The sequence below is a fragment of the Cupressus sempervirens genome, chromosome 2, assembly GCF_028749045.1.
Source record: "Cupressus sempervirens isolate cs-2001-9-10 chromosome 2, ASM2874904v1, whole genome shotgun sequence".
Lineage (NCBI taxonomy): Eukaryota > Viridiplantae > Streptophyta > Pinopsida > Cupressales > Cupressaceae > Cupressus > Cupressus sempervirens.
In genome coordinates, this window is record NC_143119.1 from 781061926 (window position 1) to 781134014 (window position 72089).

At 34.5% G+C, this 72089-nt stretch overlaps 1 protein-coding gene across 5 annotated transcripts; it reads left to right on the forward strand.

The window, feature by feature from the left end:
• The first annotated feature begins 9359 nt into the window (after window positions 1-9359).
• Window positions 9360-43103, forward strand: LOC149575800 (protein SAWADEE HOMEODOMAIN HOMOLOG 2-like). Of its 5 annotated transcripts, none has more exons than XM_089815599.1 (10): window positions 9360-9529; window positions 9676-9787; window positions 14831-14916; window positions 15069-15114; window positions 15306-15447; window positions 28566-28629; window positions 40680-40731; window positions 40960-41103; window positions 41198-41317; window positions 42428-43103. In XM_089815599.1, the coding sequence occupies exons 2-10, from the start codon at window positions 9734-9736 to the stop codon at window positions 42839-42841; spliced, it is 1122 nt and encodes a 373-aa protein (XP_089671725.1). In that variant the 5' UTR covers window positions 9360-9529; window positions 9676-9733; the 3' UTR covers window positions 42842-43103. The 5 variants fall into 5 exon arrangements, with proteins under 5 accessions (XP_089671725.1, XP_089671720.1, XP_089671724.1 ...); XM_089815594.1 differs by having other exon boundaries at window positions 9360-9502; window positions 42422-43103; XM_089815598.1 differs by having other exon boundaries at window positions 9360-9502.
• The last annotated feature ends 28986 nt before the right edge of the window (window positions 43104-72089 follow it).

Genomic DNA, 72089 nt, shown 5'->3' on the forward strand with positions numbered 1-72089 from the left:
TATGAGATGGATGTGTGGTGAATATTTTGTGGACAAAGTTTTGAAGTGTTGATTCACCACACCCCCCGACGCCCCCCCGCCCCCCTCTTAGAGTTTACTTTCCCATTGTTATTTTCAACATATAATAGATACCCCATTACATCTTGTTTTGTTGTGTTCAAATTTTAACTTCTTCAAAATGACTTCAAAGTGTGTTATTGGTTGATATTTTTGGATCAATTGACATTGGTATTATGTGCAAATATTTTGATGAAACCGACACATTGGACCAAACTATGATCATTTGACCCTATACCAAACAAGAATGTACATAATCTAGATATTTATTATGATGTGAAATCTTGATTCTTACAAGTTCTCCAAGCCTAAATATTCCTAAGAGTGGCCATTGTAAAAATAATTTATTATCAAATATGATTGGATGTTTCAAGATTTTGAATGATTTTAAGATGTGACCATAAGATCAATTAATGCTCAAATGAATATATTTAAACATCAAGATGCAATGATTCATCACACAAATGTGGAAGAAGTTGATTCTTAACAATTGGTGGAGAAGAATAATACTTAGTTATAGCATTTAAGAGGAATGAATTTCATATTAGACCATAGATTGTGTGAGATGACCTTGTATAGTAAACATTACCATAAAATTAGATAATAAAATATACTAATTTCCCTCATACAATTCTAGTTAAGCCTATTCCACATATTTAAACATTAATACAATTCAATTAAAACCTATTTAACATAAATTTCCCAATGCAAGGCATTGTTTTAGATGTTTAACTATTTCCCAAAAAACTCTTGCAAACCCTTGAATTATTTTACATCACAATCTCATTTTGTACTTTGGATTTTGAAGGATTATCATAGTGCAACTACATGTGTTGAAATGTGAGGTGATTTGCTAACTCTTTTTAGTTAAATTGATTTTTGTATTGGCCTCCCTCTCATTTTTGAATATGTAATTTATGTTGGGATTAGTTTAAGTTGTGACATTAATTTATCGATGTGTTGTAGTCTTATGGGTATTGTTATCTAAGAGGTAAGATATAAAGGGATCAATTATAGGTTATATTAGAAGATGGGACAACAACATCTTGGAGGAGCTACTTTTTTCCTTTTCTCTCCTAAAGAGGTCAATTCTTTATCTTTAATTCATGTTATATTAGGAGATAAATCATCGATAAAATGCATAAAATTATGTTGATTTAGAATATTCTAATGGAAAACATAAGATCTAAGGGAATAGAGAGGACCTAGAGTGATTGAAGCTTTCATGTTAACATGTTTAGCTTGTCCCTTTTGCACCAATGTATCTTTGTGAGGAGATAATCTATAACTACTCTTAAATGTTGCATCTTTATCGGGGATATCATTAATTGAAGTATTGGCTCTAGCCCTATTAACAAAATACAACCTAGGAGGTGTTTAATTCTTGTTCATTTTAATATTATGATAATAATCATTTCTATGATTATCATTATCTACATTTGAATCTCTTATGAGATCTACACATTTTATCTACCCCCTTATGAATTTATCATAAAATAACATTTCACATAGATAAAACCTTTAATAAATGATTTGCAACTAGGAAATATGTTTGAAATTCTAATGATGTCATATGTAAGGGTGTCTTGAATAATGTAAGCAACTTGAAGTGGAAAACATCTTTATCTAAACATGATTTTCATAAATGCAACTAAGAAGCAATGTAATCATATGCAAAGTAGCAAACCAATCAGATTTAGTGTGCTCCATCATGAAAATAAAGTGCCCCTAAATTAGATTTAAAAATGAGTTAGAAGATGAAAGTGTAAGACATATTGGTTCCACCAAAATTTAATGTGGGGAAATAGGGTTTGTTGGCTTGTATGGGAAAACAATGTAATGCATGCTTATTTCTACTTTAATTATCTTTCAAGAGGAATGATAAAATTGGCCCAAAATACTGAGCACAAAATAGACTCAACAATCCCTAATATTAAGTTAAAAATGCTTAAATGTAACTATGAAAGATGAATATAAGACCTAGGGCAACTATGGCAAAATGACAACTTTCAACATATACTAAGAGCAAAAAATGGCTATTCAGATTCCAACAAGAGATACAGAAAGTACTAATAGAGAGAAAACCATGGTTGAAATATAGAGAAGAATTAGAGGGATTCAATCAAGGAGGGAGATTGAGTCTTGGGACACATTACTTGTAGATTGACTCAATTTTTCTCTTTTTGGATATGTGAAATTGCATTATGTAGCATTTTTGACACTCAATCTACTTTTAAATCTATACATTCACCACCTATCCATTGCACACAGAAAAGAGAGAAAATATTAAGTTGAAATGATTTTCCTAAGTTAAACCTTAGTTTAGGAATCAATCTTGAACTTGAAATGGATTGAAATAGAGATTGAAGTGTGTCAATATGGAGGATGGGCTAGATCTGAGAATTGATATTTCTTATACCACATTAATGCAATGCTCTTTAAATGTGATTAGAAGTGTTGATGCAATAACATGACTCCACAAGACCTAGAACATCAATCATAAACACATGCTTGCATGAAGTTTGTTAAAGCTTGCCATAATGCTAGATGAAGAATGTTTTGAATGCTTATGCTTGATATGATACATGGGCGTTGTTTGATTAATTGATCAAAGGAGGGGGAGGGGGGATGTAACTTGCTTTTATACCTCTCCCCAACATTTCAGAGTTAAAATTTCATATTTGGCCAACATAGGATAAACAAATCCTACTCCCATGGTTTTTTTTGCTCTGCTAGGGTTTTCTTGCTTCATGCGAACTTTCAATTTTTTTTGCGTACGGCCTTTCGCTTGCACTCCCCCTCCGTCGGCACTTGTCATACCGCATTTACTGCGGGAGATTTAGGTTAGGTTATAATGGCTCTGGTTAGTGGTGAACCAATTATTTCTGGTGTTCATGCTGCTGCTTCAAACTACCATGGCACCGCCACCGAACAAACGCCTGCGCAAGTTTGTCTCGAAGGTTTTCCATGAGGTAATCCTGATATTGTCCTTTGCAAGAATTTGATGTTGCATGTGACTGGTTAGAACAACATACCTTGATAGGGTATTTTGTTGGTAGGACTCCCCCTGAAGCTATGCTCAGAGAATGGGTCAACAAAAGCTGGACTCCTCATGGAGTCCGCCTTGACGCTGTGCAAAACCTTACCAAATATTTTTTTAATTTTGCTTTGCTAACCTGTCGCAAGCAGACGTGGTTTTTACCAATGACCCTTGGTCTGTGTGTTCCTCTCTGCTTGTTTTTCAGAAATGGTCTCGAGACTTCTCTGTCTCGGACGATAAAAAGCTTAGGGTTATTGTTTGGGTCGAATTCCCAGGTCTACCCTTGCTCTACTGGCCTTTTATTGAGTCTATTGCCCAAGCCCTTGGCAAAGTTGTTACCAAGGAGCTCGAGAAATTTTTTAGCGCTCGCCCTCAGCGGCATGTTTGCATTGAAGTTGATCTTTCTAAAGATCTCAAGGATTCTATGGAAATCTAGATTGGCACTCAAACCTTCGCATAGAAGGTGCTTTACTTGAACCTACCTAACACCTATTATAGGTGCCAGTCTACGGAACACAAGATCAAGGATTGCCCTTTGGCCACGCCTAGGGTCAAACCCCAGCCTAAAGCGACGCCTGTCAAGCAGGTCGAAGGAAAAAAAGAAGAATGGGTTACTGTTGGGCGCAAAGGCAACCCTACCTTGAATCCTTTGGCCCCCAAGCCATCCTATGCGGTAGTTACCGCGATTCCTCTTGCTTCCACCGAAGTGTCAGCGCCTGCTAGCGTGGAGACGCCATCGGCTTTTGTTGCACTTGTTCCAGTTTTGTAGGTTTCAAACCCTGCTAGTTCGTAGGGGATTAAGGCAGCCGCCAGGACCTCGTCCTTGGTTGGGGCTCGTTCTCCTCTTGTAGTCTCTTCCATAGTACCACCAGCAACATGACGTTCTCGCAGTCCTCCTGGACGTGTGGAGATATCAGGGGTCAAACGGTAGGCTGTAAGTCCAGAGGATTTCCCGTCTAACTTTCACCCGATTTCTACCTTTTTGCAGAATAGTTACTCCTCTCTTGAGGACGAGGATGATATGGAAGAGTTTTCATGAACTTCCTCTCTTGTAATGTTCGAGGTCTTATAGACCTTCCCAGAAAATTCTATGTCCGGGATACCCATCATAGACTTGGGAATTTAGATTTTCTTTGCCTGCAAGAAGTTAAGATTTCTGGTTTCATGCTTTCTGCTGCATGCCACGTCATTTGGCAGGATAACGTCATGTTTTCTTCTCAGCATGAAGCTGGTCGAGGTGGTGTAGTTACTCTCCTGTCACCTCGCCTTCATTATGCTATTATTTCGCACGGTTCTGACCCCACACATCGTATTATTTGGCTTTTGCTTTCCATTAACAATCATTCTTTTGGAGTCATTAATGTTTATGCCTCCAATGATGCTATGGAAAGGGCACAAATGTGGGTTTGGCTTGCTGACAACCTGCCGCCAGCTACTTGGGTCATGTGTGGGGACTTCAATATGGTTGAAGTGGCCTCTGACAAAGATGGCATTTTGCCTTTCCGTTGGACAGCTGGGGAAAGAGAAGCTTGGTTTTACATGCGCCATAAATTGGGCCTCTTTGATCCCAATACTAGCCGCCGTCATGATAATGGGGCTTGGCACACTTGGTCCAATTTTCGATTCAGTCCTGACCGCATATTGAAACGTCTTGATCGTGCTATGATCTCGGTGCAATCTTTTTTTTTCTTTTTTTCTGAAGATCACGATCTACCTATCATTCCCCTGACAGATGTGACATTGTCAGACCACTATCCCATTTATTTTGGCATTTCTTGGCAAATAGCTGTCTCCAAAGTGGTTAAGTCTCAATTCTTCCTCAACACGTCTGTGCTATTGCATGCCTCCACCATCTCCCACATACAACGTGTCTAGAATTTGGAACCATGTCCACATTCCCATCAAGGTTGGATTCAATGGTGGAATGATGCCATTACCAGAACGACTCATTTTTTGAGCATCTACAGGCGTCAGCTGGCAATTTTCAGAAAACGATCTTATGAAGCCAACACCCTTGCCCTCAAAAAAGCCTCTGAAGCGCTCACCTTCAACCCCTTTGATGTGGATCTTCAACTTCAGCTTGCCAAGCTTCGCCATGAAAAGCAAATTGCTGATAACTATGCTGCCCGAGGAGCTCAAATCAAAGCCCGTCTCCACTGGTTGGAGATTGGTGACAAAGCCTCGAAGGAGTTCTTCCAGGCTCTCCGAGCTCGTCATACCAATATTGCAATTAAAAAGATAAAATAGGGAACTGATGTTCTTTCCAGTCTGCCAGACATCCGGCAAGCTTTTGTTCTTCACTATGAGAATGTTTTTGCTTTGGAGGGCCATTCGGTTGCTCAGGAGGAGGCTCTCAGAAAGTGTATTACTATTACTCCAAACCGCCTCGCGGTTGAGCAATGCGCTTTCTGTGAGCAACTTCTTTCCCTCTGAGACCTTAAAGAGGCAGTTTACTCCATGACGGATGACAAATCCCCTGGGTGTGATGGATTTCCCTATGAATTTTACAAACATCTTTGGGAGCAAATTGGTCCTGATCTGCACAAAGTCTATCTTGAAGCATACCATTCTAAAAGCTTAGGAGCGATCATAAATAAAGGCAATATTAAATTCATACCTAAAGCTAGTGATCCTGAGGACATCTGCAACTGGAGGCCCATCAGTTCATCTAGTTATCTCTCTTTTCAAATCCTTTTCATCAATCATCTAATATGGCACTCAAAACTATTAGCAAATGTCTTACCAATAAGGTTTGACATCAATGACAACATAAAAATTGTTCCAATTATAGTTTCCAACATATGGAGCATATATGCACTTATGAGTGAGAAAGATCACACGAATCCCTCCTGAATGTGTCTTATAAGATCATTGCTAAGGCGCTCTCTCTCAAAATCCGCCATATGCTTCCTCTAAATGTGCGGCCTGAACAAACTGGCTTCATCAAATCCAGGTATATTCTTGACAACATCATTGCTGTCTGGGAAGGTATGGAATGGGCCTGTAAGTCCAAGCAACAGGCTATCTTTTTAAAGATAGATTTTGCTAAAGCCTATGATCGCATTGAATGGCCTTTCATTTTGGCTATGCTTCAGGCTCTGGGTTTTGGTCCCAATTTCCTTCAGTCCGTAGAGATGCTCTTTGGTGATGCTAATGCTTGCATCACCATCAATAATTCGCAATCTGAAGCTTTTGGACTTTTTCGTTCCATCAGACAAGGTTGTCCGTTAGCTCTAGCGCTTTATGTCCTTGTTGCTGAAGGTTTTGGTTATTTACTTGCTCACTCTGTGTCTTCAGGGCTGGTCCGTGGCATTTCCTTGCCTGATTCTTCCTCCCAGTTAGTCAATGGTCATTTTGCTGATGATTCTTTTCTTACTATTCTTGAAGATGAAGAAAACATAAAAAATGCTTTAAATTGTCTTGACACTTTTTGTCAAGCCTCTGGCTCTGCCATTCAATGGCATAAAATGCTCTGTTACCGACAGTCTTTTTTGCCAGCTCCACCTTGGCTCAGCCAATTCCAATGGAAATGGGTTACTCATGGAGAAATTTTCCGCTTTCTTGGCATTCCCTTTGCTTTCTAGGCTTCCCCTGTGGAACTTTGGAATGCTGTGCTTACAAAGATTACCAAAAAGCTTGATTATTGGATCACTAAGCCACTTTCTCTTGCTGGTAAATTCCAGATTTGTTCTAAGATTTTGGCTGCCACCCATGTGTTTTATTCTTCTTGTTGGGCTCCCTCCAAAGCTTCCTATCTCAAATTAGAACGTTTGCTCAGAGATTTTCTTTGGGCCTCTGGTTCTGACCATCATGGTTTTCATAGAGTTGCTTGGGATTTCTGTTGTCTCCCAAGGGAATCTGGGGGTGGAAAGCAGGGCCTTTCCCTCTGTGCTAAATGGATTATCAGATCTATTTCTGGAGATGAAGCCTGGAAAATTCTTGTCAGGCATTGCATCTCTTCAAGCTTCCCTGCTAACAGATCGGCGTGGAAGGGGATTGGTTTTCAGACCCTTCTCATTATGCATGAACCAGTGGTCATACAGGGCTCTTTTGTTATAAAGAGCATCTGGAAAGCCTGGGAAACTATTAAACCTTGGCTTCGTTGGGCTGGTGATGAGTTTCGCAATGGGTTGTCCTTAAATCAGTAGAACATTTGGTGGTCTCCCCTGTTTGACTTCCAAGGTATTCCTCTTGCCAAGACTCAAGGTGCCAGTGCTCTGCGTTTCTTTAAACGTGGCATTCGCACTACCAAGGACATTTTTTCAAGAGTCACCATGAATTTCAGGTCTTGGGAGGATATGCAAGTTCAATACCGCCTTGTACGTGCCGATCGCCAGACTTATGACCTTCTGTTGTCTTCCATCCCTGTGCACTTACTTCATAAAGTGGGGATTCAGTCTGTTCGACGTTGGTGGTATGATTGGAAGTGGTTTCTTACCACTCCATTTACCAATTATAAGCCCAATATGGGATACAGATGGCTTTCGCCCCACCTTCCGATGGTGTACACGATTAATCAACGGTGCCATTTGCATTCTTCGCTTTCTCAATGGAGAAAACGGTTCGACACCATTTGGAGTGCCATTACAAAACCTAAGATTGCTCACTTTGCTTGGTGCCTTGCTTTCCAAGGTCTTCCCCTGGGGCCTCGGCTCAAGCACATTGGGGTTCCTGATCCCAGATGCCCCTTCTGTGGCCAACCTGAGTCCTTTTGCATATTTTTTGGTTTTGCAAGCGTGCTCAGAATTATTGGCACTGGATCCATGATTTTTTCAAGCCTTTCAGGCCCAAACCTTTTTCATGGCACATGATCCTATTGGGTGATTCCCCCATATTTCCTTGAAAGTTTTCCCAGATTTGGCATACTTTCAGGATGAAAATTTTGTTTTCTCTATGGAAAGATAGGAATGCAGTTTTATTCACTCATAGTTTTTTGGATGTTAACATTGCAATGTACACTAAGGCATGCATTTGTAACAATGTCATTATGCAGATACAGGTGCAAGCTAATAAAGTTGCCCTGGAGGTTGCCCACTTACAGGAATTGTTAAACCATTGGGGCAATGCTCCTTGTATCATTGCCAGAGTGCCTCCGGATGCCTCGACTAATGCCTCCTCGTCTCGCTGTCGCCATTCCAAACGCCAGTCCTCTGGCTGCCATTCACACACGCCGCACTCCCAGGGTCCCCGCTACTGCTCTCCCAGCGGTGGTCATGGCGTTTGGAGGCGCCATTCCGCTTCCCCACCACGTGGTGGTTCTGGCTGGTCCTCGGCTTCCCCCCCTGGGCGGGCTTCTGGCCAGTCTCCGGCTCCTCCCCCTGGACAAACGCACTCTGGCAAGTTTCCCCGGCTGGCCTTGGCAATTTCTCCTCCACGGCCAGACAAGAGGGATGCAGAGACTGCAACTACCCCAGATCCTGCAAATGCTGCTAACAGCGGGACTGTTCCTAGTTCGCCTCACAATCCCACTGATATAAAGATGATCCTCCTCCCTCTGTTGGTACTGCCTTGGCAGCATGAGGTTGTTTTAAATGTTTTTTTTTTTTTTATGAATAGTTTATAGTTGCTGGCTGCGGCCATGTTGTTTACTCCGGCTTCGACCGATTGAACTCATTCGCGGGGTGGTCTTGTATCCCCCGACCCTTTTTTGTGAATTGTAATCTTAGTAAATTTTATTAATTGAAAAGGACTATTCATCAAAAAAATCCTACTCCCATAAGCTAACTGTTACACAATTGACATTTAAGCGTCAATTAGTAAGATTGGGTCACCCAAGGTGACTTAGTCCACGACATACTTGCCTAATACTATCTAATTCTAGACCAGTCACCCACGACAAGCTAATCCTCAAATCCTAGTTACATAAAGTAACCTAGTCCCCCTAATGCATGCCAAAATTAAAACTAGGAGTGCCATGTATTGTGATGATGCCATATTTTTAGTTGATGCAAGCTAGAATAATTGAGTCCAATACTAGAATACATGCTAAAATAAGATCTTGATAAATAAAAATTCCATTCGAATGCAATTTACAATACTACATAAATATGACAAATGTAAATATATATAAAAAAATCACCATAACATACAATTATACTAAATAGTTCTATAAAATTATATTAAAATACTAATGTCACTTATACAATCCAAGTTAAGCTTATTCGAGGAAAATTATAATACAAAATATAATTATAATAAGCCCACTCCACATAAAGTACACTAATATAATTATATATAAACCCCTATTTGTCTTAAATCGATTAATTTGAGTCGGTGTTATATATGTCCAACCATTGCCAAGATCTCTTCCAAACCCTTGTATTCTTTTCCATCAGAATCTCCCACTGTACTTTAGATTTCGAAAGGATGATTATTCAAGTGTAGCTTCATGTGTTGATATAAGAGGTGATTTGCTCGCTCTTTTTAATCAAAGTAATTTTTTTGGGGTTTTCCTCTCGATTTTTTCGCATATTTCTATTTTCTCATGAAATTATGCAAGTCATGGCACCAATTTATTATTTTCCATCGAAATTATTTAAGTCATGGCCCCAATTTATCAATGTGCTGCGCTGCTTCAGGCATTGATATTTAAGAGATAAGCGGGCGCAGGCGATCAGCTGCAGGTCGCATTACAAAATGGGGCGACCACCTCTCGGGGGAGCTCCCGTTTTCCGTTTTTCTCCTAAAGAGGTCAGCTTTTTCTCTTGAAAACTCACTTCATTTATTGCTCAGTAAATTGAGATATTCTAAGCGAACAGTGACAATGATTGTTTACTAAATTTAGGAAAAATAAGTGAACAATGTCAATGACGGCTCATTAAAGGTCGAAAATTTCAGGGAACCATGGCAGTCCAGGACAGTTTATTTTAAACATTTGGATTGGTCTTATCAAGTATTATGTTCAGATAGAGAAAGTGGTCGTGTGTTGGAGGAAAGGGAGTCACTTACATTTCTCGTATTTTCAATGCGTTTTCCCCCCAACTATCGATTTGTATTCCATCTCTTCGCAAATGGTCAAACCGTAAAAATATATATTTATATTGCGAGAATAAGATTTTGTGGTTTGAAATATGTAAAATACTTGATTCTGGATATATAGTCGTCTGGAAGTATTATATCACTGGCTTGTCAAAGTTGTTGCGTGCAAAAAAATCTCACAAGAGATCAAGTCATACGGCGTTGAATTATATATGGTGCGATCTCAATTGTAAGAGTTTGTACATGCTATTCATTGATAGCTGCATCCCCACCTCTCCCCACCTCAGGAGCGACACTCTAATGGGGTTTCGAAATTCAGACTCAGGTGGCCAACATTACCATCAAACCCAATCAAATCCAATAATCATTTTATTTGTGGGATGAGATAAGGGTGTTTAGTTTGCTACCATTGTGGATTGTGTTGTATTAAGTATTGATTTTTTGTAACACATGATGATGTAACTCAAATTATGGGATGAACTTTACATTTCAAACATTTCAAACGTTTTTCTGCCATTGCATGTCCTACCTATGTTTACTGGACCCTGACTTAAATGGGGCTTCAGTCATTATTTTAGGAGAGACCATGGATAACTCCCAATTACAAAGCCAGTAAAATAGAAGTGCCATTTACTAAATTGTAATGTCACTTCTCTCTTGAAACTGTTCATGGAAGCTACAGAAACACTTAAGAGAGAATCATCGTTACATAAAAACTTTCTATATGCACTGACTTAAGTCAGCCACAAGCGATTCATATAGGTTATATTTACAGTATACTTCACATTGCATGCCTCTGATAACTCTTAACTGAATCTGGACACTTTTAGATACCTTAATCTTGTATCAGATTTCACGTGATCCACCTCAGATGATATTTGACACTCAATGAACATAAACAACTCTAGCAATAACGTTATTGACAACCTCACGTGTTTGCATGCAATCATCAATGATAAGGCTTGACAACATAACATTTACTATTCTAATATATCTCTTTTATTTTTGAAAACTTCTGATAATGCAGTTCAATTCCAATGTCTACAAATTATATCCATAATCTCAATTGCTGAGTGGAAAGTTAAGATAGATCTTGCTTTTATTAATTTTCTGTTGGATACTCACGTAGAGAAGTGTGGATTAGTGACTGAATGATACAGACTTTAGGAGTCTTGTTTTCCACTGGCCCCCTAAAAGTGGCTCTTTTGATTGTTCGTTTTCAAATGGCATCTTCATCTAATATAATTCTTTTTATTATGTAGCTTTGCACATTCTGACTTGTCCAGGGTGTACTTGTTGATTGTTTGGTGCATACCTGTTAGGGTTTATCTTCCCTTTGGTATGGTTTTATTCTATGTTACCCCAAGTTTCCGGGCCTTGGGGATGGGGAAACGGGTTTCCGCGACCATATGTAATCGGCAAATCTGAAATTTCAAATATATTCATGAATTATATAAATTGTAACACTCATCATAGCAACATAATAACATATATAAATCTAAAATCAATGATCATTCATCAAATCATCATAGAACATAGCATCAAATGAATCCAATGAAGCTTGGATTCAATTTCATACATTCCTAGATATAATTCATTGAAACAATGAAAAGTACTATATCATATATCAAAATGCACAAAGGCTGCAAATTACAACAAAAAGAAAAGTTAAAGACTTAAAAGTATCATATCAATTTTCAAGTTTCAGTTATTGTTGCATCAATGTATCATATAATGTCAGAAGACTCAAAACCTGAAACTTCAAAGTCAAAATGAAAATGAAGATAGTATGTTGCTGTAATTTGGTTCAAAAAACTAAATATTGCTTAGATTTACACTCTCAATCTGTAGAATTTCACCAAAGACTTTTAGAATCCACAGATACTCTGTTCACACTGTAACAGCAGCAATAACAAATGATTATTCACTCAGTAGTTTACTTGGGCCAAACTATATGCAACTTGCAAGGAATACGCAATTTGATATTTTAGATCATATGCTTAAGATTCAATAATAGTAATGACATAGAGTCATTTTTTATTTTTTAATATTGAGGGCTGTCTTGAGGTGTGGGGTCCATGCAAGATTAAAAAGATATGCAAATATTTTATAAAATTATCTTATTTTTTGCCTCTTTCTGCCGGAAGCAACTGTCCATCCCTGGGATGGTCAAGGGTTCCAAAACCGCTTTTAACTGTAGCTAAGTTTCTGAAAATTTTGCTTCACTAGGGGCGGCCTGGAAATGTTTCTGGCCGGGAATTGTTTTTCGTTTCTGAATCAGGTGCATTTTAGGTGGAAACATGTGTCCGGGTAACACAGTTTTATTGCTTCCTAGTTTTAGTTTTAGGTACTTTGTCACTGGTAGTTGGATTTCCTTTTGCACCTTTTTTTATGTATTGTAATTTTTTTACTTTTGAGTCTCATAGACCTACTTTGATCATTTGTGGAAATTTATTCATATATTTATTTTTCTTTTGTGTTTGTGAAATGATTTGGTTGTTAGATGAACTGTCTTCCAGAGAGTAGTTAGAGCGGGACATGGTGAGGTTTTCGAAGATATATTTAATTTGACACGCAATGAGGATTGCAGGGGAGCCCAATTACTTGCTTTTATTCCTTTATGTATGATTGTCTGTTTGAATGTTAGAATATTTCAATTCTTCTTAATCTAGAACTGGTGAAGCTACATTATGCAATAACCATCTTACTTTACAGATCATAAAATTTCATAATTCTTTGATGCACCTCTTAAAAAACTTGGCTTGATAGGAAATAATTATAGAGACATTGCTTCACCCAGTGAGCCTCTCTATAAAGGAACCATTTTCCTTCTTAGAGTTCTTTATCCTGCACTGTGGTCTGCTACATTTGAAATACTCTTTTAGCTATTATCTCCTTCAGTATGCCTAGCTGCTTTCTGTTAACAATGTGACAGGCACCATATCTGAAAATGTATTCAAACTAGAAAGTGGGCTCAAAGCCACCCTGGCTAGAGTAGGCTGCTTTACAATTGAGGTATTATCCCTCTTGGGCTTGCTACCTGGGTGTGAATTGTTATTTGTAGCATTTGTTCTGATACAAAATTCCATTTTGATTTTCTAAAATTGTAAAAGATGTTGGGAAATAGAGTTCATTTCCACTATTTACTCTAAGAGAAGAGTGCCGTGGCATTTAGATCTAACAAAAGTTCAGCATATGGCAGCTGGCAAAATCCACATCTAGAGAAAAAAAGAAAGAGAGAAGGGAATAGATGAAAAGGAGAGACATCTTACACAATGGAGAAGAGACACGAGATGTATGAGAGGAAATTCATCTTGGATAATAACCTGCACCCTCTAAGCCCTATGAAAGCTTTGTGTTATTCAACAAATAAATATTTACAGTACAAGCACTAATTTCAATGTGGAGTCAACATCCATCTCTAACACCTGCTTTTCAGACCCAACATGCAATATCTTCCTTCTTGGAAACCTGCCATATGTCACATATGCAACCCCACATTCATTGCCATATTATATATTACCATGAGAACATAAAAAACAATAAGATTATACTATCTCTCCTCCATGGTGGAAGTCTGGAAATATTCGAACAGAGTAGCCTTACTCAGCCTGCTGTCACATAACTTCTATGCCAATCCTCCAGTCGATAGGCTGAAGGAGATTTAAAATATCACCAGAAGACAATACCATGGGTTCCAAAATGGTCTCAAAATAGCATGGTAAAACTTTTCATGACCTATTGAGTGGTCTATAAAATAGAAAGTAGCTCCTCACAAGCATCTTTGACTATCATTGCAAGTTAACATATGTAACCCCCAAGTGCTCCTAGGGAGCACTAATTACACCAACTTGCAAATCTAGTTAGTGAAGATGCTTCATAACTACCAATTTAATCCTTGAAAGGTAACTCCTTGCAGCAATATTTTCAAGTAACCAGAGAATAAATAATAGTTAAATATGGCTACATTTTCACATGGGCATCCTATTTCGTACATTTCATGATTTTTGCAGACACATACATTATTCTAGCATTCATGAATGATTAAGTTACAACAGACCTTTGGATTTGCAAGGTGAATAGCACATCTAATCCTAGCAGAAAAATCTTCGCGTTTTGAATTATCTTTCAGTCATGGTTTTGACTTGTAAGATATCTGTTTTCACTTTTAATGAAGTTTGTTGGTTGGATAGATTATTTGATTTTCAATCATCCGCTATAGCTATCAGGATATTTTGGCAAATGGCAAGTTAGATACTCTTATTGAGGAAGAGCAGTTGGCCAAGAAAACAAATTTACTGGTCAATATTCACTGTCGAAGGGCAGAATTAGAGAAACAACTCCAAAAGGCCTATTGTTTCTTTTTTAATTTATCTTTTTGGCATGCTTTTGGGTCCCATAGGCTGCTTTGGCCTTGTGGATGTTATTAAAATCATTCAGATTCATTCAATGCCTGACTGGTTCTCGTCAGAACATTACTTTGTTCCAAAGTTTGTTTTATTTGTTCAGTAACTGAAAAGTTGAAGTTGGAAAGCTGAATGTTAGAAATACCTCATAATGGATATGTTTATTGATTCTGCTCTTTAAATAAATTATAATATCTCTTCTAGAGATATTTTGTTTGATTTCAAGTAAGCTTTTCGTTTAAATCTTATTTTCAGAAATTTGAAGCAACCTTGATTGAAGCCTCTCCATTTACTGGAATTTTTTTTAATATCGTTTTTAAAAATACCTTGGATGCATTATTGTGTAAAGGTTCAAGAAATGGAAAAGATATTAGAAGATATGAAGGGTGGAATTCCTTCTCGTGATACTCTCCGCGCCCTTTCTGAAAAATTCAGGTGAGTTGTATTTCTGATTTTTTATTCTTATAGATATTCTGGAAATTGCTGCTGCGTTGTTTTTGGATTATTAGGGATTTCAAAGAGGATCACTTTTCCTTGGTGTTATTTTTTTTAAAGAATTGATAAAATATAATTGCATTGAAATGCAGTGAATCACCTGAAAGAGCTGGGAAAATTTTGGTCCAATCAAAGCAGGTCCTGAATGCTTTTGTTCCTTCTGATTGCTTTTGTTCACAAATACTGCATGTCACTCGGTTTACATTTCTTCTTTTCATTTATCTTCTTCCACTGTATCTTAGGGGTCCACGGTTCTCTGTTTTTTCTTTCCTTCTTTTTATAGGAGTTTTATCGTTTCATTTCACTTACTCTGAGCTCTTAGAATGCAGGTATGGAACTGGTTTCAGAACAGGAGATATGCACAAAAAGCAAAAGGTAATAAGGTACCAGGAAAGCTGAATGTTTCACAGTCACCTCGTGATGATTTGGCAACAAAAAAAACTGGGACCAATTCGGTGGCAGTTCCTTCAGGTGCATTTTCTAGTTTTGCCACTACAGATAAATCTTCTTTGACTTTCTACTTTGTTGTGAACAAACCTTTTGGAGAATGAAATAAAAAAATGAGCATTAATATAATAAACCAGAGAATCAGGGCTTTTGCTTCTGAACAATAGTTGTTAGTTCTTACTTGTTGAATCTAGAGGTTAGAAACTCTGTTTAGAAGCAATAATCCTGTTTTAGATCTGATCACAATGACTGATATATATCAGATAAATAAAAATATCAGACTGCAAACTATGTTTACAGCAACAATAACAAAATATACACGAAGAAGTTAACACTAGATATAACTTGGGAAACTTTTAAGGAAAACATTCCAGCTACAAGTATAGATTGTTCACCATATTAATCTTAGAAAAATATTTCAAATACAAGGAAAAGATTCACTCATCTGATGTTGCAGAAAATTCTTTACTCTTGGAGAAAGTAATCTGCAGCTAAACACTTTTGAAACTATAATATGCAAGATTATTCACCCGAGCATTTAGTTTATAGAATTTTGGCTCAAGCAAAACCACCAACTGGTATTCAAAAGTTAAACCATTGATGGGTCCAATTTACACATGTCCAATACTCTACATGCAACACGAGTTACATATGCATTGAACTCATAATCCAATTCCAAACTCCAGACTTTGCACGAGAAGCTCAAAATTCACTTGAGTCTCTAGCTTCTCCAAGTTGGGTTCATCCTTTTCAATACTCTTAACACTATGTTAAGTATCAGGAATAATTTTTTGGGCTTGAGATAGACCATCTGCAAACGCAAGGAAGTTTCCATATTCAACTAATATCTCAATGCCACAATAGTATTCTAACATTATAAGCAAGATTGTTGTTTCAATTTATAGAGAAATTTTTTTAATTGAGGTTTTAGCAACAACAGTGTCCCTGCTTTTGTGGTATTGCTTCCTCCGTTTTTCAATTTGACATTAAAATAGAAACTTGTGTCATATGTTACAACTTTTTAAGACCTAAATTACAGTTTTTGACCCATTCTGCGATTCCCCCGTCTTTGCTCATGTGAGTTTAAAACTTTTTGATGCCCCATCTAAAGACCTTTTTAGACAGTTCATGGTTTCTGAACTGTTTGGACAAAAAATGCTTATGGTGAATACTTTGCTCAAAACCATAGGTGTTTAACAGTGAAGTATTTTCATGCCGACCTTGAGTTTCTAAAAACTGTTTTCTGCGGGTCATTCAGTCTTAATCGTCTTCAATTGGAACCTAATGTGGTATTTTTATATAAATATTTAGTTAAGGGTTGTAATAGTTGTATTAGAGCTATGATCTTGCTAGTCTGTAAGTTAAGTTGTGAATAGCCCCAATGGAGGAGAGATCAGTTATCAAAGAAGTCAAATGAAATTGTAGGCATCAGAGCTAGAAGAAGATAAAGGAGGAAGAGAAAAGTTTAAATTGACAGCTGAAGAAAAAGGAGAATTCTGCACCAAAATCAGCAGGGATTATCAGATCTAAAGGTGCAGATGCCACATGCTAGAAAATATCTGAAAAGTTTAGAGCCTACTTAGGCATTGTAAGGATAAAGGAGCAGCTCTGCAAATAATAGATCTGGCCATGCCACGCCATCAAAACCCATCCTTCTGTAGAAAGAGGCAGAGGAAGAACAAGTGCTTGTAGGCTTCCTTGTAGAGGGAATTAACATATTTTTTGAAGATACTGAGGTTCATCTGCAGGCCTAAAAAATATTGTATCTTTGTTAGATACTTGGACATCATTGATAGGAAAACTTTTAAGAGAACTCTAGATGGCAATAAAAATAACATTAAGATAATGCTACAGTTAAAATAATATTGACACTGAGAACATTTCTAGACTTTCTTTGATGGCATCAACAAATTTCTGCAAGGGCTCAGTTGTTTAAGTAGCAAATATATATTACCCTTAGTACCATGGAGCTGGAGGCAGACATTTGGCTTGCTACATTGCATTTTGAAGATGTTGCTTGTGATTGGGGGCACAATTTTTTGGTCACATAATTAGCCCCGTGAAAATATTTGATGATTTCAGTTTATAGGATCCTAGACCACTTTGAGTGAGAGTACAAGGTTAAGTATTTCACATAAAATGTTGCTATCAGACTACACCCCATGGAATCCTATGTTGCCAAAATTAAATTGAGTTGCATTAATGGCTCTTAACATTTTTGCAAAAAAGTTCATTTTTTTGTTTGTTGAAGTTTCCTTGAACCCCTCAAAGGTCCTGTAAAGGCATTTGCAGCTACTTTGTAGTTACAATCAAAAGAAATTTAACATTTGAGCCATTTGTGCGTAGGGATTTTTTTTGTCTCAAATAGACACCCACCTTTATGCAAAATAAAGGAATCTTATTGAAAGGGGGACCTTACATTACACCTCCACTATCGACAACCAAGAGAATCTTTTGGTATACATCCATTGGTTGGAATTTACTCAAGCCTCTCCTTGGTTGCATCCTAAACTCCTCTCTTTAAATACCCAATAATAATAATACTGAGAGTAATTATTATAATAATGATAATAGTATTTACATTGATAAATAATATTGTCTCCATCCTCAAAATAACATAATTATTTTATTATAAATCATGCAACTATATAAATATGTATATCATATAGATATAATACATCTTAGAATCATATAAGATTTTTAATTTCCTCCTCCTTTTGAAGAAATCTCATTGTACTTATATTCTCCTTTATAATTACAATCTATGTGATAAGTCACAACTCTTCATACTTACAATATTTTCGAAAAGTCACTACCTTTAATAATCGTAATCTTTTCAAAAAGTTACAAAAGTTTATATCAATTTTGAAGAGTCACAAACATTCATAATAATGGCCCATTTGAAGAGTCACATCCTTTCAATATCATTGATACCTTCTGAGAAAGTTACTTCCTTATTTTCTTCACATTACTTTCCTCTTCCATTATTCCTTCTTTTACTCCTATCTTTTCCTCCTCTTCTTTTCTTCTTTGTGAAATGAACTCTCACTTCTTTTATAGCGTACTTTGAAAGTGTCATGTCTCTTATTACATATCTGTTGACTTTTCATTAGATTTCATTAACTTATTTTATATTATATTATTTATTTAATTGTTTACTTTCTGCAATATTTTGTAGTCAATTATATTTATTTATTCATTCGTTGTAGTTCTATGATTATTTAATTTTATTTATTTTTAGATCTTATTTGTGAGTATTTATTTTTATATATTATAATACTAATTTATTACTATTTCTTATTTTTTATATGTCAAATACTAATTGCAATATATGATTTTACTATCACTATGCATTTAATAATATTATCTCATTTAATTTTTATTTAAATTCTATCTAAAAATGGAGACATCCCTATTTGTAATTGATTGAAAGAATATATGAGTGGAATAGCCAATTGATTATTGAATAAATAAAATAAATATATACATTGGATATATTAAAATTCTTGAATAATAATTTATTAAACATAATGGTTAATTTATATAATAAAAGATAAATAACAATTAGACATCAATTAAACAATATTAATTAATTAAATGATATTAATAACTACAAATATATCAATATATTCATTATGGACCATTATTCAAATAATAATATTATTAAAATAAATAAAGGGTCAAATATCTAAGTGAGCACTATTAATTACAAGGCAACAATGAATAAATATAAGTGGTGGAGCTTATATATGGATGCAACCCTTGTAAGGGTTGCATCCATAACAGCCCACCACATATACAAACAAGTGGACAAATGGGTTGAAAAGGGCAGAAAAAGATATAAAAAAATTAGGGGAGGAGTATCAAACGTAAGGGGAAGAAGTAAGATATGAAACGTAGAGCAAATAAGTAGGCATTACATGTGGTATCAGAGCCATGATCTTGCCATCCTTTAGGGAAAAGGTGAATTGATCAATCTGTCCATTCAAGGGAAAAGAAATATAAGAATGTGTTTGGATAATATTCAAGGATTTGGGTAAGTTTATCAAACAAAAAATAATAATAACAATAATTTCTATAAAAGATTGTGACTCCTTCACGTTGGAAGTTATAAAAAGAAAGAGCAATTGCTTTAAAGAAATCATCATCAACTCATTCATCAAATAGATAATTCAAACCAATTATTCTATAAGGATCAATAATACATTCATCTTTCAATTAGGAAGCCATCAATTAAATGATTTATGCTGGCTTAAAATCAATTGAATGACTCATTAAAATTTCTCCAACCTAGACATTATGAACATTATTAATCAACCTACAATATGTCATTCTATATTATTCAAACATGAATCTATCATCAGTCACACTCAATCAATTACCAACCTGATTAGCATATAACCACTCGAGGTTGAGCCACTCGTAACATTCAATCAATTTATCTCCAACTCTTGGTTGTGTCATTTAATTCAAACTTGGAAATTGAAGAAAGCAATGTAACAAGAGCTAAGGGTTCATTGAGATCTAACAAATCAAATGAAAAATGTAATTGCTTGAGGACAAGCAATTTTGGGAAGGGACTGTAATTCCCCCTCTAATAATGAAATTTAATATTAAATCATAATTGACATCCCTATTTGTAATTGATTAAAATAATATACGAGAGGAATAGCTAATTGATTATTAAATAAATTAATTAAATATATACATTGGATATATTAAGAATAATGGAATAATAATTTATTAAAGATAATTGTTAATATATATAATTAAAGACAAATTACAATTAAATGTTAACCGATATTAAATAATTAAATAATATTAATAAACTAAGAATATGTTAATACACTCTATGGACTGTTATTCAAATAATAATAATATTAAAATAAATAAAGGGTCAAATATATAAGTGACCACTATTAAATACAAGGCGACGAGGAATAAATACAAGTGGTGTCACATATATATTAAGCAACCCTTCTAAAGGTTGCGTCCATAACAGCCCACCGCATATACAAACAAGTGAATGGATGGATTGCAAAGAGCAGAAAAATATATTAAAAAAATAGGGAAGGAGTATCAGAGTTAAGGGGAAGAAATAAGATACGAAACATGAAGCAAATGAGAGGACATCACACATTTCTTGCAAAGAGCCAAGCGAAACAAGCCATAGAAATCATAGTAAAGTCCAAGACCACTATATTGAATGTGAGGATGATTCCGATTTGGAAGAACCTAAGTCACAACTAGCCATTGAGGATGAAAGCATATACAATGACAAACTTGCATCTCTTCTAGGAGTGCCTTGATATCACCCATTTAGGGTGCAAGGAGTATTGATTCTATATAGGATGATTGCGCTTATAGTACCACCCACAATTCCATTGATGAAAGTTGTGTTGTTAAGAGAGGTCCAAAAGGTGAGGTTTCCGAAGGGTTCAATGTTATTGTTTCTTATGGAATCATTGTACCATGCACTAAAATAATTTGACAACTTAATCTATGGGAGATCATAAGGTATGTGATGTTTTATATTTTGTGTGATTAGGAGAGTTTGACATGGTTCCAGGTGTGCAATGGTTTTGCTTCCTTAGTTAATTTTCACAAAATTATTATCCATGGATCTCAAGTTTAAAGTTGAAGGGAAGGATGTGTTTAGAGAAATTTGCAGTGGTGCACCATGGGTGGTAATGGCTAAAGGACAGAGATAAGATAATATAAATTTATTAATGTCCAACAAGAGACCACAAGGGTCTAAGGGACTACCAAGATGCAACAAAAGAGACCAGTTAAATAGCAGGAGCACCAAGTAGTGTTCGGGGATAGAAATAGAAGACTGTTAAAGCATGTAGCTTCGGTCTGACAATGACTGTGATAAGATCTATATATACATATGTATATATGTATACCAAAATGATGTACATACTGTTATATATACATACATATATATACATATATATATAATGGTAGTATATGTAATTCTGCATATGATCGATACAATTGAACCGATGAACATATATATATTATCTGAGATCACATCTCAGCCATGATCAAAACTTATTCAGATTCCTTTGATTTAAAGGTCATTATTGATCTATATAAATATCAGGCTGCATATGAATCGAGTTCATTATGATCAGTTATACATGTTTAAGACGTATAATCAGGTATGATAAACAAACATTGAACCGGTATGACGATGAATGGTCATTTCTCCATTTGGAGACATGCCCATTCACCCTGACACCCCTCCGTGTAATATGTATACTCAATCTACCTGGCATAACAAGGCATTGAAATCAATTAATGCAAGTATATCAAAGGATCGATTGCATCTCAAGTTAAAGAACATCTTTGTTATCTCTGTTATTTTTGAACTAACTTATACAGATTTTGGAGCAATTAAAATTCATTGACATCAGTGTTCAAATCTGCAAACAAAATTGTGCATCAGTCAGCCTCACATTGAAATCTGGTAAGAAACTTTACATGGTATTAGAGCTAGGTTAAGGAGAGATCTCATTTAGTTTAAGAGATTAGATTTCACATTAAGGTGCAGTCTCACATTACTCTTCAAGATGACAAACATGTTAAGATCCAAACACCACCTTATAAGTGCTGATATCTTCGAATCCTAGAAACTTTGTATAATTATGCTATTAAAAGAGAACAAAGATTCCTTTGTAAAAGAAGAAAAGGAAGAGCCTAAAGATGATCCAGAGAAAATTGTATGGATTGAAAACAATGAGAAGGCCATGAAGATAATCGTAGATGTTGTTCGAGATCACATAGTGCCTATTGTGGCAAAACATGCAATAGCATATCACATGTTTAAAGCTCTTGAAAATGCATTCATAGCAAATAACACTAGTAGAAAACTTGCTCTTAAAAGACAAATGAATAATATCAACATGAATAAAGGAGAAACAATAAATGCCTTCTTCATGAGAATCACAGAATTGAGAGATCAATTAATTATCTGCAATCAGTTATGAGATTGACAACCAATAATTATCCCTAATAGCGTTAGGAGGACTATCAAATTCTTCAGAGTCCTTTGTACAAGGTATAAGTGCAAGATCTAAAATCCCAAAACTAGATTGATTAAGATCTGATTGTCTTCAAGAAGAGTCGAGATTAATGATTAAAGGAAAACATAAAACCTTAGATGAAGACATTCATGTTCTTAACACTAATTCTCATAAGAAGGGTAAGAAGAAGAACACCAAAAGGAAAAAAAACTTTCATGGAAAAGGAAAGTCAAAACAGAAGAAAGACTTGTCCAAAATTCAATGTTTTAGATGTAATCAATATGGACATTATGCACTAAATTGTCTTGATCGATCAAAACTTCAAGCATCATTTGCTAAAATTGATAAATCAATCGAAGGTCAAGATTCTGAGAAATATGCCTTCTACTCAGTCTTCTCTAGTCAAATATCAACCAAGTCCAAGAGCTGGATAATTGATAGTGGATCTTCAAGACACATCACTGGATATCAAGATAACATAGAAAGCATGCAAATATAAACAAATGAAGAAGTTACAATTTGGGATTATTTTTTCACATTCCGTAAAATGAATTGGGACCTGCACCATCAAATTAAAATCTGGAAAATCTATTAAGCTTTCTGGAGTTCTATATGTACAGGGTATTAGAAGGAATTTAATATCTATATCAGCACTTTAAGATGATGGTTATAGAATTACTTTCATGGAAGGCAAAGTGCTAGCATGGGCCAAGAATTCCACTATAAAGAAGGCTCAAACAATAGGAGCACGACGAGGACTATTATATGAGCTTTGCACTAAGACAAATCTTGCACTTGTTCATGAGACTTCAGATTCAAATGAAATCTGGCATAGAAGATTAGGTCATATCAACTTTCGTGCTCTAACATCTATGGAGAAGTTGGTAACTGGAATGCGCAAATTAATTCAAATTCACAATGAATCTTGCAAAGGTTGTGCTTTGGGGAAAAACACTAAAAAGTCATTTCCTCATAGTTTGAGCAAAACTAAAGATGTGTTAGAACTAGTGCACTCTAACCTATGTGGACCATGTCTACACCATCCATAAGAGGGTTCTTGTACTATGTGATATTTGTTGATGTTTTTTCAAGGAAGACATGGATATACTTCCTTAAGTGCAGGAATCTAAAGAGGTTTTTTCTAAATTTAAAATTTCAAAACAGTTATTGAAAACTCCTAAGAAAAGAAAATTAAAGTTCTAAGAATAGATAGTGGGAAAGAGTACACTTCTGAAATATTTAAAGAATTCTGCAAATTTGCTGGGATTAAGAGGGAGTTTACAGTTCCCTACAATCCTTAACAAAATGGAGTTGCTGAAAGGAAAAATAGAACCATTTTAGAAGCTACTAGGGCTATGATAAATGATCAAAACTTGAGCATGGCATTTTGGGCTGAAGCATCTAATACAACAGTCTGTATTTAGAATAGATGTTCTCACTCACATTTGGACAACAAAACTCCCAAAGAAGCATTTTTAGTAATGAAACCTAACATTAGCCATTTAAGGATATTTGGATGTCCTGTGTATGTTCATGTACCTAAGGAGAAACGGACAAAGTTAGAACCTATTGGAAGAAAATGAATTCTTATTGGTTTTAGTGAAACAGTAAAAGGGTACAAAATCTACATACTTGGATAGAAACAAATAGAACTCAACAAAGATGTCATCTTTGAAGAAGATATTGCTTTCAGAAGAGCCAAAATTTCAGATGAACTAGATACAAATGATTTATCCTGTTCCCTAGAAGAGGCTTCTGCTCCTGAGATTCAGAGGGAGTACCATGAAGAGACTTCAAATGAAAATGAGATCCTTCCAGAGACTCAAGAAGAGAGTCTTGATAATAATCCTAAAAGGCCACTTTGGGCAAGGAAAATCATAGAGGAAGGAGATGAATTTGCAGCACCTTTAGGGACATTCAGAGAAAGCAAAAGACCTCGAAAATTAGGATACAATGCATTCATGTGTAAGATTCCAAACTCTAAACTTTCTAATGCTTCAAAAGCACTTAAACATCAAGTTTGGAAAGATGCAATGGTGGAAGAGTATCAGTCCATACTAAAAAATAGTGTTTGGGATATAATTCCTAGACTTAAAGGAAAATCTATTGTTTCATCCAAATGGCTCTTCAAAGTCAAGTATGCTGCAGATGGTAGCATTGAAAAACATAAAGCTCATTTTATGGCTTGAGGATTCTCTCAAAAAAAAGGAATCGACTTTGAAGAAACTTTTGCACTAGTTGCTAGGTATACCTCAGTTAGAACTGTAATAGCCATTGCAACAACTAAAGGTTGGAAAATTCTTCAAATGGATGTAAAAACTGCTTTTCTAAATGGAACAATTGAGGAAGAAGTATACTTAGAACAACCAGAAGGATTTGTGACTCATGACACTGCCTCCTATGCATGTAAATTGAAAAAGGCTCTATATGGACTCAAACAGGCTCCCCGAGCCTGATATGAAAGGATTGATAATTATCTTCTAAGTCTTGGATTCACCAAGAATGATGCTGATCCAAATCTTCACTTTAAAGTAACTAAAGGTGATATGTTGATTCTAATTCTTTATGTTGACGACCTTCTGATTACAAGAGAAGACCATCTCATTAATCAGTGTAAGAAAGATTTGACTTCTGAATTTGACATAAAGGACTTAAATATTTTTTTGAGCGAATGATTCAATGTATGCAAGTTGAGATTTGATTAAATGATTGAGAGGAATTCAAGGAAGCTCTAATGAATGAGATTAAGTAGTAAAACATTGTCTACATAAAGGACAAACAAGAAGTTTGTTGTTGCTGATAGTCGAGTGGATAAAGAAGAGTCACCAAGGGATTTTTCATTACTTCCTTGGATTGGAAGTTCATTAGAAGTTTGGGAATATCTTCCTACATCAAAAGAAGCATATTGTCGATATTCTGATAAGATTTGGAATGTGGAACTGTCCACCTATGTCAACACCTATGGAAACCAACTTACACAAGCTAAAGGAAGCAAGTGCTGAATCCAGACTAGTTGATCCCACTTTATACAGACATATAATTGGGTCTCTGATGTATCTTGTGAATACTCGACCTGATATCTGCTATGTTGTGAATGCATTAAGTTAGTTCATGTGTGAACCACGTGAAATACATCTTGTTGCTTTGAAGCATATATTAAGGTACCTTCAAGGCACTATTGGTTATGAACTTAAATATGAGAATACCAGCTTGGAATTACATGGATATACTAATTTTGATTGGGCTAGAAGTGTAAAAAATCGGAAGAGCATATCACGATGTTGTTTCAGCTTAGGATCAGCTATGATCTCATGGATTTGCAGGAAGCAAGCTTCAGTTGTGCAGAGTTCTATTGAGGCAGAGTATATTGCAGCAGCTATGGGAGCTAGAGAAGCAGTGCGGCTTCGAAAACTGCTTTCTAGCTTATTCTGTGAGCCTTTGAAACCTACCACTATTCATTGTGATAACCAAAGTTGTATCAAGTTATCCGTGAATCCGGTATTCCATGATAGATCCAAGCATATAGAAATTTCTTACCACTACGTAAGAGACATGGTGGAAAGGAGAGCTATTCAGTTGGAATATATTAATACAGGTGATCAAACAACTGACATTCTCACCAAGGCTCTTCCTAAAGTGAAGGTTGATCATTTTAGAAAGAAACTTGGTATGGTTGAAATGTAGGTTTATGAGATTGAGTCTCAACTTTGTAAATTTGTATTATTTTTAATAAAGATGTTTAAAGTGTAAGCTCTTTTGTCATATGTGTGACTCTATGACTTATGGGCCTACCCTATGTACATTATTAAAATGTGACAATCTTTTATAACGAAATGTTGACTCTAATATTATAAGGTGACGACTTTATAATTATTAGATTACTATCGTGATGAATATCACGCGACTATTCATAGACAAGTCATGGTAGTTAAAAAGAACATGTTGATAGATATCATGTGACGTGATATCTGTAGAAGATCAGTATGTTCATTTTTTATCATGGTGGATATTATGTGACATAATATCTACGGATATACCATGATCTCTTATGGTAGATATCATGAGACTTGATATCTTTGTACACACCATAACTGGAAAGAATATCATGAGATTTGATTTTCTTAAGTATATCACTATCTAGGTGATATCACTTTTCAAATATGGAGAACTTATATATATGCACTTTGTCTTCCCTAGCTAAGAGGGAGTGTTAAAGCATGTAGCTTCGGTCTGACAATGACTGTGATCAGATCTATATATACATATGTATATATGTATCCCAGTATGATGTACATACTGTTATACACACACACACACACATAATGGCAGCATATGTAATTCTGCATATGATTGATACAGTTGAACCGATGAACATATATATATTATCTGAGATCACATCTCAGCCATGATCGAAACTTATTTTGATTCCTTTGATTTAAAGATCATTATCGATCTATATAAATATTGGGCTGCATATGAATCGAGTTCATTATGATTAGTTATACATGTTTAAGACTTGTGTTAAGTCTCGCTATAATTGGGTATGATAAACAAACATTAGACGGGTATGACGGTGAATGGTAATGTTTCCATTCAGAGACATGCCCATTCACCCTCACACCCCTCCCTGTAATATGTATACTCGATCTGCCCGACTTAACAAGGCATCGAAATTAATTAATGCAAGTATATCAAAGGATTAATAGCATCTCAAGTTAAAGACCATCTTTGTTATCTCTGTTATTTTTGTAATATAGAAACCATGCTCGGTTACAAAGGAATCAAACCCGAGGAAGGAGTTACGCGCATGGTAGGAAATGCAAGGTAGCTCATCATACGCTTGAATATTTGACAAAAATGAATAGCCAAGGTGGCCGAATATTAAAAGAGTTTAAGGGGCCACTAGACTTAATGAGGTATTTAATTTCTTAGCAATTTTTCTACACCCAAAACCTATTATAGATAATATTCATATTATGATTATCTAAGCATATTGTACTTGATGTTATATGCGTGTGTGTGTGTGTGTGTACATATATACATAGATACATATATATGTATATGTACATATGCGGTAAATGATAATTTAGTACACATATATGTATAGGTGTATTAAAGTACAATTATGCACACGTGTTACTCCAAGTAGTCCACATGTATGTATGTATGATTGCGTACAATTATACCTAGGTACCATGGATACTATCTATAATAGGGCATAAGCCAACAGATGGAGCAAATTCTTTGAGTGTAATACAAAAGTACAATCTTACTCTCTTTTATTTGTTTATGTGAAATATAAATATGTATGCATATTTGGTGATTTAGTTAGCTCATGGTGGACTCTTTGGCATCGTCTAGTTTGTCTAGTCTCCTTTCCCTTGACCATGGTGGTTTAGACTCATACTTGTTAGCTCGGTGGTAGGTTGGTGCGCATGTGCCCTATTCCCTCTCTGTCAATGCTTTCCCCCCTTGCCACGCTCCTACAAGAAGAAATAACATGGTGAAAGCATACTTCCACATCATTCAAATGAAATTTAGTTATCATAACTAATAACTATATTAACTAACCATTTCCAATTCATGTAATAGCATAAAGATTAACCAACATCTTCTGTTCCACATGAAATATAACAAATAACCGATATTTTCATTAACATGAAATCAAGAGTGAGTAACTAATTTAACGAACCATTTCTGAATAGCTTGAATATCAATGGCTAAAATAGAGTTTTCAAAATCAACAAAATAGGGGATGTTACACTTATATTGACGAGTTTCAAAGCATCCTCTAGCATTGAATTTCTAGCACTGAAACCCAGATTAATTTATGTTCTATGGTAATAGAGATATCTTTGGCAAGCAGAACAATACATTGCTTTCCATGTAATTATATTGAGGTGATAAGGAGTAAATGGGAGGATTATGACTTGTTGGTATAAATTGCTATATTAGAACTCTCCATTCAAGCTTTTTGCACAATATGTTGGGAAATAATTAAGTTGCAAAATAGTTATTTATACATATGTTTCCATGCTTTTGTTTTACTCTTATTCTGATAACTTAGATATTTCTTTGCAACTTGTTTTTGACCTTTATTGGCTGTCACAGGCAGAAATGTCCCAGATGTTTCACAAATGGAGTTCGAGGCCAAATCAGCAAGAGATGGGGCATGGTAAAGGAGTCTGTGAAACAATGCTTCCCTACTTTTTTATTTTGATTTATTATTTTATTGGCTTGAATAGTGAGAAAGTTTCACATCCTGAAACTTTATTACTAGGAAAGAGTTAACCCCTCCATTGTTTCTAGCAAAATTTTAAACGTATTTTATGTTACTTATCAGGGATCATCTGAATGTAATATGGTTTTAAGCTTTCTTTGTATGATTGGGTATGCCACTGCAAAAAGATATGCATTTGAATCATTCCATCTCTTAGAGTTTTACTGCTTTGGATAACTTGATGCCTAGCCGTGTAAACTAGTGTTTGCATGTGTGTATTTGTTACAGTTATTTCCAAAATATATTCAGGGATAAACAAACTCGTATTATAAATTCAGCCAAATATTTGCTGATGCTCTTTTTTTTCAACAATCATATTATTAGTCTATCTGATATAAGTTAGAAATGCTGAAACAATAAACATACCAACTTATTGTAGATTAGACTGAAATAACAGTTTATAAGCATGACATCAAGATAAGGAATAAATTAAAATTTGTGGAGACATCATTGCACGGTATCAGTAATAAATTACAGGGAAAATACACAAAATTACAGGGTATTTGTTGAACTTCTTGTCTACAAACCATTAATATCTACTGTCTAGCAAGATGCATGTGTTTTGTGATTCTTTTCCTTTTTGTAATAGATGTAGTTTTCTGCAGTTTTTCTATGTGAACAAAGCTGAACAGGCATAGATGTTCACCATACAATCACTTCAGCTATACAAGGGATATGGAGTGCATGGTTTCTGTAATAAGTATGTCTTTAATAATGCACCATTTATTGATTTTAGCATGATATATCTTCCATTTTCTTTTATTGGAGAATTTCACATAAATGGCTAACATTTTCTCAATAAATTCTGCTATTTAATTTTTGCTATGTTTTTTTTCCTTATTTCTGTTCACTGGTCTGATGCCATCTATGGTGCACATTCTTCTAATATGCCCTTCTGTCTGCCAGAAACATGTTTTCTCATTGTTAAATCTTCTTATGATCATCTTCCCATTACTATCCCTTGCCAAATGGATTAATAACATACAATTTTTTTTTATGGCAACCCTATTTGGTCCCAATATCCTCATCCTTAAGTCATTATCATTTGGAATCTGAAAATCAATAAAAAATTCTACCCAATTTTTAAAAAATAGTCTAATATATTTATCTTATCTTCTGTTTGTTTCATGATGTCTTTGGAGAAACTGCATGCTATCCAAATTAAGTGTTCAATACCTTGACAAAACATTATCTGTTCTATTCCCTTGTTTTCTCTGCGTCTTAAAACTGATTTCTTTATTTGCAAACAGGATAAATGAATTTTGGAATTATAATTTAATTTTTGCCTATTTTTTTTTAATTCTCATGCATGTTTAATTCTATCTTCCCATCTTCATCTTCCCTTTTTTCCCATTTGCATTCTTGAAACATGTTGTTTTATTGTTCATTCATGTTATTATTTATGAAATTAGGATTATTTATGTTAGCATTTCCTCCCCTATATATATTGTTACGTTAACAAATGACACACAATTATGCCTACATTTCTATGTTTTATTCACTTATCTGATCTTACAGAGATAACATTGTACACTATGAATGCATTTTCGTATCATTGTAATAACTTGTCTATCCATTTATTAAGAGTGAAAAAAATGTAAATTATACAAGATATTGATATATGATCTTGGATACTAAACTGGCCGTCAAATGACATGTGGAGAAGTAACTTGGGTTAGTGTAACAATCAACTGACTGCAGTATGTGTAGAATCAGGGTGAAAGTATTGGCAGTTTCGATTGGGTTGGAGAGTCATTAATAAGGTTCACTTAATAGATCCTTTCCTCCTCAATTGACTAGTTCTGCATGTATTATAAATGCTAGAAAGACCAAATCCATAGGATGTACTATATAGTGTAGTGTATCTGAGCAGAGTGATGTATTTGGCACACAAGTTTAAGATGCACAAATTGAGGTGTGGCATTGAATATTTTTGGACTGTGTGGGTGAATATCTTAACTGGCTGTATGGAATGTATGGGCTGCTTTTGGTGGCAATTTTTTCACCTTTGAGATGTTCAATGCCTGACGTTGTTATAAGGGAGAATTTGAGAAGAAACAAATTTGCAGCAAGTGGTGACCTAGAGATTCTTCGTGGCAGATAAGCATGGCATGCATATTGAATGTAATGTCCCCTTTTTGCCTAGCATGTCAATAAATAAATAAAGACTAATGCTAGACTATTATCGATTCTTCCCATAGGCTAAAGCCTTTAGTTAATATAGGACACTAAGTGTTTAATTAGATAAAAAGAAGAAAAAGCTATAGTTATTGCTAAAATGAATTTAATTATTCATTGACAACTATTAAAAAGGGGCCAAGTTAAGTTATGACCTAAGTCTTTCCTAGGCCATGGGGCCAAGTTATTTAATGTGAGACAAAAATTATTATTGCCAAGTTGCTAAATAAGAGAATTAGAAGAACGCAATCAATAGATTTTTGGCTGGGGGATTTTTATAGAAGGTTCGATTGGGGTTTTGAGCGTCACTCTATTATGATATGTTGTTTTGATACTTGATAATTTCTTCATTGTTGCTGGTTTGACAGTAGCAGCCAAATCTGTGGTCAAAAACCCTAGGATATTCGTAGGTTGGATAGAAACCCAACACTACTTGAGAGGTGAGCTCACTCAGGGTTCATTATTGAGCAGATTTGCATCGTTCTAGACAGGTTTTGGAGGAAACTTTATGCATGTTCTAGCATTGTAACAACTGTACATTTGATGTAACAGCCGTGCATGTTTTATATCAGAATCATTATCAATAGATTTCTGGCTGCAATTGCTTATTTCCTTGGAAAACCATATTGTTTCCTTTGCATATTTGCATGTTGTTATTTGATGAAATGATGCAAAACATGGCAAAAATGGAAAACCCAAATCAGGTTTGAAACAATATCCTAATTCGGGATATTTAATTGAAAGTAACCTCTCGATGAGCTCAGAGGAATTGTAAAGCAGAGGCATGCCTATGATTGAGTTCTGAATCAAAATGTCCGCTTGGTTAGCTAGTAGGACTGTCAAATTCGTTGGTAGGATGCATGTCTCATAAATGAAATGAAACCCAGTACCAGTCCTGTGCAGCTGTGATGGATTAGCAGGAGACTCCAGTCTGTAGAGAGAAGATAAAATATGCAAGATTGAGTGCTGGCTTCATCAGACCAAATTTTCCTATGTAGGTGAGATTACTTACTGAAAAATTATAGGGAAGGTATCATCATGCAAAGTTACAGCTCTGAGAGTGGTTGGTAAGTAATTGCAAAGTTTAGAAAGATTTGGTTTTATAGAACAAGTAGAAGCGTAATAGATTGCAAGCAGAAGGGAATCATAGCAATGCAAATTTGGTAGTGCAAAGGCATTAAGCAATGTCCTTTCAACATTCTAAGGTGCAATGTTTTTCCAGTTTGCTGAGACCTGTGATTCATATAACTCCTATGGCAGGAAGGATACTCATACCAGGTGCTTAAAGCCTCTGAGACGATAGCTTCTGTGGATGGAAAATCAGCAGTTTTACATAAAGCTTTATTTGTCCTTCACTCACAATGTTTTCCACCTGCAGAAGCAGCAAGTCTGTCCAGGGCCCTCTGTGTGGAATCTGCTATAGCATTGCTCATGTCTAATACTTAAATCAAGCCTTGAAATTTTGAATGTATCATGACTGCCATAAGTTTGACTTAAATGCATTATAAAGTTAAAAATAAATTTAATGTTTCTGAAATTCAGGTCAATCTTAGATTGGAGCACTGAGAGGATACACTTCCATCAGTGGTATCAAAATTGCAGTTTTTTTTGTGTGTTGTAGGTCAACATGTCATATCATCATCAAAGTATTTATTATTATTATGAAGGTTAAAGTGTATAAGGTTAGAAACAATAAATACATGATGTTTTTGATTAAGAAAATACTAAATAGGGTTTGAAGGGCCCCTGAAACCCTGTACAAAGAGATCTTAAAGATTAGACATTAAGCCCATTAGACAAAACAGGACAAAAAAGGACAGAGCCAGCAACTGAACAAAAGCTAGCTACAAAAGGACAACACACAAATCACTAACAGAAAACACAAAATAAACAGAGAGAAAAGGACACCAAGAGGGAATTAACCCATTTTCTTTATCAGCTCCACTGGTTGCTCCTCTAGCTGGTCCATCTTCTCAGCAACCTCCTTGATTTGGCTGATGTCTGAAGAGGCCACCGCTGACATTTTCCTTGTGTATGCTCTGGTCGTCTTCCTAGGTCCTTCCTCGCTATCAATAGCAGCACCTTGATCCTCAGGAACAGTAACAATGGCCTTCTCCCTAGGGTTACCCTCCAACTTGCTGATGAGAATTTTAACATGCTCATTGGAAGCTTTGAGAATTTTATAGCTCTGATCAACAATACTTTTGAGGGTACTATCAATGCTATTAACCTTATTGTCCAGCTCCAAAACCTTGGCCTCTAGCCTGTAGTAAGCTGCCATGTCACTCAAAGAGCCCACCATAGGAATTTCCCTATCAGCAATGTCAGGAGACTTGTGACCATGAATCCTCCCCTCCAGAGAGCCCACCGTATTCTTTAAATCCATAATTTGTTGAAACATCCATTTAATGGATCTAAAATTATCCAGTAGACTGCTCTTGGCATTATTAAGCACATCCATATTTTCCTCCTTACTGTAATCACTAGAATCATCATTGAGGGATCTATGAGTTTCTGGAGGTCCACTTTACCTAGCTCCAGCTCACGAACCATAAGGTCAATTTTCTCTCTGGCAATCCCAAGCCTCACCATGTTAATGTTCATGTTCATGTTTTTCCATGCCATCTTCCTACCCTTAGAAGTGGCAGGGGACTCCTCAACATAAATCTTGGTCTGAGCAGCATGTGTGGAAACAACATCCTGGTCTGGCCCCTCAAGAAGAGAGTCATCCCCATATTGATCCTTTATGAGATTCAAAGGGGAATCCGAATCCCTGCAGACCCTAGCTACTCCTTTCCCAACTTTCTACTTCTTCCTTGATGGCTTGATGATCTTGTTGGTTCCCTCTTCATCAATGTTAGTATCCATATCATCACCTTCTTCCTCATAAGCATCAGACGAGAAAACAACTTTGGACTGTTTTTTGGTCACAGGGATCCTACCATGCTTCATTGTTGGACTTGTCTTCTTCTGTTTCTTATCCACCCCCTTCCCTTGCTTTCTCGTACTATAACCAACAACCTTAATATCAATATCCAAATCTTTATCCTCCTCAAAGTAGTCCTCATCAAAACCCACCTTTTTCTTAATCAGCTTCTTACTCAGAGCACTAAATTTTTTCTTAGGGGATTTCAGAGTGGCCTTCATAGGGGTCTTGAAGGTTGAACCCTTGCCCTTACCTTCTCTTTTAAGGACCACCTCCTCATCGTCCGAGTACAGTTTCAGAAGTATCCTGAGACTCCCCCGAGACCTCCTCCTCATCTTCCTCCAGACCCTTCACATCAAGAAATTTCCCAACTGAATGAGCTTTATTGTACTCATAAATGAGCAACATTAAGCCATCATGGAGTGGAGGGTTGGTAAAAATTTTCTCCCTCAGCCCATTGATGCTAGCATTCATGGAAGAGTAAAGGTAAAATAGAATGATATCTTAATATCATGCCTAAAATGACTCAATAAGACAAAATGGTGCGAACAAACACTTGAAAATCTTCCGTCCAAAGTAACATAGTAAACAATAGTACGCAAAACAAAACACCAAAGCTTCTTGATACAATTGGGCTGAAAATAGGTTTTACCTTCTTGCTTAACTAGGGCCTCACTCTCTCCAGGCTCTTTGAAAACTCCTCATTGGCAGTGTTTGAGAATTTGCGGTCAATGTAGAATTTCCTGTCGACAATCGGAATGTCAATCTTCTTGGAAATGAGCTCCTTAGTTATGGTAATACTCTAACTGCCAACATTTAGTGTGCCCTCGTTCCACTTCCTCATGAATAACTGGGTAACTTGCGCATTTCCACCATGGAGTCCATCCATGAAAGTGGTCAAGCCACCCTTCTCCAGAATCTTCCGAACCTTCGTTTGCCATTTCTAGTTTTTGCAATTTGAAGGTTCACGACGCTTGCGCTGATTCCCCCATGATCTTGTTCTTGGTGCACAAAAATCTTTTGCACAAAAAACTCGCAATAAAATGTAGAGACTGGTCAAAAGCTATGGCTCTCAATAACCCAAAAGCGTGCGAAAGAACGGATAAATAAATACAAATGTCGTGCTTTCTCGCTTTCCTGTGTCTTGTAATCAGCAAACTATCACCTCTCAGTACCTCCATTCCTATTAATAATAACTCCCTCCTTTCCGTTAATTATGCCATAATCAATGCATGATATGACTTCCTTTGGTAAGCTATCATTACCCTGCCATGTCATCCTCTTATCACACCTCACCACCACATTGGCAATAGAATCGGCCACCTTATTTGATTCATGATAGACATTAGATATATGACAATTGTCCATAGACTTAAGAATGTGAATAGTTTCCCTAATGATATTGTCAATATTCCAAGAGGGACTAGAAGAACCATTCAGGCAATTGACTATGTTCATTGAATCTCCCTCCAGCCAAAGCTTAGAGACCCCATTATCCTTTGCTAGTTTAGTAATATGGAGGGCGGCCATCGCCTCAGCAAAGTGGTTAGTCTGGATTCCCAAGGGAAGTGCCACCGCAGCCAAACAACAACCATAATGGCTTCAAGCTTTAGATACATTTGCAGGGTCCAAACAGTCCAAGCAAGTTTTCTTTATCAAGATATGTTTACATGTTTGGATTCCTCTTAAAAAGTCATGAATGATGTCCACAAGACTAAAAAGTTTAAGAGACCAAAGAATAATATCCTTAAGCGATCTTCCTACTCCTTTTGATGTCGGATCTGCTGCTATAAATCTTGGCTAGAAAGCTAGTAGTAAGGTGGATCTTATCTTCATCAAATAAATGGTTCACGTTGTCAATCTTCTAATTGTTTTCATATTAGTATGAATATCCTCATAAGCAGCACATTTTATGAAAAGTGCCATCCTTTCTCCACTATACCCTTATTGCAGAACATGCAAGTTTTCTCTTCCCACACTTCCTTGGGCCACTTCCACCTACTTGTTTCAAACGTGAGGTGATGTGATTGTCCTTAATCGCTCAACTAACAACCTTGGTTTTCCTTTAATTACTGCCCATAAGTATGCTTTCTCCCCATGTTCACAAGTTGGATTTAACTCTTTGATGTAACATGCTTTTTTTTCGTCTAATGTGATTAGTCCACATGGCTTTAATTACTGCCCATAAATATGTCTTCTCGCCATGTTCACGAGTTGGATTTAACTCTTGGATGTAATATGTTTTTTTTCACCTAATGTGAATAATCCACATGGCAGTTCTAAATTTTCTGTCACAAGTTCTTCTATTTCCTTCTTGCTATTAGGACATCGATGTAGCTTGATGTTCCACTTGGTCAACCATTTTTTTGTTTTGCTTCATCCATGTTTTCTTCCTAGAGTCAAGGCCCTCCTCCATGGCTGTTTTGAGTCACCATTGGTTATTCATGTTTTCAACTTTCTTTAAATAACTTGATAACTGGGTTATCACTGATGCCTCCAATGAAAAAGTACTTGCTTTCGCCAAAAGGATTTCATATGGGACTGAGGTCAACTTTGAGATTGCTAGTAATTAGGTGCTTTTGAATTCTATTTAATCGTCTGCATTTTTAGTTTGACATGCTGCCATCCCAAACTTCACAATCATAGAGGACCACCGATGTGACCAGAAAAAAAAAAAGAGATTTCTTGGTTTTCTAGTTTCAAACTTCAACTTGTCCGCACCTATTTTGGAGTGGGTATGATGCCTTTTGTCCTTCCTGTATCCTTTTCGCCCTACAAGTCTCCCAATTTAGCTTACAAGGGAAGTCAGTCCCAAGATATTTGTATTTGTGTTGGGATGTAAGCAAACATGCAACTACGTTGGTGTTCAGGATAACTTTTAGTATGGAGATTCCACAAAATTGAATGACGAACTAGAATAACACACAATTTCCAATGGCCTTCTTGGCCTATCTATGATTATAATTGATAAGTAGGAGATATTTTCCACCACAAGTCAAATTGTGATGTTGCTATCAGGATTTAGTTGTGTTGTTTTTTTGGAGTTGAACTCATTGATTCATGCTTCATAAGCAGTGGTTTACACGAACCCATCTCTCATGAGAATGAATGAAACACTTAGCACTTGTTGGATATAGGTGATGCTCACAACGGCGAAGCACTAAGACTTCTCGGGAGTCACCTATCCTAGTACTACTCTAGCTTGAGCGCACTAAACTAAAGAGTTTCTGACATGGTTAAACCCACTTTGCTTGCAACCCTATTTGCAAAACCTTCACCAAGTGTTGTGCCTTATGAACCATTCATTAGAAAGTCCCTTAAGCTCATCAATTTTTCTAATGAATTGTTAATAAGGTGCAACACTTGGTGAAGGTTTTGCAAATCGGGTTGCAAGAAGAGTGGGTTTAACCATGAAGGAAACTCCTCAATTAAGTGTCCTTGAGCTGGAGTAGTATTGGGATGGGTAACCTCCCAGTGCTTCACCTTTGTGAGCATCCTAGATCCAATGAGTGCTAAGTTTTCCATTCACTCTCATGAGAGATGGGTTCGTGTGAACCACTACTCATGAAACATAGGTCAACGAGTTTGACTCCAAAAAAACTACACAATAAAATCCTGATAGCAATTTCACAATATGAATATAATTTCTCGACCTTTTACTCACTAAAGTTGGTTGTGTACATGTTGTAGTACGAGCTGCAAAGAATACATTAAAATTTCCCTAGTGGAAGGTTTGGGTCATACAAAAGTTGGTGTAGAGCGATGAGCAACTCATCTCAACAAAAATTCCTGAAGAATATGCAATTCTCAAGGAAATAGCAAGTCACAATTTTTTCTTTAAGAAGAATGTGTAAGGCACTCTCACTAAATTCTTCAAAATGATGAAGCAAGGTTGCTCGACATAAGTATGAAGAGGACTATTGGGAAGCTTGCAATGATTTGTCTTAATGGCACAAGTTGCGAACTAATAGATGAAACAAAACAACATAGCCGGATAAAGATTTTAAGAAGAATAAAATGTACTAAATTAAACTTTGAACACCACAGAGCTGCCTTTAGGAAAATTATTTCTAAATGATATGCCAATGGCACAAGTTGTGAACTTATAGATGAAACAAAAGAACATAGCCGGATAAAGATTTTAAGAAGAATAAAATGTACTAAATTAAACTTTGAACACCACAGAGCTGCCTTTAGGAAAATTATTTCTAAATGATATGCCATGAATGGATCTACAAAATTGAATACAAGGCAGATGGCACAATTTGTAAGAAAAAAGCAAGGTTGGAAGCTGAAGGCCAATGACAAAAACTATTTATAGTCTGTAGCAATAATGAATGCATTTAGCTTACGTCTTACAAGAAATGACAACTCATCAAGTGCATGTACATGCCTTCTTGAATGGAATTTTTGTATAAAAAAATCTGTATAGAGCAACCTTGAAACCTTTCAGAGAACCGAAAATAAGATCCAATGAAACAGGTTTATGAAGGCCTTGTTTAATCTAATTCATGGAACTTAAGCCTAATAATCAAGGATTAATTTATATTTTTGAAGAGAAATGACTGATTTTTTGTTTACACCAAACTGCTTGGGTAAGGCATTTTGAGAGATGAGACCAATGTTGATGATTTAGTCCATAATAGCAAGCAATTGTTGGCATTTGCAAGGTTGAAGAATGATTTCAAATTTTCGGGAAGGATTTTGATAGGCAGATTGTGGGGAGTTATTGCTAAATTAAATAGAACACTATTTTAATATTATGTTAGTTAACAGGATTGATTATTACAAAGAGTTTCATATCCTTATATAGTGATAAAAAACCTAAATGGATAAGCATTACATGATTCACTAATAAGCAGACTAAAAGAATAGAAAGAAAACACTCACCACAAAGAGGGCTTTATTACAACTTTAGCCTTAATATCATTTTAGTACCCCCCTTTGAGGCTTTCTTCATCGAAAACATATCAAAAGACTTTCTTTGAAAACATACCATACACCAAGTAGAACTCTATCAAGCTGTCTTGAACATTTGTCAAGGTGTCACTTCTAAGTTGAATTCTGAAGTTACCTGAAATCCTGAATCACAGATCTACTGAACTATTGGAGAACAATCCATGCTGAGCTACTCACAAAGAATTCCGCCAAGTTGTCTCGTAGTCATCATAAGGGTATGATTTCTTAAATCCACAGACTCCCAATCTAGCTAGGCAACCAATAAAAGTTTTGTCTACCCTTTGGCTTCCTACCTGTCTTCAGTGAGCTAGATTTGTTTAAAATGCATAAAGAAATTATTTGTCACATTAAAGAAACTTGTGGGTATATGTAACTCGCAAGCATGCAAATGCAAGTAATTTGGTATAAAAATCCTTACACTAGTCTTTGGGAAAACTCTCCCACACATTAAAATTCCGACTCATGATTTAATCATGAAACCTTGACAATTTTTCCACAGGATTCAGCTTTGTTTCATGTCTCCCTACGCTGACACCATATTGTAAAACTTAATAGAAACAGTATTTTAATACTAAACCAATTCGGGTGCAGATGGATGTGGGTGTGAAAATCCAGTTGGGTTTTGGGTGTTTTTATATATATATAAATACACGAAAAAAAAAACAAGAAATATATAGAATTAAATCATTTGATACTATGCTACTTCATCATTAATGATGATAAATATTAAATATTAAAGTTATGTAATGTCCCCATTTTACAATATTAATTTTTCCTTGTAGATTATTATAAATCAAGTAGATTTCAGAGATACCTTCAAACTTGGTGAGAATTCCAGAATTGCCTTGTGTGTGTGTGTGCCTATATATATATATATATATATATGTTCCCTCTTGAATTGCCGGTTGTACAGCAATATCCCTGTATTTGCTATGACTCTTTTTTGTGCCATTTTATATTCCCCGACCCTTCCTATTCCCCTATCATTGACTGTCTGTCTTATATATCTTTCTTCTTCCGTTTGGCTGGGTTGCGTCTCTTCAACCATAAGGGGACAATTGCACCTCTTCATTAATTAAATAACTATTAATAATGTCCGTTGTTTTTCAGTATTCCCTAATCTCATCGTATTATTGCTGCCCCATATTATAACAGCTGACTCATCGATTGTGGTATTGCTGTTCATCATGCTGCTGGGTGTCATAAATACATGATCGTCTATAGTTTTTTTATTTATACTCTTGAGATGTCACTGGTTCCTGTTTATACTTCCTTATTTGTTGAAGAAGTGAATTGCTGGAAGTGATGGGTGAAGGCTTGTCTAATACGAGATGCTCCATATGGGCTTATGGGTTCCTCTGCCTCCCAGCGCATCCGAGCTCTGCTCCAGTGCCTCTGGTAACGTAGTTTTAATATAATATTAATTAATAGGATTGATTATTATAGAGCACTTCATCTCTTTATATAGAGATTGGAACCAAACAGATAAACATTGCTTGTCTCACTAAAAAGTGAACTTAAATAATTAGAAAGAAAATGCTTGCTACTAAGATGGCTTTATTCCAACTGTAAGTTGTACTTGTAACCCTTATCTTTTAATAATCTACAAGGTTACCTGGAGAGGGAGAGAATTGGAGGTCTCCAGTACTGTTACCGATACGACTTAGAAAAGGAGGAGACAGGGTATTTGGAGAGGGCAATTTTTCTTTTAATATAATTTAATAATTTCATAGATTCATTGTAATGTCCCCTGCTAGGACATTAAATTATTTATTATATATTTTTCCATTAGAAATATTTATAGCACTTTGTGAAGCTTATAATAATTCCTCTGCCACACTCATCCTTTTGAATCTGACGTGAGTTGTCTTTGTTAATACAGGTATGATGTTGCTTCATTTGTCACACACAGAATGTTTGACTCAGGCGATCCAGTAAGTAGTAATGTTTGCTTAATCCACCTTTTTGAGTATCCACTATTGAGTGCCTTTTGTTGGGATGAAGTTGTTCTAAAGGCTTATGTTATTGCCTCCTGGTCTGTTTCTTATGTTCTGGATATCTCCATTCAGCAGAGTAGATTGTTTTGAATTCCTATCACCTAAATTTCTTTTAGTGTTTTCTTGTGCAAGGGAAGTGCTAATCAACTATTCCCTTTTATACAGGAAGTCCGTGTAAGATTTGCTGGGTTTGGAGCAGAGGAAGATGAGTGGGTCAATGTGCGAAAGTGTGTTAGACAGCGCTCTCTCCCTTGTGAAGCTTCTGAATGTATAGCAGTTCTTCCTGGAGATCTCATACTCTGTTTTCAGGTGCCATTTGAGAAGATCTTCAATATTTCCTTGCATTCCAATTCTTGACACACAAAACAGCTCTCAACTAATCTGAAATATATCTTGTTGACAGGAGGGTAAAGATCAAGCACTATATTTTGATGCTCATGTCTTGGATGCCCAAAGGCGGCGACATGATGTGCGAGGTTGTCGATGTAGGTTCTTGGTTCGGTATGACCATGACCAGTCCGAGGTATATGATGCACTAAGTGTCATCTTCAAAATTTTAATCTCTCTCTTTCATTATAGTGCTAAATTAAAAATAATTTTTGAGCATCCTGAATATTTGATGAATTGTTCCTGCACTCTACAAGACATTTTTTTGATGAACATTTAGTGTATATTTGAGTGGAAATCAAATAAAGATAAGGTTGTGGGATTTGGCTTTACACCTTGGCATTTGCACTTGTTACGGTTTGGAATACCAATGTTAATGAAAATTTGTTCAGAACATTTTTACATTCGCATTTTTTCAGTTTTCAGATGCGGAGTATAATTTTTGTTTCTTAGCTATTCTTCTATTCTTAATTTCTTTCATTTTCACAATCTATTTTCTAAGGGCTAAATATTGTGTTGTTATATTTGACATATTTATCTTCATTTTCAATGAAAGTTTAATAACTTTTTTAGTGATAATAAATCTTGGTTTCTTTTTTGAAAACTTTCATTCTAAATTTATTTCAAGCTATATCCATGCACACTCTAAAAACATTTAATTTTTATAACAGTTTTAAAAGTAAAAATTGGAGAATATTTAATTGATTTGTATATTAATTTTTTCACTAAATAAGAAGCCAACAGAATAAAGATTTGCTTTTAAATCACATAAAATTGTATCATAATTAACATTTAATCATTAAATGGGATGCATGTTTGTAAAATTGTTCATTGGATACAAATAAATTGTGTATATGCAAAACTTAAAAATAGAAGTGAAAGCTGTTTAATTTAGATTTTATTCATTAACATATTTTTGAAAATTCTATTATAACTTAATTAGTTTTAAAAGTAGATAATGGATATTTAAAGACTTGAAAATCAAAATTTATTTTTATTATATAATGAAATCTATTTTTACTCGTTATTATTATTGTTTTGTTAATTTTTTAAAATCCTATTTTTCACAACGTACAAACTAATTAAAAATAAATAAATCTCTTATCGGCTACTTGTTGCATAGTTTTTTAAGAGACTTGAGAAAGTTGTCAGCCTCAGTCTGCCTAACAATGTGTTTTGATGAGTACTTTGTGTTTTTTTTATTGAAATTAAACAAAGATTAAAGATTTCCAGTCTGAAGTTGCAGGAAATAGTACCGTTGAGGAAAGTTTGTCGGCGTCCAGAGACAGATTACCGCTTACAACTAGCCCATGCTTCTAAAGAACTATCATCATTTGAGCTGGACCATGGCTCTCAACGTGTTAAAGATGGTCCAACTCCTACCAATTTTGGAGAGGCAACTCAGGAAGATTCTCATGCTAAGCCAGAAATTCAAAAAACAAGTGATCAAGTTATAGTAGATAATCAGTCATTAACTGCTCCACAAATGTCCTCGGATTCACAAATAAAAGAGCCCACATCTTCTGAGTCTCAAACAAACTTTCAAGCTACGGAAGTTGATTCCAACCAGAAGGATGTGGCTACAGGAAACTCTCATAGTAATGAAGCTTCAGATAGCGTAGTTAATGATGCATCTGCAAAGAGTATCGTTCAAGGTTGATGCAAACAAACCAGTTTTGTCATCAAAAACTAGCTGTGCAAATATGATATTTTATGGGTAAATTGTATTCTAACAGGAAATGTCGTAAAAGAAATTAAGATAAATGCAATTTTTCTTGCATATGTTCTGGTGTAATTCGTTGTATGTATTTTCTGTGCCATATTCATCAACATCAAGGTTCATGTTTAGAATTTGGCCTTGGCGTTCCCTATACAGTCGAATCTCTGTAATTGCTGTTTCTAAAGTATCTTCTATTCTTAAACGAGTTGATTTTGGCGAGTTTGTGGTTTAGTGCTCACAAATATATTTTCTGGACTCAATGGCGTTCTCACGGGGTCAAAGTGATCAAGAAAACAGATTAGGTTGAAACAGTGATGTTTGAGGCCAGAGACAAACCATCAAGCCAATTAAATTACAAATACAAGTTTAACTGGTCACAACATTATAAGGCCTGACTGGAAATTTGCATCGTTGTGTTTACTTGAGCAAGCACTACTCTTAAAAAAAACTGAGGTATCTAGACATCTAACAATTATACTAGCGAGTGGTTGTTGGCTTTAGTTGGCCAATTTTAGGAATAGAAAGCATTTCATTCATTGGGATAATGAATGCTCTTTATGATTTCAAAGTCAGTCTGACAAAATTTGGTTCATTTTGATTCTTCCTTTGAATTGTATGGCAGATTACTTATTTTCATATCCCTTGAACTATTATTATTATTTATTTCCTCGAGTTACAATACCTCAGATTTAACGTTGTCACTATTAAGCAGTCATGGAACTCTAAATTTATTAGGGTTTAAATGTGGGAATTTCGCCTATACGATATCCTGTTGTCACAAGACCATCTTGCATTTTAATCTTCAAAATTGACTTATAACATGATACTATTGTAACTAAGCAAAGAAAAGTTCGCTGGTCTGGAGTAAGTTGGGAGATATATATATATATATATATATATATATATATATATATATATATATATATATATATATATATATATATATATATATATATATAGGGATGTGAGGCAACTTTAAAGAACAATTAGGAAACATGTTATATAGGAGGTTTGTGATTAATTTTAGCAATCACGTGAGGGACCTTTATAAAATCAAATCAAACGTTTTTCATGCCTCAATCTAGATATCGGTAAAAAGAGAAGCTCTGAACAGAAGTCTCCTAAATACAGACTCATAAAATCTTTAGTAGTCTGAAGTCCAAATTTTGAGATGTACAAAGCCTTATTGGGTTTATAATTCAATTGATGAGTTCTTGACATCCAAAGTGGATGAACTTGGAACAATTTAAATCTAATTATTTGATGTACCACATGTTAGTTTCTTTTCCCTTTTTAGTCGTAACTCATCAATACAATTTATGCTATGAGGAAGATATTAGAATTAAGTTACAAAATTTTATTGTTTAGTATTAAGCTTTGCCACTTTTGAAGCACCTACTGTTTCTTTTGAAAATAATGTTGCATCAGTATAAAATAAAAAGTTGTTGAAGTGGGTTATTTATGTTTTATGAGTTGATTTTCTGAATTACTATTAATGAAATGTGGTTCAATGTTTGATGTATTTAAAATTATGTTGTATGATTTTTAAACTTATGTATATTTATTGAAGTTTGGTATGTTGTATAATTTTTAAACTTATGTATATTTATTGAAGTTTGGTAAATAAAATATAAATCATGCAGACTTAATTTGGGCAGAGTTTTTGTAGATAATCTTTATTCAGTTTGAATAATATTGGATCGATGTTCATTTTGGAAGTCTTGGTGTATTGTATAGATGAATTGAATACAAGTGCACTATTGATATTCATTTAAAGAGTCTTTGCGGATAACTATTCATGAAATAATGTAATCTAGCTCAAAACTATGTAAATGAACTTGAAAAAATATACTATATGGTTTGACACCCCAGGGGAGTCATTATGAGTGGTTCATAAAACATATTTGTTGAAAGTTTTGTAAATAGAGCGTAAGTAACTGGATTATTGAGGAAGATATATAAAAAGATGCTTATTTGATGACTTAAAAAAACTCTCAATGTTTCAACTTAACATGCTCATAAAATAAGCGTTTTATTTTGAGGAGAGAAATTAGTGCATGGTGGAGCACAATAATTGAAGTTGTTACACATACCACTATAAACTTTTTGTGCATGAGCTACCCTCTACTTATGCAGGGGTAATTCTAGTGTATTTAGACCTATGACCATCATTTGTGTTTTTCAACTAGACACTTGAAGTGCTAATTACTTTATGGACTCTAGTAGAGACCTTGTTATTTCAAATTATAACTACTTAATGATTTTTGTAACTCGGCTTGATTAAATATTGCAAAACAAGGGTGCTTTCCCTTACATAGCCAAAGTCTATAGGTGCTAATAGAGATCAATGACACACTAAGAAAAAAGGCGATGGCTATTGTAAGGAAAGAACATTAACAATAGATTAGCAGAAAGCTAGTAGCTGACATCAAGAGTGGGTAGTTCAGCCACAACTTAAGGATAATGAGGGATTGATTTCTTTTCATACATTGTTGGACAATCATCTAGGTGATGCTATCACGAGGACCCCCACCTCAAGGTTGAGCATGTGGTAAAACTCTTTGATAAATTGTTAATACCAGGGGTAGAGGGCCGAGAAAGTTTTACATTGTCAATTTAGGATTGAAGTAGAGTAGTGTAGATGAAGAAAGTTCCACACAAATAGAGGGGGGCACCCTAGCAATGATAATAGGAGTAGGACCCATAGGAACTATAGAGACTAGATTAGGAGTATCATCCAAATTTCTAGCAAGAGTGTAATTTAGAGTATCATTATTCTTTGACTCATTATTAGAGGAAGAATCAAACGCTAGGACCTTTTTATTGCAAGAGAGAATAATTTGGTTGCTAGGTGACTGGTAGAGAAACACTAATGAGAAGGCTCATAATCCACCAATTGAGTCCATGGCTTATTCCCCACCATGATAACCACGACTCGAGGGATGTGTGAAAATATCAATATTAACCAAAATGTGTGCAAAGGTAGAGAGACCCATGGCGACTATGGTATTATCAGCCTTAAGAAAAACCAATAGAGTTGTTAATGATCTCAAATAAAGAGTTCCCCCTCCTAGAAATGATGGGGAAGATGATGGACGAAGACTTGGGATCAAATTGCTATAAATTCTTTTACATTGACTTCTTGAGTTTGTTCCTAAAATGTCAATCTGGGGATCATAGACTTGTGAAAGGTGTTGTAGCTATCTACTAAAAGGGAGGAAGATAGCGAGCTAATAAATGCAACTATGAAATTAAACTACAATAAACTAATCAGCCATGGTGACAAAAACTCCAACAATCTGTACAAAGTATATAAAAACAACAACAATTGATTTACATGGAATAAGAACACACTTCATCATATTACAATACTAAAATCAAATTTTCAATTAAATATCACATTCCAAACATAAATCACAAACTCTTATATTAAACCAAAACTTAATTAAAATGTTGGGATTTAGATTGCATGACTGAAAATATTAAAATAATTGAAATTGGTATATACTAAATCAAAACCAAACAAAAATGAAGGCAACACAAAATGTAGAAAATAAAATGTTAACATGCTTTCTAAGGAGTGGGCTCTTGCTTCACACGATGGATGAAACAAACCTTTCTATGTTGTTGTAATCAGAAGATGCACTATATTTATTATTAAAAAAATATATATTAAAAAAATTGTGTACAATATTTTATTTATAATTTGCTTCACACTAAATATTCCTCTGTTATAGCCTATATCATGCTACTTATATGTATGCAATCACATAAAAAATGCATACAAAAAATAGTGTTTGCAATGAACAAATTACATAGTAGAATGACACACACAATCCCATGCTACCAACCACTAATTAGCAAAAGTGTTGCTATAACAACACATATTAATTGAGAACATTTTTGTTCTTTTTCTTGTACATGATTAGTTAATGCACTTCTACTAAGAAGTTATCTCCTAATTTGGCTCCATGGGTCAAATTTGGTTTTGTATTTTGAGGAAAATAAGATGCAAAAAATCAACTTGCCTTTAGAAAACTGCATGTATCTTTCAACTCCTCCATTTTATGAGGATTTTGCTTTATATGTTTTTAATTAGGTCAATTCTGGACAAAACCCACATTTTAAGTTATTGAGATTTCTCCCCATTTGCTAGAAATTTAAAATACAAAACTGAATGTGTATATTGAAAATGGTCATGTTACAAGGTGATTTTTTTTCAAATAGTTGGCACATGGTCATTTGTTCATTTGGTTTTCACTCCCCAATCAACATATCTACATGGAGAAATCATGAATTAAGCTTAAAGTTGCATACTAAAAGATTTATTTTCTTGGCATGATGGAAGTTATATTAATAAATATAATTTGATATTATTTATCTGTACATTTTATCTAAAAACTAAATCAAACATCACTTATGTATATTTAGTCATATGCAACAAGAAATGATAAAATGATATGAAAATGGTATGGTAGTGGATTATGAGAATGGATACAAAGGTATACAAAAAAGGATAAAAGGTGGTATAAAACATGATATAATTATTTCTTGTTAGAAGATTAGGAAGTCAAACCCACACTAAAAACATACTAAATGATTTGGTTATAGGTTTGAAGGAGACTCCCCAAGCTTGGTAGAAAAAGAGTATTTTCCCAAGCTCACAACTTGCTCAACACCATATCATGTTCCTCTAAAGAAAGAAAAATAGCAACAAAAATACCCCACACAAGGAAAGAGCTCAATGTCAGTTGAAACCAAGTGTCTCTAAGAAATCATCACCCACTGATGCAAATCAAGTAGACAATGCAAAAAGCTAGAAAATTTGCAAACCAACCTTATACTATAAGAAGTACTCTGCATTTTCAATCATGTCCAAGCCACATATAACCACAAGGGAGGTCTTGGCACAAACTTGACATTAAGATTTTGTATTTGGAGGAACATCAACAACATATCTAGCAACACAAACAAAGCTTTATCCACTATCAATAGAAGTAGGCTTTGTCTACCCACTAAGCAACCCACCAACAAAAATTCCACTAGGAGTGCTAGGAACAACAACAAATGACATTGAATCATTCACAACTAGAGGTGAGATAGATGGATATGGGTAGGATCCAAATACAAAAACTCTTGTTCTCTACTGCAAAGAATTCAAGCCAACTCTAGTGCCCGCAATGACAACTAGTAAAGAAGAAAGGGTTGTGGATGCAAAGCCCCACCAACATCTAGAGCATGTGCACTTTAAAAAAATAATTGAGTGGAAGATGATAAAGTCATTGCAACCATAAAGAACTAAATCTAAAATAAATAGATTGTAATTTTATGATATCATATTTCCACAGCCCATTATAAACATTACATAATGTTCTAGAATCGATCGTATATGTATTTTCTAGATTTGAAATGTTGATGCGAAAAATACGTACACAATTGAATCCAAAAAATTATGTATTGTAGATTATAATTGTTACAATTTTAGATTTGATATCAATTCTACTTTGAGGATTTGGTTTCTTATGATGACTATGATTGTAGATACTACGATTCTAGTATATGATTTTATATGGTTCATTATAGTTACAAGACACGTTTACCTTTATGACTAATTGAACATTAGTGCTCTTGTGATGAATTGTACGTAAGGATCCATGGCTTGTTTTTTAAAATCTAAGGGTGTAAAACAATGCAAACTTTAGGTATTGTTAGTAAGAGATTTCCAATGCTAAGCTAAAGTTTCCTTCGTATTCATGTCTATTGAGTCTTGATCAAAAGTACATCACATGCATTTGTTTTCTAGCCAAGCTTGGGTGTAGTCATTATAACAAGGAATTTGCATTGCTTTGCACACCTGTACTCTAGATTTTAAAAATGGGAACCAAATCAAATTGTAATTAGCAAAATGATATAATTTAAGCAATGTTTATAATGGCCAAACGATGACACAATGTGGGTTTACTTTAATAACCTTCTATCCTACAACCACTTCTAATGTTTTAATCACATCAATTATTTTTAGATTCATGTGTAGGGTAAGGGAGTTGTAGATTGAATATGTAAGGAAGCAAAGGTGTGTGGAAATGCTTCCTATGCTAATCTTGAGAGGACAATTATGCAAATTTCAACTAACTATTAGAGAGATTCCAATGGACAAATAAAAGTGCATAAATGAAACATCACAATAAACACATAACTTAGTGACTACCACGGGGAAACCCTTCTAGGAGAAAAACTCCACCCTCCAAAACCTGCATAATGTATTATCAAATCAAGAAGATTACAATACACTTGCAATGCAAGTTCTTACAGGAGCATCACCACAACTTAGAACTTGGAGAGACACCTTCTAGCACCCGACCTTGCAAACAAAACTCAATGATCCAAACTCCTCCCCAAGCCCTTCTTATATAGTGATTTTACAACTTGGAAACCACTTGTGGTTTTACAAAACCATGGGCAAAACTACCATGCTACATGTTCTCATTCTTGACATTTGTAATTCCAAGATGGGAAAAATAACTAAGTTAAAATAGTAATCTCGTCCATAATCTTGTCCCCTAGTTTAGATCCCCATAAAAGACATAACATAAGTTATCTACACTCTAAAAATGGCCCTCCTATATTCTACTATGGACATGGCACTTTCTAGAATTTTATACACTCTTTTCCAAGGCATAAGCAAGTGGAAAACTACCACCAACAAATAATTGGCTTTTTTCGAAAAAAATTTGCAAGGTTGAGACACATTTCTCAACATTCTCCCACTTGTCAAACATCTTGCAAGTCAAGGGATCCAAAGTATGATGGACATTGCTAGGGGCCGAAAGCCCCATAGACTCTGAACACCATCTGAACTTCTATGTGCTCACGAGCTTAGTTAATACATCAACAACATTCACCAAAGTTTCTACCTTCTCTAGCTTCATCTTGCCATCCTTGACCATATCTCTCACAAAATGGTATTGTACATCAATGTGCTTGGTCTTGGCATGAAAAGTCGGGCTCTTCACTAGGAAGATTGCACTCTATCTGTCACTATAAATTTTCATCGCATCGTGTTTGAACTCTATAACCGAACACAATCTCTTTAGCTTGATGGCTTCCTTACATGCATGGGTAGCTTCCATATGCTCTACTTCTATAGTGGAAAAAGCAACCAAAACCTGTCGCTTACTCATCCAACTGATTGCACCACCAAATAATGTAAACACATATCCACTAGTGGATTTTCTTCTATCAACATCACCATCCTAGTTTGAATCCACATAGCCTTGAATATCCAAGGAATGCTCATTTTTTTTTCCATGGAAACATATAGAGTACTCTAAGGTACCCCACAAGTATCTGAAAACTCTTTTTACTACATCCCATTGTGCTCTTTTTAGATTAGACATGTAATGAGAAATTACTCCCACTACTTGGGCCATGTCTGGTCTTGTACAAACCATAACATACATCAAACTTCTAACAACACTTTGGTATGGTACTCTACTCATCTCTTCCATCTACAATGGGGATATAGGACACCGTGAGCTAGAAAGCTATGTTCCAATAGTAATAGGAACACTCAATGGTTTAGAATCTTGCATATTGAATCTTCTTAGAATAGTACCAACATACTTACTCTGGCCTAGCCAAAGCTTTTTGTTTAGTCTATCTCTTATAATCTCCATTCCCAAAATGTGCCTTGCTGCACCAAGATCCTTCATTTTAAACTTTTCCAAGAGTTGAGATTTTAACTCTACAATCAAACCTTTTCATTTTCCAATAAACAACATGTCATCCACATATAAGGAAATAAATATGAAATGCTCAACATCATACTTGAAATATATACACTGATTAGATTTAGACCACACAAACCCCAAACTCAACACATATGTATAAAACTTATGGTACCACATCCTAGGACTTTGTTTTAAACCATACAAGGATTTTTAACTTATAGATCAAATGAATTTTACCTTCCACCATATACTGCTCTGGTTGTGTCATATAAATTTCTTTCTCCAAATCTCCATAAAGAAAAGTTGTTTTTCACATCCATCTGCTCAACTTCTAGTTCATAAGTTGTTGCAATAGAAATAGATGTCATTTTTGCTACAAGAGAGAAAATTTCACCATAATCAACTCCTGCAACCTGGAAGAACCTTTAGAAACTAAACGTACTTTATACTCGTCAATGCTTCCATATGAACCCATCTTTCTTTTGAACACCCATTTACAACCAACAGGCTTTCGTCCTTTAGGAAACACTACAGGGTCTCATGTGTCATTCCTCTTAAGAGTTGTCATCTCTTCATCCATGACTATTTTTTAGGACTTTGAATCATTCATACCAAAAACCTCTTCTACAGATCGTGGTTCATCAATGGTAGCATTAATCAAAGCAAATACACACCATCAATCATCAAGAGAATATCCATACCTTTTTTGTTGTTTTCTTTGTTTACTAGACCTTCATACAAGATCTAGTTTAAGTTCAGGTTCATGTTCTTGTTCAGGTTCTCCCTTTTCCTCTAATGATTTTGAAATTGTAGAGCTCTCTTTAAATTCTTATTTTTCTAAGGGCCTCGATTCAATTTTCTCAGCCGTAGTAGGAATTTTTCTTTTATTTTTTTGGATGCACTGTAATAGAAGAAGGCTTAATTTCTCTAAAAATAACACTTGTGGAAAAAATGCCTTTTGTTCAACAGGATCCCAAAGCTTGTATCCTTTCACACTATAACTATAATTGATGAAAATACATTTGACAACTTTGTTATCCAATTTTTTTTGCTTCTCCTTGTAACGCCCTGCCAAGGGATCCAAAAGAATTAACCTAAAGTTTCACTAAGTTTGCTAAACATTTTTTTTTTTTAAAAGTAAGAAAGTATAACATACACATAGTAGCGGAAGCAATAACATGTAATCATCGACAAACATACATTGCAAGTTACATTTCTTAAAGATCCCAAGACGTTGAGTCACATTTAAATTTAATTAAATTCTAAGTCTAACAACTAATACATACATAAGAAAGAATAATCAGAAACTCCAATGTCCATAATATACATTTGTTCCGAATGCTCCTTGGCAAATTAATTCGGAATGCTCCATCATCCACTGTACATGTCACAGGGTATGAAAGGTTTAAAAGAATATACATATGTAAAGATCAAGATATAACATCCTCAAATCCATGATACAAGGTACAGTAAAAATATATGAAACTATTCACCATACATGATACATCCATACATCCATAATGATAAAACATCTATCATAAAATCTAACCATCTAACATAATAATCCAAGAACATAGTGAAGGTAAATGCCAATCACGAAATCTCCAGCCACGGTGACCACGGAATGGATCTCAATGGTAAGAGTAAAAGCACTACCACTCGACCGCGTGGAACCTAAATGGTCCACTCCCACCGCGCTGAGGAGATAGTCTCAAGTCCCAAACAAGGTATCAAAACACAAAACACAAGTACTCTCTAAGTCTGGGAAACCCTAAAAGTATGCTAACTCAAGGTTTCCTAAAAAGATCGACATCTAAATCCCAGAGGTACCACAAGACACGTAGGAAACCTAATATGCAAGCAGGAAAGTGTCATCGCAAAAGTCACGTAGAAGTTACCCAAGCAATCCCTTAGGAATCTCGGGTCCCTACTGATCCCTGCGGCCACTAGTATCCTCTCGTACTGACGAGGCATACTATGGAGTGCAAGGTCGTAACCAAGCATTCTCTCTACCCCATCCTAGTCTGTACTAGCACTTAAGGCATGGGAGAGAACATACAATTATCCTATTAGGTTCATTTTCCTTTCTTTAGTGTAAATGTTTTCACTTATTACAACAACTTACAATGGGTTACTCCAGGCAGCCTCTTAGGGCCCTGATCCCCATTGCAAGCCACTTCCCGACTCTACACATAGATAACCTACCCTAGGCTCATGAAATCAAAAATCAAAGAATCAAAATAAAATCGCCTCAGTCCTATACAAGCGACTGAAAACATCATAAAAGATAAGCCACAAAATTACATCAGTTCTTCATGAGCAACAGATAAGCATCCAATAATAATCATATGATCACGACAGTTCTCTATCAGTAACTGAAGGCATCAATGATAAATCACAAAATCCAATGGTTCTCCAATGAGCAACCAGAAAGTATCCCAATAGTAAATTTCAATACTGATCGAAGACTCCAAAATGGTCAAGTCAAAACATGACATCATCAAGAACATAACCACCACTTCAGTCCTCTCAAGCAACCGAAAAGCAATCCAAGTATAACTGATCGAGACTAAAAAATGGTTATCAAATATAACTGATCGAGACTCGAAAATGGTTAAGTTAGGTATCTTAAATACATACCTCTCAGCTTCACACAAGGAAACTGGAAAGCAATAACAAACAGTAAATACAATCATGTCATAGAGCACTTCATCACATTACCATGGTCGGGTTAAGAAAGATCGAGACCAAATCATCATGACATCACATTCACCACCCCGAGCCTCTGGTAACAACCTAAACTGGTCAACGCTAAACCAACCCCATAACACTCAAACATAAACAATATATAGAAAACATCATAGTCTCACAATTGGTTTTGATTTGAAATATACAGTTGAGTTAAACAATAAGGTTTCAGTTTTCAGTGTTTATTTTCAAATAAAAAGTTTTATAGTTCAATTTGATTGATAATATACTATTGAGTAAATGTGAGGTTTCCATTTCCAGTTGAACGTATGTTTTAAACAGATAGAACCCATAGTTCACCTTTACAAATTAACCCGTTCCTAACTCCAAATGAAACACCTAATTACCCTTAATTGATTTTAAGTCAAAGTCCTAAAACAATCTAAGGTAATAATTAAATTATTAATAATCCTTGTTGATTATAATAATCTGAGCTTCCATTAAAATCGATGTTATAATATTAAACTTGCTTACACAAATATTCGATTTAATTAATCTTAATTAAGTTAAACTATAACTAAGATTAATTAATGATACATAAAGAATCATATTATATTTATTAATAATTTATTTATTTATAAAATTATTAATAAATAATAATAAAATTTCAATATAATTTAAAATTTAATAATTTTAAATTATCTAATAACAATATTAAATAAAGTAATTCTATTTAAAACGTTTTTTTTTAAAAATGATTTATAAAATTTTAAATCGTAATATATTTTTTTTAATAAAACAATGGCGTTTTTAAAGGCCCGCCGGCCTACCGTCCACCTGCGGCCGCAGGTGTTACTGCTGCCGCAGGCAGCAGTACCACCTGCTGCGTCAGTCGTGGGGGAGCGTGTGGGGCGTGGGAAGTGGTGGCCCCGCCCCACCCAAAATATTTAATTAATTTTTTTTTAAATTTATTTTTTTATTTTTATTAAAAACTCTAACTTGTTTTTTTTTTTTTAATAAATGTATAAATTAAGTTTATTTTAAATTAGATTTATTTAACAATATATATAAAATAATTAATGTTTATTAAAAGACAACCCTTCTCATTTAAGTTCAATAATATATGTTTTATTATTACATATATTTTATAATTAATTAATTCTAAATTTTTAATTTTTTTTTTATAAACATTCACAAATATAATCTGATAGAGAAAATAATATTAACCATTCAAATTTTCAACTACAATTTTCATTTCCAAAGATTCAAACTCCTGCCAAATTTAAATTCTTTAAGTCTATTAATTAAACATAGATCCCAATTTGATCCCAAATTCCCTTTTTACCTACGAACGAGGTTTTCTAAAATGGTTCTCCAATCTAGATTTACAGATGAAATCGAATAGCAAAAAGGTCCAGAATGAAGAATTGACACATTCATACAATGAAATTTGAGAAGACAAGTTCTTACAATCACGAAGTAGACAGAAATATCAAATTGCATAATTCAAGCAATGATCAAAACACAAGACCCTACCTGAATCTGATGCTAACACACAAACACCCAAGAATTGTGAGAAGATTCGCCTCCAAAATCCACGTCCAAATTCGTCTCTCCAAAATGTTGTCTCCCATTCCTCTTTTTAAGAATGAACCCCCAACGTTTGTGATAAGCAAATTTTCTCCTCAAACTGGGGCACTTAATTGTGCGTTCACCCGAGAAGACTCTTTGCACAACTGAGTTAACTCCAATTAACCTTTCTTATCTTTTATTTTATTTTGCATTCATCTTTCATGCACATTAAGTTGATTTATTAAATAACTTTATTTAATATTCTACTTGACTTCTATTTTAGATTAATTTATTACTTTAATCTCATGTGCACTTCATGAAATTAAAATAACATTATTAATTTCTATTATTTAATCTTTTAATTTAATTCTCATATTTAAACTCATGCTTAGATCATGCAATCTAGAATTCTTAATAATTTAATATCTTTCAACTTTTAATTTATTTTAGAACTTAATTGATAACATATTTAATTAATTTAATTAACAATAATATTTAGCATTTATTTAAAAATGAACTCTAAATATATTATTATTAAATTAAATAAATATTATCCTGTTCTAAATTTATCTTTGAACTTTAATTTCCAAATTTAGTTCTTTTATTTAATTAATTTCTCAATTAATTAAATATTAAAGATATCAAAATAATTCTCTATTAAATTAAATCATTAATTAATCTTTTTAATACATTTCTTTTATTTTAAACTTATGCATGCATCATGCAATGTAGAATCTTTTTAATAATTTAATATCTTTTCCACTTCTTAATTCATTTTAGAAACTTAATTAATAAAATATTTATTAATTCAATTAATAATAATATTTAGCATTTATTTAAAAATGAACTCTAAATATATTATTATTAAATTAAATAAATATTATAATGTTCTAAATTATCCTTAAACTTTTATCTCCAAATCTAATTCTTTTTATTTAATTAATTTCTCAATTAATTAAATATAATTAAATATTAAAATATCATAATAATTTTCTATTAAATTAAATCATTAATTAATCCTTTTAATTAAACTTAATTAATAGAAAATACATCAAGGACTCATAAAGCAACATATAAAAACCCATCATAGAAGAACCATACTAAATCAAACAAAAAGGGTTATAATCACGAAATAACATCATTTGATGCATTCGGAGGGTACTTAACTCAGATACTTGTCCTAATTATCAATTAGGACAATTGGTTAAAGGGTTTAGGATTTGGAATTAAGAGTTTATCTCCCCTCTCTTACCATGGAGATAATGCGATAGGGTACGCTCATCCTGGCAATTCAGGGAAATCGATACCCGGTACCTGCAACCTGCATAAAATTCACGCATGTACAGACACAATATTCTAAGCTAAACAGATAATGGCAGGAAGTGGTGCATCGTGTAGATCCCGACTAGCAGGTGACTACGACTCCCTTCCTTAACGACATCAGAAAAACCATACATAAATAAAAACAAACACGCACACCATACACATGCAGTATGGGGTAAGTATCCATAAGAAAGCACGTGTGATAATAAACCATCTAACTAATCATCATCGATAACTGAAAATATTGAATAATCATCATACATGCATGAAATATAGAGTACCAAGTAATCTCATCATATAATAAACTGAGTGTACAACAACATCTGATAATCTCTAAAATAATAATAATAATCATCAAACATAAATTGGCCTAAAAGAGTTTGGCAAGGATGACAGAAATGCGACTTAGGGGCAGGCACTACATCCACCCCCCCTAGACTTAGGCTTACTCCTGGAAGCCTACAAGAATAGAAAAGCTAAGGACGCACTGTGCGGGTCCCATTGGACCCTTTCCCCCCGTAGGAGGATAAGACTCCACTGAGTACACTCTCTGGGCTCTATCCATGCCACCAACTGTAGGTTCTGAAGCTGCGGGTCTCTGGCCTGAGAACTGTGGTTTCCCTTGAGGGCAACGAGACGACTTGTGTCTGCGTTGTCCACATGAGAAACACTCTCCATTGAAGCTCCTCTGAGGTCTAGGTGCACTAGACTGGTGGAAACTACCCCCACTAGGATAAGACTGAACACTCTGAGGTGGTTGGTCATACTGGATGTGCTTGTTGCGCTGAGCGTTGTGATAGTTCCTAGTATTGGAACCACCGCCACCACTCTGTGCTGGAGGATAAGTACCTTCCTGCCGCTGATAACCCCCAGAAGGAGGTTTTCTATTGCCACCTGTTCCCTGACCACCCTTCGATCCTGATGCTGAAGGTGCTCCTACAAAACCCCCATGTCCTAAGTTCACACTCTGCTCTACAAGGACGGCTCGATGTACCGCATCCTTGAGGGTTTTAGGTTCAAACGCCTTAACACCCCCAATTAAACGGTTGTTCAAACCTCTAATGAAATGTTGTGCCAACTGCGCTGGGTTATCACTGAATCCTGAAAAGGGCATGAGCTCAAAGAACTTGCGCTCATACTCTATAACAGTCATAGTGTACTGTCTTAGGTTATGGAACTCATCTGTTCTATGCTGCTTCCATTCCTCTGGTAGGAATCGCTCACGGAAGCTCTCTAAGAATAACTCCCATGTGACATTGTTCATGGTTAAGCCCAGCTTCTTTTCCTCGATAGTCCACCAGGTGGCCCCAAAGAACTCTAGGTTGGTGATAGCAAACCTCGCTTTGACATTACTGTCAAAGTCCTGCATAGCAAAAATCCTGTCAAGGGCAATAAGCCACTGCTCAGCTACATATCCAGAACCCTGCCCATTAAAGGGCTTGACCTTGGACCTCTGAAGGTCCTTCATCTGTGAAGATACAATGGATCTATGTCGATCCCTCAGAGGGCTCCTAGACCTATGTCTATGCTCATGTCTTGCCCGATGTGCTCTATCCTGCTCAAGAACAGGAGGTAGGCGATCAATGATGGTTCGCATCATTTGCCTCATGTCAACCTCCTCCGAGTCAACATGCTCCTCTCTATGGTTCTCTTCCTGATGCTCACTGACATGATCTTCCCTATTCTCTTCTTGAATGGGGCTCTCGTGGATAGACTCATGAACACTAACACCTCTGCCTTGTCCACGACCTCTGCCATGGCCAAGACTACGGCCTCTAACGGAAGATCTCGTCCCAGATACCATCCTACAATAATATCCAAGACACAAGATGCTAAAATAACCATGAAACATACTACTGAAACACATAGATAAAAGACACATGTTTTGCAAACAAGATATTTTCAATTTTCAGTTTACCTATAATTTCAGTTTAAGTATGATTTCAATTTTGAAGCCTAAGTGTTGAAGTATGAAAAATAGGTAACTAATAGTTTACATAATGTTTTAGTTCAACTAGTTTCAAGTTCCAGTTTAAGGTTTGCATTTTTGTTCAACTTAGTTAACACTAGTGGCGTTCCAATATACCCAGAGCTCCCAATGTAGAAATTCGGGCTCTGATACCAGATGTAACGCCCCGCCAAGGGATCCAAAAGAATTAACCTAAAGTTTCACTAAGTTTGGTAAACATTTTTTTTTTTAAAGTAAGAAAGTATAACATACACATAGTAGCGGAAGCAATAACATGTAATCATCGACAAACATACATTGCAAGTTACATTTCTTAAAGATCCCAAGACATTGAGTCACATTTAAATTTAATTAAATTCTAAGTCTAACAACTAATACATACATAAGAAAGAATAAGCAGAAACTCCAATGTCCATAATATACATTTGTTCCGAATGCTCCTTGGCAAATTAATTCGGAATGCTCCATCATCCACTGTACATGTCACAGGGTATGAAAGGTTTAAAAGAATATACATATGTAAAGATCAAGATACAACATCCTCAAATCCATGATACAAGGTACAGTAAAAATATATGAAACTATTCACCATACATGATACATCCATACATCCATAATGATAAAACATCTATCATAAAATCTAACCGTCTAACATAATAATCCAAGAACATAGTGAAGGTAAATGCCAATCACGAAATCTCCAGCCACGGTGACCACGGAATGGATCTCAATGGTAAGAGTAAAAGCACTACCACCCGACCGCGTGGAACCTAAATGGTCCACTCCCACCGCGCTGAGGAGATAGTCTCAAGTCCCAAACAAGGTATCAAAACACAAAACACAAGTACTCTCTAAGTCTGGGAAACCCTAAAAGTATGCTAACTCAAGGTTTCCTAAAAAGATCGACATCTAAATCCCAGAGGTACCACAAGACAAGTAGGAAACCTAATATGCAAGCGGGAAAGTGTCATCACAAAAGTCACGTAGAAGTTACCCGAGCAATCCCTTAGGAATCCCAGGTCCCTACTGATCCCTGCGGCCACTAGTATCCTCTCGTACTGACGAGGCATACTATGGAGTGCAAGGTCGTAACCAAGCGTTCTCTCTACCCCATCCTAGTCTGTACTAGCACTTAAGGCATGGGAGAGAACATACAATTATCTTATTAGGTTCATTTTCCCTTCTTTAGTGTAAATGTTTTCACTTATTACAACAACTTACAATGGGTTACTCCAGGCAGCCTCTTAGGGCCCCGATCCCCATTGCAAGCCACTTCCCGACTCTACACATAGATAACCTACCCTAGGCTCATGAAATCAAAAATCAAAGAATCAAAATAAAATCGCCTCAGTCCTATACAAGCGACTGAAAACATCATAAAAGATAAGCCACAAAATTACATCAGTTCTTCATGAGCAACAGATAAGCATCCAATAATAATCATATGATCACGACAGTTCTCTATCAGCAACTGAAGGCATCAATGATAAATCACAAAATCCAATGGTTCTCCAATGAGCAACCAGAAAGTATCCCAATAGTAAATTTCAATACTGATCGAAGACTCTAAAATGGTCAAGTCAAAACATGACATCATCAAGAACATAACCACCACTTCAGTCCTCTCAAGCAACCGAAAAGCAATCCAAGTATAACTGATCGAGACTCAAAAATGGTTATCAAATATAACTGATCGAGACTCGAAAATGGTTAAGTTAGGTATCTTAAATACATACCTCTCAGCTTCACACAAGGAAACTAGAAAACAATAACAAACAGTAAATACAATCATGTCATAGAGCACTTCATCACATTACCATGGTCGGGTTAAGAAAGATCAAGACCAAATCATCATGACATCACATTCACCACCCCGAGCCTCTGGTAACAACCTAAACTGGTCAACGCTAAACCAACCCCATAACACTCAAACATAAACAATATATAGAAAACATCAGTCTCACAATTGGTTTTGATTTGAAATATACAGTTGAGTTAAACAATAAGGTTTCAGTTTTCAGTGTTTATTTTCAAATAAAAAGTTTTATAGTTCAATTTGATTGATAATATACTATTGAGTAAATGTGAGGTTTCCATTTCCAGTTGAACGTATGTTTTAAACAGATAGAACCCATAGTTCACCTTTACAAATTAACCCGTTCCTAACTCCAAATGAAACACCTAATTACCCTTAATTGATTTTAAGTCAAAGTCCTAAAACAATCTAAGGTAATAATTAAATTATTAATAATCTTTGTTGATTATAATAATCTGAGCTTCCATTAAAATCGATGTTATAATATTAAACTTGCTTACACAAATATTCGATTTAATTAATCTTAATTAAGTCAAACTATAACTAAGATTAATTAATGATACATAAAGAATCATATTATATTTATTAATAATTTATTTATTTATAAAATTATTAATAAATAATAATAAAATTTCAATATAATTTAAAATTTAATAATTTTAAATTATCTAATAACAATATTAAATAAAGTAATTCTATTTAAAACGTTTTTTTTTTTAAAACGATTTATAAAATTTTAAATCGTAATATATTTTTTTTAATAAAACAATGGCATTTTTAAAGGCCCGCCGGCCTGCCGTCCACCTGCGGCCGCAGGTGTTACTGCTGCCGCAGGCAGCAGTACCACCTGCTGCGGCAGTCGTGGGGGAGCGTGTGGGGCGTGGGAAGTGGTGGCCCCGCCCCACCCAAAATATTTAATTAATTTTTTTTTAAATTTATTTTTTTATTTTTATTAAAAACTCTAACTTGTTTTTTTTTTTTTTAATAAATGTATAAATTAAGTTTATTTTAAATTAGATTTATTTACCAATATATATAAAATAATTAATGTTTATTAAAAGACAACCCTTCTCATTTAAGTTCAATAATATATGTTTTATTATTACATATATTTTATAATTAATTAATTCTAAATTTTTAATTTTTTTTTTATAAACATTCACAAATATAATCTGATAGAGAAAATAATATTAACCATTCAAATTTTCAACTACAATTTTCATTTCCAAAGATTCAAACTCCTGCCAAATTTAAATTCTTTAAGTCTATTAATTAAACATAGATCCCAATTTGATCCCAAATTCCCTTTTTACCTACGAACGAGGTTTTCTAAAATGGTTCTCCAATCTAGATTTACAGATGAAATCGAATAGCAAAAAGGTCCAGAATGAAGAATTGACACATTCATACAATGAAATTTGAGAAGACAAGTTCTTACAATCACGAAGTAGACAGAAATATCAAATTGCATAATTCAAGCAATGATCAAAACACAAGAGCCTACCTGAATCTGATGCTAACACACAAACACCAAGAATTGTGAGAAGATTCGCCTCCAAAATCCGCGTCCAAATTCGTCTCTCCAAAATGTTGTCTCCCATTCCTCTTTTTAAGAATGAACCCCCAACGTTTGTGATAAGCAAATTTTCTCCTCAAACTGGGGCACTTAATTGTGCGTTCACCCGAGAAGACTCTTTGCACAACTGAGTTAACTCCAATTAACCTTTCTTATCTTTTATTTTATTTTGCATTCATCTTTCATGCACATTAAGTTGATTTATTAAATAACTTTATTTAATATTCTACTTGACTTCTATTTTAGATTAATTTATTACTTTAATCTCATGTGCACTTCATGAAATTAAAATAACATTATTAATTTCTATTATTTAATCTTTTAATTTAATTTTCATATTTAAACTCATGCTTAGATCATGCGATCTAGAATTCTTAATAATTTAATATCTTTCAACTTTTAATTTATTTTAGAACTTAATTGATAACATATTTAATTAATTTAATTAACAATAATATTTAGCATTTATTTAAAAATGAACTCTAAATATATTATTATTAAATTAAATAAATATTATCCTGTTCTAAATTTATCTTTGAACTTTAATCTCCAAATTTAGTTCTTTTATTTAATTAATTTCTCAAGTAATTAAATATTAAAGATATCAAAATAATTCTCTATTAAATTAAATCATTAATTAATCTTTTTAATAATTTTTTTTTATTTTAAACTTATGCATGCATCATGCAATGTAGAATCTTTTTAATAATTTAATATCTTTTCCACCTCTTAATTCATTTTAGAAACTTAATTAATAAAATATTTATTAATTCAATTAATAATAATATTTAGCATTTATTTAAAAATGAACTCTAAATATATTATTATTAAATTAAATAAATATTATAATGTTCTAAATTATCCTTAAACTTTTATCTCCAAATCTAATTCTTTTTATTTAATTAATTTCTCAATTAATTAAATATAATTAAATATTAAAATATCATAATAATTTTCTATTAAATTAAATCATTAATTAATCCTTTTAATTAAACTTAATTAATAGAAAATACATCAAGGACTCATAAAGCAACATATAAAAACCCATCATAGAAGAACCATACTAAATCAAACAAAAAGGGTTATAATCACGAAATAACATCATTTGATGCATTCGGAGGGTACTTAACTCAGATACTTGTCCTAATTATCAATTAGGACAATTAGTTAAAGGGTTTAGGATTTGGACTTAAGAGTTTATCTCCCCTCTCTTACCATTGAGATAATGCGATAGGGTACGCTCATCCTGGCAATTCAGGGAAGTCGATACCCGGTACCTGCAACCTGCATAAAATTCACGCATGTACAGACACAATATTCTAAGCTAAACAGACAATGGCAGGAAGTGGTGCATCGTGTAGATCCCGACTAGCAGGTGACTACAACTCCCTTCCTTAACCACATCAGAAACACCATACATAAATAAAAACAAACACGTACACGATACACATGCAGTATGGGGTAAGTATCCATAAGAAAGCACGTGTGATAATAAACCATCTAACTAATCATCATCGATAACTGAAAATATTGAATAATCATCATACATGCATGAAATATAGAGTACCAAGTAATCTCATCATATAATAAACTGAGTGTACAACAACATCTGATGATCTCTAAAATAATAATACTAATCATCAAACATAAATTGGCCTAAAAGAGTTTGGCAAGGATGACAGAAATGCGACTTAGGGGCAGGCACTACACTCCTTTGGCACACGAGCATATGCCTCACAACCGAACACTCTCAAATGTCTCAGTTAAGACTTGTGCTCTGACCATACTTCCATTGGTATCTCTTAATAAGAGTTGATGTAGGAGACCTATTTATTAGGCAATAGACTATGGCTATAAATTTAGCCCAGAAATTTTCTTCTAATCCAGCTCCACTCATCATACTCCTAGCCTTCTCCATCAAGGTCATGTTCATTCTTTTTGTAACTCCATTCTGTTGTGGAGAATACAGAGTTGTCTTATATCTTTTAATACCATAATCTTTACAAATTGTATCAAAATCATTAGAGAAAAATTCACCACCATTATCAGTTCTCAAACATTTTATCTTCTTTCCAGTCTGCAACTCAACCATTGCTTTGAATTCTTTGAAACGACTAAAAACTTCAGCTTTACTCCTAAGAAAATAAACCCATTTTCTTCTATTGAAATCATTAATGAAAGAAACATAATAAATTGATCTACAAATAGAAGGAACATCAACTGGACCAAATACATTCAAATGGACTAGATCCAAAATACATGAGGACTTATGAGAACTCGAATAAAATTGAATGCAATTTTATTTACCATAGATACAATGCTCACAAAAATCAAACTCAAGATTTCAGTCATTCAACCCATCAACAGAGTTTTTATTTTTCAAGGTTCGTAGACCTTTCTCACCTATGTGGTTGAGTCTTTGGTGCCATAACATGATCTTCTCTGTAGGTAACTTTGATTTGATAAATAGAGCACCCTTGGGTACCCAAAAATCACAACCATCTGTTGAAGGAGAAACCCTCTCCTTTTCCAATGAAGTAGTCCTTGTCACAATATTATCAAAAGTGTTATTGCACTCAAATGTGCATGCATCAAGATGGTACACTATACCCAATCTACTTCATCTTTCTATCACCATAACACCTCTTACCATTTTCACACCTGCTTTAGAAAACTATACATGAACACCCACATCTATTAGTTTGCTAACAACTAACCAATTTCTTGTTAGTCCTAGAATATGTAAACACCATCAAATCTTCTAATTCTACCATCAAAAAATTTCACACGAATACTTCAACGACCAACAATATCAATAACTAAGTTATTATCCAAATACAACTTATCGTCGTCAAAATTTTCATACTTACAAAACCATTTTCTACTAGGAGTCATTTTGAAAGATGCACATGAGTCTATCAACCATGTATTGTCACCTGCATGAGTGTCCAAGGCTACGATAAATGCATCTACATCTTCCTTCTCGAACTTAGAATCATAATCTTGCTTCTTCTTCTTCTTCTTATTTTCCTTTGCAATCCTTTCAAAAGTGATTAGGTTTTCTGTAGTTCCAATAGATTACCTTGGACTTATGAGGGGATTTTGATCTCTCCTTATTCTTGAACTTAGAATGACCATGTTGTTTTTCATTCTTTCCCTTTTCTTTTGGTCTTTCTTGAACACTCAAAGCCTCTTTGGCATTCAAATACCTTCATGCTCATCTCCTCAGAAAGTAGAGAACTAACAACATCCTCCATCTTCAAGGCAACTGAATTGCTCCCTATGACCATGGCAATGTTGTCCCATGAGTTTGGCAACAAATACACCAATATTTGGCACCTATCTTCTTCATCGATTGGCACCTCTACTAAGGTCAACTGAGTCACCAACATATTCAAGCTTTTGAGATGCTTTGAAATTTGTCCACCTTCTTCCATTATCAAGCAATATAATTTCTTCCCCAAGAAAATATTATTCACAAGTTATTTCTCTTGATAGATCTCACTTAGCTTCTTCGTAGTAGATTCTTCATGGACATTTATCAGAATTGAGTTTGCAAGACACAATTTGATGAGACCTTTATCTTCTCTATCTGTCACATCATACTGTGTAGCTAAAGTTGGATCTACAGGTCTTAACTTATTCTCACCAATCACATCCCATAGATCCTGATCAATCAATAGATCTTCCATCTTTAGCTTCCACATCTCAAAGTTTGTGCCAAAAAACTTCTCTACAAAAATCCTCTTTGACATGCTTTCCATCTTTTCAATCCTGAAATACATAAATAAAATACTCTGTACAAGCTCCCACTCAAACCTTGATTATCTCAAAAAAACCTGTACCCAATAAATAAAACCAAAACTGGCTAGACTCTAATAACACTTGTAAGGAAGCAAAGGTGTGTGGAAATGCTTCCTATGCTAATCTTGAGAGGATGATTATGAAAATTTTAACTAAATATTATTGAGAATTCAATGGACAAATAAAATTGCATAAATGAAACAACACAATAAATACATAATTCAATGAGTATCATGAGGAAATCCTTCTACGAGAAAAATCCCACCCTCCAAAACTCGCATAATGTACTATCAAATCAAGAAGATTACAATACACTTGCAATACAAGTTCTTACAAGAGCATCACCACAACTCCGAATCAGGAGATACACCTCCTAGCACCCAACCTTGCAAACAAAACTCAATTATCCAAATTCCTCCCCAAGCCCTCCTTATATAGTGATTTTACAACCTGGAAACCACTTGTGGTTTTATAAAACCATGGGCAAAACTACCATGCCACATGTTGCCCATTTTCAAATTTGTAATTCTGAGATTGGAAAAACAACCAAGTTAACATAGTAATCTTGTCTATAATTTTGTTCCTTATTTTAGACCCCCATAAAAGACATAAAATAAGTTATCTATGTTCTAAAAATGGCCCTGCTATATTCTACTATGGATGGGGCACCTTTTGGCATTTTATACACTCTTTTCCAAGGCATAAACAAGTAGAAGACTACCACCAATAAATAATTAGAATTTTCTAGAAAAAAGCTTGCAAGGTTGAGACACATTTCTCAACAGAATATTGAAATTATAGACATAACACCAAAAAAACTATAAAATAAATGTGAAGAAAAGTTATAAAAAGTAACATTCAAATATATAAGCCATTTGAATGCATAAGTTGAAGGAACTATATGCAAAGAGGTATAACTCTCAAAAATTCAAATCACAAGGTGAGTTGAGTTAATCTAAGATAGAGGTGCATTGACTCAATAGAGGTAAGACCCAAATACCACCTATCAATGGTTAGTGAGATAGTGGTAGCATTTGTACCTTTTGTCAAAGTGAGCATTTATTATTATTATAATATATTTAACCAATAATAATTAGACATTTTTATCATCCTAAGTAAATTTCATAAATATGTTTAATATCATGCTTAAGCTAGAACATATACAAGGTGATTAAAATATGATGCCAACAAAATGCATGTGTCGATGTTTGAGTAAGAATGGAAAACTAATCTGATATTTTTATAAAGTTTCTTTAATTCATAAAATGCTTCCAAAATGTTTTTTTATCATTTTTCCCCCTACCATAATCACTTAAGAGTTCAATATTGAAAATGGCATATCAAAATAATTGCATGTGCTTCCTATGTGGTGCTCTAACCTTAGGTCTATGGCATAACTATACAAAATATTTATTATGTAATTATTATAATGACTTGATGATCTATATGGTTATTGATTTGTGTAAATCTTATTAGTTTGCACCAATGATTATGAATATTGTTATACTTTTATTATTGATAGTGAGATTAATTTGTAGTATAGAATCCTTGATTATTATTGTAAATGGTTGTGTATTGAGAAAAGTATGGGACACACTATGTAGTATATAATGGCATTAGCAATCCTTTCCTTGATTAGATCTACATTTACGCATCTATATAACTAATCAGATGTGTGAATCTAATTATTGCCCTTCAATATTATGAACATTGTTATACCTATACCATTACCAACAAGGATAATGAGTAGTATGAGATGATTGATTATTCTCATGAATAGCCATGGGTTGAAAAAAGTGTGATATACACTATGTAGTGTAGGATGCATTGTCATGCCTTTTCCTTATTAGATCTACTTCTGAGAATCTCTATTAATTAATTAAATAGTGTGATGATTCATAAACTAGGTTGTACTCATTCCCATTGTGTTGATATCTATGTTAACATTTGATGTGTGTGGGGACCACTAGCATTAGATATAGATGATGTATGATTGAACTAGTTGTTATTGTACTTGAGACGTGTATATGAATTAGTCACGATATATATAATTGACTTTCATGCTCGAGCCAATTATTGTGTGACATTATAAAATTTAAATTTTGATTCATATTTTGTTGCATAGGGTTTTCTACACTAATTATTAGTATGGAACCAACACTAAAGTAGAATGCAATATCATTCTATTATAACTACACATTTAAATGCACAAGTCATGGGGTCTTCTAAAGAGGTGATACAATATCACATACCCTTGTATTGGGAGGCTTAAATTGGGACAATATATTACCTAAAAAGGGATGCATAAGTATTGTCATCTTGAATGAGCCTTTGAGGCTTGGGTCTAGGTTTAGGGAGTACCCTAATATTGAGAGTTCACCACCTCCAATTATAAGGATAAGGGGTGCAATAGAGTTGTAGCCATGATGGTGGTTAAAAAAGTCATGAATTTGATTCTTCTAAGCTAAAAGGTTTACATTGTATCAATTTTAAAGTTGGTACATAGTGGAAATTAAACTAAAAAAATAGTAGTAGCCAAGGGTAGTTGTTTTTGAAAAAATATGCAACCTAAACAAGGGGTTTGACCATTAAGAAAAAGTCTCGAAGGAAAAAAACCAAGCCATCCACAACACATAGTCAAAACAACAAGTGCATAGTAGAAAAATAAATATAAAGCCCAAAGGTAAAGCTCACTAAATGAAAGGCCAAACTCACACTACTAAAGAAGATATGTGAGAATTTGAAGAACAATCCTTCTTACGTAGTCAAACCACTTTATAGGAAATGTTATCCTTAGGTTCCCCAATAAAAGAAACTACACTAGGGAAACTATTAGCACAACAACTAAAGTGATGAAGAAGATGCATAGTGTTAGCTTAAGCATGGTGCAAACCAAGCATAGAGTGAACCCCAAAAGGATGAAGAGGGATGCTCCTAAGCCAGGGTAACATCTACAGTTGCAACAGGAAGAATTAGAGTTAGAAGCACAATATGTCAAATGATCTTCCCTATCATCCTTCCACAAAGAAGTAGCAACCTTACAATGTAGAAGAGCACAATAAGAAACCATGTATCTGATGGAGAAGCAACATCATCGACATAAGGGAAGACCCTCATAATGCAACACTTGAGTCTATTATCTCTCCCCTACCACTAGCATAGAAGAATTGTAGAAACAAGGGTGGTTGTCATTGTAATAAATGAATAAAAATATAGCAGAAACCTAGAAAAGTGATAGGAAAACCATGGACAGAAACATCTAGCCAAAATATAATTAAAAAATAAAAAATTGAATAAGTTAAGCCATACTATGATAAATGAAAAAAAGTTCACACAGACTATTGTCCAACAGTGTAGGAAGAACTATTCTTCAAACTCTTACCCATTATCTCTTGCAGTGTGAGTTTGGCCTTTCCCTTGAAAGACTCTTAGCCTTTGTGCTTTGCATTATATTTTTCTAGTCAAGATTTTCTGTTTTGTCTAAGTTTTTAAAATTACCTATATTTACTTTCATGCCTTGTTTATGTAAGGGTCAATACTATCACTCACCAGCCTTATTTGTAACACCATCAACCAAAGACAAATATGATGCCACCACCTTCAATAATACCAAAATGCTTAACATAAGGAGTTAACCATAGAAATCATTAAATATGGAAATAATAAATGTCTTGTAACCTCTTGCACCCATCCATGACCTTAAAGAATTAGGTGTTTAATGACAAAGTGGAGATCCTAAAATATTTTAATTGCAATACCAACATATACAAAGAGGATTAAAACCCTCTAGAATTGTTTTCATATTCACATCCATAGGATTAGAAGACACCAAAGGAAACATTTTCATTTCCAAGAAAGAGAACTTATTTGCACTTCTCCTCATCTTGATGATGGGTTACTGTGTATGATCCAAAATGTTGATGATAAAAAATATGCACACAATAAAACTCCAAAAAATTGATTTGTACTTACAATGGATTGTGAAAATCTGATTAATTTAAGAGAAACCCTCTTGTCCTACATCTTCAAACACAAAAAAAAAAAATCTTCAATACACCTACACACGTCTACATTCTTTACCAAAATTTTAATATTTTAATGAAAATTTCAAGGATATAAGAACATAATCTCAATTTAGACCAGTATCACTAATTTGAGATGTTAGATTAATGAGATGAGAATATTGGAAAAGGAAAAATTCTTCTAAGCTTAAATTTTAGTTCTTGCCACATTAAAGAAGGTGTCAAGATGCTATAAAATCACAACTAACTAGAAAAGATAGAACTAAAATATACCCTAAACTCGCCACCCAATGATCAATAGATAATTATCATAACAATAAAAATCAACAAATCTATTGAAGGCCACATAGCCTTGGAAACAAGTTCTTGCAATTACTTGTGTGTTCAACAAAATGAAATAAAATCCAACACACTTGAAACTAATGAGCAAACCACGGAACATCCTTCAACATTAATGATTGTGAATCCAACCATCATAAAAGGCTCAAGTTAGAGATTTAAAAAATTAATCCTTGCCCAATACATTTAATAATTAGAAAATCCTTTAGATCATCTTCCCTTTCAAGGGTACATTTTCTTTAAATAACCATAATGAAATTATATCGAGACCTTTGTCTTGTAGGACATCAATCGATGTTTTTTTCTATTGATATAGTGAGAAAAATTGACCATTCCTCTTCATGATTAAAATTTTACTCCAAAAGTCAAAAGTCAACATTAAAAAATGACATATATAATCTCTTATTAAATGTCCAACATCAATGAAATATTCTTAGGTTCCATCGGGAGACCCAACTCATACTTAATTACATATTAATAAAAATATTGTGTGTCATTTCAACATCTCTCCTTCCTAGTTGGCCTAGGTAGTCATCTAACCAAGACACACTATCAAAAACTCCATATTTTCTAAGGTCATGTAAACCCCCAAAAGGACTTCAAAACAAAAACTGAGACAAAAGAAAAGTAAAAAAATATATATATATATATATATATATATATTACACTTTGAAATAATATATCAATCATACCTTGTACTCAATATTGTAACCTGATTTCATATTAAAAAAAGCACTATTCACTTATCAAACAAACATAAAATAGAAACTTCACCTCTAAGCCTCTTGCTAGACCACTTTGCCACAACAAAACCCCACCTTTCTTTGATTGGACACATCGGTGTACATGTTGTGTGCTCTTTCCACTCCATATCCATCATGTCTTTATTCACATGGTCATGCACATCCTCTCTAGGCCTTCATCCTTTATGTATTTATGGAGCTAACCCACCCCATAATCTAACACCAAATTAAAGACCTTTTTCATAAATATAGCATGTTATATTGCATTGCCACCCTTTTCTTTAGAAGTGAATTAGGCCACACCAACCTTTGGAGGACTTTAATCAACTTGTTAAATTTAATTTAAAATTATATACAAGACATATTTATCACCTTCATACTTCATTGTATCAGATTTTATATTTATTTATCTATTCAAATTTTCAAATCAAAATAATCCCTTGGTCTAATGAAACCAACAAGGATAAAGCATTGCTGAGTGAAGGCTCTCAGGCCCTCTTAGAGGTTGGGTTGCTCACATTTCCAATTTTGCCGAGGTATTTGTTCATATCCTTTGTTTCCTCAACATCTAATAAAGAGGCCAAATGCATGGTGGAGATATAATTATTTACCCTATGGTAATGACTAGCCTCTAAGAATTCATCCCTTAAGATTGACTTCACTACGTGGGTTATCAAGCCATGGCTCATTTTGTAAAATACATTACAATCTCTTCTCTAAAATATTTCGTAAGAAAATTGTCTCGTCTTGCTCGCCAAAAGCACGAGTCTATCCATCTCTCCTTCGTAACTCTTTCCTCAATAGTCAAGCATAATGAAACAAATCATTATATTGGCAAGTGTTTAAGGCCCCATCATATGTTTTGGTCTAGATTTTTCACTTTCTAATTAATATTGTATGGCCACCCTCATATTCATGAATGATGAATGAGCATTGTCTCAATTACATAAATCTCAAATGTTATCATTAATTCTGCACCTTCACCCCACTTGCTAGGCCATCATGTTACCCAATTGAAATCTCCCGCCTTTTTATTTCCCAAATGAGATTATTGAGCACAATTTAGTGCCTAGTGTCATTTTCTCGATGTTTCAGTACAAGTTTTGCAACCTATGTTGTACATACCTCCAACATTTTCATAGGACATCAAATGATCTTTGAGTATTCCCATCACATCAACCTAGTTTCATAAATTACCAAAGGTGACATACCTTTTTTACTACCACCCCGCCACCACTTAAGTGCTAGCTCAATTCCTCACAACTGTTGTGTGGCCTATTTGACTAACTCATCCCTCACCCACTTACCTTCTTGATACATGTGTGATATCTTAAAATTTTCTTAACAATTCTCATATTGGTTTAATTCATTTCCACAATTTCTAATTTAGAGTCAATTTCTACTCAATCACATTGTTTTTATCAATGATTTGCCTTCCAAATGCACCTGAAGTGTCTTAGATCTAGTTTGCACTTTAATTCAATAAGAGGTACCCTAGACTTTGCATCATTATTTGGTCTTATTCCAAGACATACTAATCTATAATCAATTGCCACTCAATTGTGGTCTCTCAATGCATAATTTGTACCATTTAAACCATAGTCAA

What these genes read in the sequence shown, in the direction of transcription:
- LOC149575800 (XM_089815594.1), top strand. Translation starts at nt 9,734, where the DNA reads ATGGGGCGACCACCTCTCGGGGGAGCTCCCGTTTTCCGTTTTTCTCCT. An exon ending in GCCCTTTCTGAAAAATTCAG is followed by an intron (nt 14,917 to 15,068) that starts GTGAGTTGTATT and finishes ATTGAAATGCAG; the next exon opens with TGAATCACCTGAAAGAGCTG. An exon ending in TGTTTGACTCAGGCGATCCA is followed by an intron (nt 40,732 to 40,959) that starts GTAAGTAGTAAT and finishes CCTTTTATACAG; the next exon opens with GAAGTCCGTGTAAGATTTGC.